At 46.0% G+C, this 72,089-nt stretch overlaps 2 protein-coding genes across 5 annotated transcripts; both read right to left on the bottom strand.

Annotated features, from left to right (window-relative positions):
• Positions 1-5,137: 5,137 nt before the first annotated feature.
• LOC142251107 (cytochrome P450 2C16-like) lies at positions 5,138-17,603 on the bottom strand. Of its 4 annotated transcripts, XM_075323620.1 has the most exons (10): positions 17,376-17,558; positions 13,199-13,364; positions 11,110-11,259; positions 10,483-10,643; positions 10,218-10,398; positions 9,614-9,633; positions 8,409-8,526; positions 7,485-7,672; positions 7,237-7,378; positions 5,138-5,319 (listed from the first exon to the last, which is right to left on the bottom strand). In XM_075323620.1, exons 1-10 carry the CDS (start codon positions 17,556-17,558, stop codon positions 5,138-5,140), a joined length of 1,491 nt encoding a protein of 496 aa, XP_075179735.1. The 4 variants fall into 4 exon arrangements, with proteins under 4 accessions (XP_075179735.1, XP_075179733.1, XP_075179734.1 ...); XM_075323618.1 differs by lacking the exon at positions 9,614-9,633 and having other exon boundaries at positions 8,409-8,550; positions 10,222-10,398; positions 17,376-17,603; XM_075323619.1 differs by lacking the exon at positions 9,614-9,633 and having other exon boundaries at positions 8,409-8,550; positions 10,222-10,398; positions 13,205-13,364.
• Positions 17,604-25,515: 7,912 nt separating this feature from the next.
• Positions 25,516-60,478, bottom strand: LOC142251108 (cytochrome P450 2C16-like). The gene is made up of 9 exons (XM_075323623.1): positions 60,278-60,478; positions 51,036-51,201; positions 45,186-45,335; positions 39,760-39,920; positions 39,499-39,675; positions 35,307-35,448; positions 28,128-28,315; positions 27,868-28,009; positions 25,516-25,774 (listed from the first exon to the last, which is right to left on the bottom strand). Exons 1-9 carry the CDS (start codon positions 60,458-60,460, stop codon positions 25,593-25,595), a joined length of 1,491 nt encoding a protein of 496 aa, XP_075179738.1. The 5' UTR covers positions 60,461-60,478; the 3' UTR covers positions 25,516-25,592.
• Between the last annotated feature and the right edge of the window lie 11,611 nt (positions 60,479-72,089).

The raw sequence follows: 72,089 nt of genomic DNA, 5'->3' as shown, positions 1-72,089 counted from the left end.
CGCTTAGTCACGTCGCTGTGATGCCAAACGTCCCTCCCCCTTGAGGGGGGGATTGTTCGGCAGTCACAGCGACGACACCGACCAGGTAAGTGCGTGTGACGCTGCCGTAGCGATAATGTTCGCTGTGGCAGCGATCACACAAAATCGCATGCACGACGGGGGCGGGTGCTTTTGCGTACAATATCGCTAGCAATTGCTAGTGATATCGTAGCGTGTAAAGCCCGCTTTAGTGTGTTGGGTGATTCGAGTGGTAGGTTACTTATTTATTCATTTATACAATCCTTAATCTCTGCCAAATTCTCTGACAGCCTTTATCAGCTCATGAACATGGCAATAACTCTGAATATCCATACACAATTCATTATGAATCCATTTCATGGTCCCTTCTTTGTGTGTCAAAATATACCTTCCAGAGACCTTTTATGGTCATCTTGAATTAATGTGTAATACACCCAACATATAGCCCATGATGAAGCCCATAGCAGGCGAAACACTGTATTATTGAATGTGTAAAAATACAACTTTTTATGATTACATTATAATGAATTAATGCATTACATGCCTGTGTGCATTTTTCTAAATCTTGCGCTTAAGATAATTCCACAACTACTGTACATTTACACTGACACCGTGACACATTTATTTTATTACACAACATAGTTTATTTTCTAAAAATACATTACTTTTTTAATTAAGAAAAGTAATCATTAATTACGGTACATCATCATTATATTCTATTCATATTTTATACAATTTTATTTAACTTTTTTCACCTGTACATATTTTTATTTTGTTCTAAAGGCCGAATAATATTGCAGCTAGTACTAGCTCGAAGACCTCGAAAGGTGTTTAAAGGGGTTATATATATATATATATATATATATATATATATGTATGTGTGTGTGTGTATATGTATGTGTATATACAGTGTATATAGTCAGGGCCAGAAATATTTGGACAGTGACACAAGTTTTGTTATTTTAGCTGTTTAGAAAAACATGTTCAGAAATAATATATAATTATATATATAATATGGGCTGAAAGTGCACACTCCCAGCTGCAATATGAGAGTTTTCACATCCAAATCAGAGAAAGGGTTTAGGAATCATAGCTCTGTAATGCATAGCCTCCTCTTTTTCAAGGGACCAAAAGTAATTGGACAAGGGACTCTAAGGGCTGCAATTAACTCTGAAGGCGTCTCCCTCGTTAACCTGTAATCAATGAAGTAGTTAAAAGGTCTGGGATTGATTACAGGTGTGTGGTTTTGCATTTGGAAGCTGTTGCTGTGACCAGACAACATGCGGTCTAAGGAACTCTCAATTGAGGTGAAGCAGAACATCCTGAGGCTGAAAAAAAAGAAAAAATACATCAGAGAGATAGCAGACATGCTTGGAGTAGCAAAATCAACAGTCGGGTACATTCTGAGAAAAAAGGAATTAACTGGTGAGCTTGGGAACTCAAAAAGGCCTGGGCGTCCACGGATGACAACAGTGGTGGATGATCGCCGCATACTTTCTTTGGTGAAGAAGAACCCGTTCACAACATCAACTGAAGTCCAGAACACTCTCAGTGAAGTAGGTGTATCTGTCTCTAAGTCAACAGTAAAGCGAAGACTCCATGAAAGTAAATACAAAGGGTTCACATCTAGATGCAAACCATTCATCAATTCCAAAAATAGACAGTCCAGAGTTAAATTTGTTGAAAAACACCTCATGAAGCCAGCTCAGTTCTGGAAAAGTATTCTATGGACAGATGAGACAAAGATCAACCTGTACCAGAATGATGGGAAGAAAAAAGTTTGGAGAAGAAAGGGAACGGCACATGATCCAAGGCACACCACATCCTCTGTAAAACATGGTGGAGGCAACGTGATGGCATGGGCATGCATGGCTTTCAATGGCACTGGGTCACTTGTGTTTATTGATGACATAACAGCAGACAAGAGTAGCCGGATGAATTCTGAAGTGTACCGGGATATACTTTCAGCCCAGATTCAGCCAAATGCCGCAAAGTTGATCGGACGGCGCTTCATAGTACAGATGGACAATGACACCAAGCATACAGCCAAAGCTACCCAGGAGTTCATGAGTGCGAAAAAGTGGAACATTCTGCAATGGCCAAGTCAATCACCAGATCTTAACCCAATTGAGCATGCATTTCACTTGCTCAAATCCAGACTTAAGACGGAAAGACCCACAAACAAGCAAGACCTGAAGGCTGCGGCTGTAAAGGCCTGGCAAAGCATTAAGAAGGAGGAAACCCAGCGTTTGGTGATGTCCATGGGTTCCAGACTTAAGGCGGTGATTGCCTCCAAAGGATTCGCAACAAAATATTGAAAATAAAAATATTTTGTTTGGGTTTGGTTTATTTGTCCAATTACTTTTGACCTCCTAAAATGTGGAGTGTTTGTAAAGAAATGTGACAATTCCTACAATTTCTATCAGATATTTTTGTTCAAACCTTCAAATTAAACGTTACAATCTGCACTTCAATTCTGTTGTAGAGGTTTCATTTCAAATCCAATGTGGTGGCATGCAGAGCCCAACTCGCCAAAATTGTGTCACTGTCCAAATATTTCTGGACCTAACTGTATATATATATATATATATATATATATATATATATATTTTGGTTGACAATATAGAAAATAGCAAAGATCATAATACTTACTCTCCCCACATTCAAGCACTGCCTCTCCACCGCTGCTTCAATCTTTGTTGACAGGCTGCAGTGGTGAAATTGCCCCACTGCAGTGCATCACCGTACTCAGCTGATGTAGATGATGCCTGCTGTGGAGCCCGCGTATCGGCTGTTTGGCCCTTAGTGTGCTGGAGCACTGACAAAAAATGGGAGCAGCAGCAGGGAGGAAGTGCTTGGGCCTGGGAGGGGTTTATATTGGGATGTGTTTGTATTCTATATTTTCAACCCCATAATTAGGAAAATTAAAAACATTATAAAAATGTGCGTGTGTGTATATATATATATATATATATATATATATATATATATATATATGTATGTATGTATATGTATGTATGTATGAATGTATATATATGTATATATATATATATATATATATATATATATATATATATATAGTGTATGAATTAATTAATTAATTAAATCTACAGTCATGCTGCTACTAAAACACTAAAACCCTTCACAAGGTTATTTTTAAACAGATTATCCAGAAATATATATATACAGTACAGACCAAAAGTTTGGACACACCTTCTAATTAAAACAGTTTTCTTTATTTTCAGGACTCTGAAAATTGTAGATTCACATTGAAGGCTTCACTATGAATTTAAACATGTGGAATGAAATACTTAAAAAAGTGTGAAACAACTGAAAATATTTCTTATATTTTAGGTTCTTCAAAGAAGCTATTGCATCCGGTTTACGTTTAGTTGGACCATAATTTATTTTTCAACAGGACAATGACCCCAAACACACCTCCAGGCTGTGTAAGGGCTATTTGACTAAGAAGGAGAGTGATGGGGAGCTACGCCAGATGACCTGGCCTCCACAGTCACCAGACCTGAACCCAATCGAGATGGTTTGGGGTGAGCTCTACCGCAGAGTGAAGGCAAAAGGGCCAACAAGTGCTAAGCATCTCTGGGAACTCCTTCAAGACTGTTGGAAAACCATTTCCGGTGACTACCTCTTGAAGCTCATCAAGAGAATGCCAAGAGTGTGCAAAGCAGTAATCAAAGCAAAAGGTGGCTACTGTGAAGAACCTAGAATATAAGACATATTTCAGTTGTTTCACACTTTTTAAGTATTTCATTCCACATGTTTAAATTCATAGTTTTGATGCCGTCAATGTGAATCTACAATTTTCAGAGTCCTGAAAATAAAGAAAACTCTTTGAATTAAGGGGTGTGTTCAAACTTTTGGTCTGTACTGTATATATATATATATATATATATATATATATATATATATATATATGAATAAGTGTATATATATATATATATATATATATATATATATATATATTTCTGGACAATCGCTTTAAAAATAACCTTGTGCAGGGTTTTAGTAGCAGCATGACTGTAGATTTAATTAATTAATTAATTAATTAATTATTCATTCATTCATTACACTCCACTACTGCAAGTGCCCATTTAGCACTTGTGGCAGCGACATGTGGTGGATTAAATCTTCACTCGCAGTCAATGCTGCTAGAAATACCTTTGATAAGGGTATGGTCAAACAGATTCCCAGGAATCCTATCACTGTCTGGAGAAACCAATTGATTGAACGTTTTTTTGTTTTTTTTTCATTTGAAAGGGTCATTGCAGCAGGTGCCAAATAACTCTTAGCTTCCAAATTTTAAAGGGAATCTGTCAGCAGGTTTTTGCTACCTCATCTGAGATCAGCATGATGTAGGCAAAGAGATCCTGAATCCAACTATGTATCACTTAGATTACTGGGTGCAGCCATTCTGACACAATCAGAATTGTTAGATTTATCCATGTAGCAGAGCTGAGATAGCTATTCCTGCCCACACCAGGCTCTGTATAGGGATTGTACATTGACAATGAGCTGTCAGTCAGAAGAGGGACGTGCCGGACTGCCTTGCGTGTGACATTGTTGTCGGAGCAGTGATAAGTCCTGCTGCTTAAACAAACATAGCAAATACACAACAGATGGACCTTTACAAGACAGGCATGCCTGAATTCTCTGTGTTAACCCTTGCAGCATGCTGTTTTCAGCTTACATAGCAAAAACTGCTTAATCATACATAGCAAATAAACAGATCGGAGCACGACAAGACAGGCAGTCCTGAATTCTTTGTATTATCCCTTGCAGCATGTTGTTTTCAGCTTACATGGCAGAAACTGCTTAAACATACATAGCAAATAAACAGATCGGAGCACGACAAGACAGGCAGTCCTGAATTCTTTGTATTAACCCTTGCAGCATGTTGTTTTCAGCTTACATGGCAGAAACTGCTTAAACATACATAGCAAATAAACAACAGATTGGACTGTGATAAGACAGGCATCCCTGAATTCTGTGTTATCCTTTGCAGCATGCTGTTTTCAGCTTCCATTGCAAAAACCTGCTGACAGATTCCCTTTAATTCTTATAAGTAGAAAAAAATGTAATTAAAATAGTTTAAAATGAATCAACGTGGGATGAAAGCCAACTGGTAATAATGAGGAAAATTTCCAAATCCGCTCATTAATGGTGTTAAGTCTAATTCCTCTACGTCCACAGGTGACCGGAGGCTGAAGTTCTGTAAAATGGTTGTGAAAAACAGGAAGAGCTCCATTCTTGCAAGACCTTCTCCAAGACAGATCCGTTTTCCTGGAAAGTAACGAGATATTCGATAAATCAACAATGACTTTCCATCTCCCAAATATGAAAAATATTAGATATCATCTCTAAAAGTGCTGCTAATGCGATAGTGCCAAAAATGTATGGATTTCAGGTGGGATATTAGGGTAAGTCCGAGTTGGCAGTTGGTAAAACTTTAAATAAATTGTCAACTTCTGAGAATCTCTTTTCTTTTAATGAAGTAAATGGATCTGTTGAGAAGAATATCTGATGTAACAGCTAAAGCTAATGATTGAGGTCATGAACAAGGGCCTACCCTCTATTAAAGGGAACCTGTCAGGTGCAATATGCACCCACAGCCACAAGCAGTTCTGGATGCATATTGCTAATCCCTGCCTAACAATCTAGCATCATAGATAATGAGATCTTTAGAAAAATGATACGCCCACAGGGTCGGGCATTACTCGTTGACGGGCCGTGGTGCTTCTCCTGGGATGCCACGGTGGCCTTGCCCAGTTCCGTGACCCCGGGTGTCAATAAAAGGCTGGAGATGGGGAGGATGGGAATAGTTGTTCGCGATGCCAGTGACGCCACCTGTGGTGTGCAGCCAGTATCAGCCGCCGCTGCAGACTTCTCTGCTGGGGCGGTTGACAACACAGCTCTGATGGTTCAGCTTTCCACAGGCAGAGCTAGGCCCCAGGGAGGATGGTGGTAGTAGTCTCTCAGCCATTGATGGCACGGCGTTGCGATGGTGAGGGCGCCGGCAGTGACAAGACGAGAGAGGCGGAACAGTTCAAGGTCTTTTATTCACTGGTCACACAATGCCGTTGGAGCACAAGGCTACGCTGTGATGGGCCTCAGCCAATCCCGGATACTTTGGTGGTCATGGCCGGTGGTTCCTTCCGTGCATCTCCCTTCTATGGTTTCCCTCCACCCCATCTCCTGGGCCGTGGAACGGGTCATGGGTGCCTTCTACACTCCCCGCGAACCCTGGGATCCCCCTTCTTTCTTAAGAACCCGTGTCGAGCCTCCAGCTCCAGACCACGGGCCCTGAACTTTCTGTGCCTTTGCCTGTTTGTCCGTTCCGGAGTCCGACCTAACTCGGACGCTGTCCGATGCTAACTGCTTGTAGTGTGTCAGATGGCTCCCGACTTCCCCTGTGGGTGCCCCACCTCCCGGGTCCCTGAACTAGTGGGCATGAGGTCCCATACCTCATGATGGCCACCCCAGTACCTACCCTAGCCCGGTCCCAGTGACAGAACCCCCGTGTTATGTGTTGGTTGAGTGTGGTTGTTACCGGTGATGACCTCCTCCGTATCCGTGATGAATACTGCACCTCGGGTGAGGTTCAGTACCCTGTGGCGCCTGAGGCCGCAGGGGCGCCACAAAAATGTATTTCTAAAGATCCTTTATGAGATGCTAATGAGTCCAGCGACTAGTCGTAAGGGTATCATAGTATCATAGTATCATAGTTTTTAAGGTTGAAGGGAGACTCTAAGTCCATCTAGTTCAACCCGTAGCCTAACATGTTGATCCAGGGTGTTAGTTCCTGCGCTCATTCCGCCCTCTTAGCATGTTAGCACACCCACAACCATCATTGTAATTTTTATTTCATAAATCAATATTACACATGAAAATAGAAACTTTGTAATATATATTAATAGAAAAATCTGCTTTTTCTCCTCTTGGATCTTTCATTTTCAAAATTCAAAAAATTTTCAAAATTCAAAAACGTTGCCATTACTGAGATATGAGATGACAGCTGCTGCTGATAAGATTCTATGTAGAATTGAATCTGGCTTCACAGATTTTACCCAAACTGAGAATTTTGAGAATGATCAGTCCAAGAGAAGAAAAAAGCTTTCTTATGTTCATGTGAACTATTAATTTATTAAATAAAAATTAAAATGACCCTTACATTTTAGCATCTTAATTTCAAGCACTTACCTGATGAGAATGGCATGAATCCATCATTGCGAATGAACTTGCCGTTTTCATCCAAGAAATGTCCTGGATTGAACTGATTTGGGTATTTAAACTGTTTTGGATCTCGTAGAACAGAACTGAGCATTGGGTAGATGGTTGTACCCTAGAAAAAACAATCCAGTTACAGAATTTATAACTATTACAATCATCTATTTATCTCTAATTAATGTCATTAGACTATTGAGATATGGAGAACGGGACCGCTTTACCTTTGGAATAAGAAAATCTCTAAACTTCAGGTCTCGTATTACTTTATGTGGGATTCCCATTGGTATGAGGTCAATATATCTTTGAATCTCATGTATTACAGCATCCATATAGGGCATACGAGATCGATCTTCTACACATGGAGCCCTGTTTCTTCCAATCACTTTGTCAATCTCTTGATGGATGCGTTCTGTAGAGATGCAAGAAAAGTGGGGCATAAATATTAAGATAACTTGAGTTAAAGACCAGGATTACATGGATCGGACTACCTTCCACTTGAGTCAAAATTCCCGTAGGGACATTGGTTGGTTGTGAGGTCATCAATTGGAGTGAAATTGTCCCAAGTCTTGCTGAATTAATTGGTCTTTTGTGTCAATTTTGAGTTTTTGCAAAATTCAGTTATACTGAAAGAAGCCAGTAGCTTGGTTGACTTAAGGCCCCGTTACACGCTACGATTTATCTGACGATCTCTTAAACGATGTGACATGCCCAGATCGTAGTTACGATTTGCCGAGATCGCACATAGGTCGTTTATTAGTGGTTACATGTAACGATCTCACAAACGACGCAACATCATTCAGCGATATATTGTTTGACCCAGGCAGTCGTGTGGATGTTGTTCGTTGTTGGCAGGGTGTCAAACGTAGCAATATGTCTGCTGCTTTCCAAACGAAGAACAATATTTTGAAGCTGAACGACGTGTCAACGATCAACGATTTTCATCCTATTTGCGATCGTTCGGAGTCGCACGAAGGTGTCACATGCAACGACGTTGCTAACGATGCTGGATGTGCGTCACGGAATCCGTGACCCCGACGACATATCGTCAGATAAATCGTAGAGTGTAACGCCACCTTTGGACTCTTGAATTATTTGAAGTAATGTAGGAAGTTGAAGTTTCTTAGTATTTCATGAACTTTACCAACCTTCAACATCCGGATTCTTGAGAAGAATCATCAGTCCATAACGCAGGGTTGTGCTGACTGTTTCTGTCCCAGCTCCAAACAAGTCAAATGTGGTATTGACAATGGCCTCCATGTGAAACTCAGTGTCGGTGATGTCTTTCTCCTTTGGAGACAAGTACAAAAACTTATATGCTTGAAGAAAGTGTTATTCACTTGAAAAATATAACATTTCAGGAGCCAATTCATATAAAATAAAACGCAAACAAAATAGACAATTTTGACAATAACTAATGATTATCGGGTTGGGTGATTTTGTAAAGCATTTGATCATTCTTTTTTACTGTTGACCGCCCAACAAATAGTTGCCATCATTCAAAACATTCGTGGGACATGTTGGAATTTTTCAGCTGATGATTCACACTGACATCTTTATTATCTAAAAATATCCAATATTGGCTGATCTAGTCAGTCATTGGTTTGGAGTTATTGACAAATGCTCATTTACTCAACTGATGAGCAACCGGAAGTTGGCTTGTTTTCATCTAATGTGTTTGCAGGTCATTACGGTACCACACTATCAGTTTTCCTATGTGACCACCTCTATTATAGATAACCTGATGCAGACAGAAGCATAGCTGATGGTTATTAATTGTCCGGAAACGACTGGACAGGCCAATAAAGTATGTCAATTTTTATTTCCGGTATGTAAATAAAAAGTTTGAAGCATCTGTGATTTTATTGAAGTAGAAAAAATTTCTACAGATTATTAAGACTGTAAAGGCGGCGTCACACGGTACGATATATCGAGCGATATGTCGTCTGGGTCACGGATTCCGTGACACACATCCGGCATCGTCCGAGATATCATAGAGTGTGACAGCTACAAGCGACTGTGAATGAGCAAAAATACTCACCTTATCGTTGCTCGTTGACACGTCATTCATTTTCATAATGTCGGTCACATTCATGGATGCAGGTTGTTCGTCGTTCTCGAGGCAGCACACATCGCTCCGTGTGACACCCCGGGAGCAACAAACACAGCTTACCTGCATCCCGCCGACAATGCGGAAGGAAGGAGGTGGGCGGGATGTTACGTCCCACTTATCTCCGCCCCTCCTTTTCTATTGGGCGGCCACTGTGTGACGTCGTTGTGACACCGAACGTCCCTTCCTCTTCAGGAAGATGATGTTCGCCGCCCACAGCGAGGTCGTTCTGGAGGTAAGTACGTGTGACAGGGGGTTACCGACTTTGTGCGACACGGGCAACAAATTGCCCGTGACTCACAAACGGCAGGGGCAGATGCGATCACTTATGCGATCGCACGATATATCAACCCGTGTGACAGGGCCTTAAGCGTCACTGTGAATGCAGCTAATGTCTTGATATCAGAGTTATGGGTTGCCGACATGTATCATTTATAATCTTAATGATTTGATATGGATTTCAAAAGTTTCCATAAAAATGTTAGCTGTTTGTAATCTTCCATAACAAATCAATATGGCAAATTATTGGGCACCAAAAATCTTATTAATTTTTATATTACCTAAATCATGTAAGACACAGGCAAAGCTAGACTTTGCTTAATACCAGTCAACACTTTGTATATCAATATCTTGGGCAAGGTAAAATTATTTCTTATTTTTCTTTATTTTTATGGATTTCTAAATAATATTTTTGAATTTTTTTGGATGGTTGTGCCGGCATTTTCTCATTTTTCCTTTGACTTCTTGGTGCTCTGCCTCAGTCTCCCTCATGCACACACAGGACTTGAGCATGCGCCCTCATAGTGTCCCCCCACTTAGAACTCTATGCAACATCTATGGAACGAACTTACCTGTTCCATTCTAATAAGAAAGCAGTCAATAAAATCCCGAGGATCATTGAGATCAAAAGTTTCCTTATGCATTTGCACACGTTGTTTAATAAATTCCTGAATACCATCAATAGCATTAAAAAGTTTATGATGAGGTCCGGGCATCTTTCCTACAATTTTCGGATAGACATTGTACATCTGAAAGAAATTGATGTAGTGAAGTCATGGCATCTAAAGCTTTGGATTAAAATATTTCTGGACTGGAAGCAATTCCCTCCTTACCTGTCCCCAAACATTGCTAAAACCTTTAAAAACTTCATTTAGGAGACCCAAAAGCCTCAGAAATTCTTTGTCTTCATACTCAAATCGATCTCCGAAAACCACTGAACAGATGACGTTAGAAACCGCTTTGGCAAAATAGAATGTTGGATCCAATGGTTGGCCTGTCACGGGAGAAGAGGCAATTACATTAGGACCTTTTCTTGTTCTAGTTATTGAGGACTGCAGTAGGGTGTGTAAAAAAAATATTATGGTCTTCAGAAAGTGATGGTGTAAACGTTCCTCCTCTAGAAAACAGGTAATTGCAGGAGAGCTATATCTGTAATCTGTGTGTATAGTGTAAATATCTTATCTTAGCTAGGCCCCCAAAATTAAAATATAGCTGTCAACTCATCCATTATCAAACTATAAAAATATGACTCTGCTAATTCTGTCCTAGTCTACACAGCAAATCTGACAAGTGAGCTATAGAAAATAGGAAGTCTCAGATAGTTAAGTCTGCTTTAGTAGATAATCTAGAAACTATTTTAGTTGGATAGTCAAATGAAAAATAAAAATACTTAATTTCACAGAACACTTTTCGTTTGAGCACAATTTTTTATGGTGTATGTTTTTTTATTTAGTTCTCACTTTTGCTCTTTCGAAATTCTTCCATAAGAAATTGGGCCTCTTCTTGAATTCTCTGCTCAATGCTTCTTTTTCCCATTCCAAAATTCCTTAATGTCATCAGAGAGAAGCGGCGTAACTGTCTCCAGCGTTCACCATTACTGCCAACCACCCCTAAAAAAGTTTATAATATAATTGATAGTAATATCATTGGCTGTTCGGGAAACTAAGAAATCAACAGCCCTGGGACCACCTAATAACCTTGCCGCCAGCCCCTATTAGGCGTACACAGCTGAAAATGATGCATGAAAGAGCAAACGGTGACTTCGTCTGCACCAATATAGTTTATGGCCCCATCAAAACATATTTCCGAATTCCGTTTTGCAGTGGTTTTGATGTAAGTCCTAATGAAGCCCCCGAATGTAGGGCCAAATTCTATGTCAAGATCCAATGTTGTGGGTTGTATTAATCACCTAGGAAGGTTAATGAGGCAATTATTTTTTTCCTTCCATCCACAGTCTTACAGGAATTTCAGGTAGATGGCCAAAACAAGATGCCCCCAGTCCACGAGATTCCAAACCAGGACCTGCAGCTCCATTGCACCTATACCAGCGATACCCACTGTCTTCCAAGTTTTGATTGGCAAAAGCTTTTGCATCTCTTGGCAGTATGGTCTACAATCACAGGCCTTTGCTATCCCAGATGATGGATGCTACGACCATAGCACGTTTATGCAGCTCCAGCTGGCAACAACCACCATCCCCTTGTCAGTGTTCTAAGTACCCCAAGTCATCCCTCTGGTTTCAGCCTGGCCCCTGAACTATACATTCCCCCAATGTTAACTGTGCATTCGTGGAGGTATTTTCCTGAGGCCAAGCCCATCAACCTGAGGCTGCATGTGGTGAAGGGTCCACTGGGTCTACTATCACCATCCACAGAATAAAGGCCACGTCTCACTAAGCAACATCGCTAGCAACATCGCTGCTGAGGCACGACTTTTGTGATGTTGCTAGCGATGGTGCTGTGTGTGACATCCAGCAACAACCTGGCCCCTGCTGTGAGGTCGCTGGTTGTTGCTGAATGTCCTGGACCATTTTTTAGTTGTTGATCTCTTGCTGTGAAGCACATATCGCTGTGTGTGACAGCGAGAAAGCAACAAGTGAATGTGCAGTGAGCAGGGAGCCGGCTTCTGCGGACGCTGGTAACCAATGTAAATATCGGGTAACCAAGAAGCCCTTTCCTTGGTTACCCGATATTTACCTTCGTTTCCAGCGTCCGCTGCTCTCAGCTGTCAGTGCCGTATCCCTGTTCCCTGCACACATAGCCAGACTGCACATCGGGTAATTAACCCGATGTGTACTCTGGCTAGGAGTGCAGGGAGCCAGCGCTAAGCGGTGTGCGCTGGTAACCAAGGTAAATATCGTGTTGGTTACCCGATATTTACCTTAGTTACCAAGCGCAGCATTGCTTACATGCGTCGCTGCTGGCTGGGGGCTGGTCACTGGTTGCTGGTGAGATCTGCCTGTGTGACAGCTCACCAGCAACCCGTGCAGCGACGCTCCAGCGATCCCTGCCAGGTCAGGTTGCTGGTGTGATCTGCCTGTTTGACAGCTCACCAGCGACCCGTGTAGTGACGCTTCAGCGATCCCTGCCAGGTCAGGTTGCTGGTGGGATCGCTGGAGCGTCGCTTAGGGTGACGGTACCTTTAGACTAGTGGCAAGAGAGCAATGGCTTAATTGATGCCCCTGTAACACTAACGAGAGTAATGGAATAATTGCTTTACTCTAATTACCAATCTCATGCCTGGCCTTCTGTGTACATAAGATCCAGACAGCACATCTCTCCGGGGTCTGGATAAGCATAGTATGTGCATGTGTGAACTGTGTCTCCCACAAAACCCCTCCTGATCCAATAAAATTTTATTGTGCACCTTAAACTGACGAGCAAGAAAATATCTAATAAAACATAACAATAAGATCGACGTGTCTGCCATTGCTTTAATACACATTTTAATTTAGTTTTCTGAGTTAGGAATTGACTGGAAATTATACAACATTATTATGAGCAAAATCTATAATTAACATTGAATCCGCTATACATGTGTTTTTCTTACCGTGACCTCCAGAAGATATCCTGTCCAGAAGTGGCATGTGTCCCCTGGCACCGAAGTCCTCGGCATTGTCTATGAGAGCCTCCTTCACCGCATCATAACTGCACAGGACCACAACGGGATCCGTGCCCATATGGATGGTATATACTGGTCCATACTTCTCACTGAGCTAGTGGGGACACGAGCAAAACAGGTCGATAAAATACTCATCATGAATTGTCAAACAATTGTTTGTTATGTAATGAATGCCAAGTCTGACTTTAAGGGGAATGTGTCACCAGAAAATGACCTATTGTTTAAATCACATTTGATTGTATTTTTTTTAATAATTGTAATATTTTTCATTTGTTATATTTCTCTCCATGTGAAAAATCAGAACTTTGAGAATTTTGCACACAGTCCATTTAATATAATACTAGACTCATACTTCCTGTTTTGTACAGCTGACTTTTCAGCAGTCTCATTATCATCAGAGACAGCATTACAATGAAAAGTAACATCTTTACATACAGAACACAACACAGAAACCACCATTCACAATAGGTTATAGTTCACAATGACCTGTGCCTAGGTTATAGCACATGTCTAAACAAACAAATATGGTCTGACTAAATCTGTTGCTGTTAATGTCCATGTGAAGAATAAGTAGTAGGAGTCTAAAATTAGGCCTAATGGCCATTGTAAACAAATGCAAGATTTGTTTGTTTTTTTTTTGTTTTTTTAATATATAGATAGCAATATGACAAAGAGAAAAAAAGCATTCTCAATAGTGTTTAAAAATATATATATATTAAAATCAAATTGAAATAATAAGTCATTTTCTGATTAAACTTTCCTGATAGTGAAGGTTGTCAAAAAACTGTATAAACGATTTTTTTCTCTGTTCTTTGAATTAACTGCAGAATATAATAATTTTGTGGTGTTAGATTTTTTTTTTTATTTTACCCTGTAGCCCAAGGCAAATGTGACCCTTACCGAGCCACTGTTTATCCCCTACGTTACAAGCATAGAGCATGCTTACCAAAAAATTCCTTTGAACCCTTAAATCCAAAAAAGGGGCAACCAAACTGTCAAAGGGCTTGTACACTACTTGGACAGACCCTTCTCAATCTGAGTGTATGCCCCCAATAAAATAAAAACTCATATTCACCTTTGGTGTTGGTGCCGTTGCAGCGCTGCCTTCCATTTCTGAGCCTTTGGATGAATCAAAGAGGAAGTCAGAGATGCGGCTGCCACTCACTTCCTGTTGATGTTTGATACGTCCGAAGGCAGGAAGGCGATTGAAGCCAGTGCCAGTTGAGCGGGGGGGTTCTTATGACGTAACAACCTCATAGTAAATCCCTATCTAAAACTTAACATTTATTGATTAGTATCATGAATATCTGGCAGCATGGTAGCTGCTACTGGTGTATCTAGCCACATTATTCTATCGGCCTCCTGATGAACCAAGGATTGGGGAAACGCGTAGAGGCAGTAATAAACTAAGTGATTTTTGTCCCTGCTTTTGTATAGGTTCTCTCTGAGAACACTGGTGACCTCCGGAATCTGGAGGAGGTTATTGTGAACCCCATTTTTTGCACAATGCACGTTATCACTTTATAATTGCGCTCTGCACTTTATCTTTGACCTTAGGGGTTCACAGGGTCATAGCAGGGACAGTCTTCGGTGAGTGGGGGTGCCACATCGTATCTTTAGGGTGCCAACCTCCATGGCTAGGTAGGGCACAGGAGGGAGTGGATATTGTAGGGACTGAGTTTACCTCTCTCTTCTGTGCACTGGGCTGTTTTAGCTAAGTGTATTGTGGTTTTTAACCTTTTATATATTTATCAATAAATGTTAAATTTTAGATAGGGATTTATGTTGTATTTCACTCAAACCTATTAACTGGTGTTTCTAAACAACCTCATAGTAACCACGAAAGAGCAATCCAGGCACCGGAAGAACAGTGCCAACACTGGAGATGAGTATAAGTGTTTTTATTTTAAAAGGGGCAAACACGGAGATTGAGCTTGAGAAGCGGTTGCCCGAGAAGTGGACAACCCCTTTATTGTCAAATTATATTTTTCTACTATACTAAGTTTTAAATCCTATTTTCAAAAAGGAGATCAAAAACAGAAGTAGATTATAATTTACATTTTATACATTTATTCTAGAGTTTATCGTGGGTTCAGCTCTTCTTTAATGAGCTAACCAATATCTCAATGATATAGTGCTCGATAAGAGGCGATAGCTTGTATTCCATTGATTCTTGGCACTGTTCAGAAGCAGAGAAATTTAACATAGTAAATACGGCAATTATTGAGGATTTACATATTATGTAATCCAACACCAATGTTATATAGTTAAATAATTTTTAATCCATGCAGCTAAGAACATAAACTGCTGATGTAACCTGAAAACAATCAACAGGCTGCTGCCGATAGATCAATGATTCTCCTTTTCTATGTTATTCTTTTAGCACTTTCAGTAAATATAGTATTATAGTCATGCTTTGAAGTAGTATTATATATGATTACATTACCAATACTTTAGATTGCATCATAACCTTACAAGGGAAACATACATAAGGGAATGAATAGCTAAACTAGGCTTTAGATTCTCAGTATTCTTTGGTTATTCCCAACATTCCAATGACTATCGAAAGAATAGTTGAACACTGGCAGTCCGAGCAGATGGACCCCCATGTATCCTGAGAGGGGGGATCTGAAATGCCCTGCTGGGACATAGCAGAGATCCTTTCAGTCTCTGAGGGATTCCTCCTATGTGTCATTTTAGAACCTGGCTCTCAGGACAAGTTGGATTCCCAGTGGTTGGAGCCCACTGATCTATAGGTTATCAATCATCATCTATAGCAGGGTTTCCCAAACTCCAGTCCTCATGGCCCCCAATAAGTCATGTTTTCAGGATTTCCTTACTATTGAACAGGTGACGGAATCATTATCAAGGCATCACCTGTGCTATAGTAAGGAAATCCTGAAAACATGACCTGTTGGGGGTCGTGAGGACTGGGGTTTAGGAACCACTGATCTATAGTGTGGTTAGTTGAAAACTTTAAGAGTTTAGACTAATCCTTTAAATAAAGTACCTCATCCTCAATCAAATTCCATTAAAGTACAGATGATGCTAAGGTTATATATTGTAAAAAAATTACAATATGATGACAATGTGTATATACCTAGAGACAGAATATCTACCCCCCGGTGGCGGACATACCACAGATGGAAGACCAATGTGTTTCCCTGGTCTGTTTCCAGTTGCCAATGTAAACTTCCTTTGTAGAGATTAATTCTTTTATCCTCAAAATTTATCAAAGAGACTACCGGTGTTACGGAGACCATGATGTGTATAAAATATTTATAAGTTCTATATTAACTGACTGCCCAGCCATATTCTCATGGAGGCAAGATCCTGAATTTGTAGCTTTGTACCCAATCACATTATTAACAAGTAACCTGATGTCTTTAAAGGCTTTTGTTCATGGGCAAAGTTTAATTTTTAATGAATAGATCTTGGAATAATAATAATTTCCACATTTGGATGTGTTTAAAAAAATGTTCCTGTGCTGAGATAATCTTATATATGTGTCCCTGCTATGTACTGTGTAATGGCTGTGTCTGACCGTACAGGGACATGGTCTGATCATACAACATCTCCTAGGCAGGGGAGGAAGTAAAAAAGAATACAGACATTGCAGCACAAGATCACAAATAATTCTTTCTTTGAGGTAAAAGATTTTTTAATAACAGGCAGGAAAATGTTTTACCTCCCAAAAAGAATCAGCTGTGATCCCATGTTGTAAAGTCTTTATACTCTTTTGTCTCCTTCCCTGCCCAGGAGATGTGGTATGATCAGACCACATCTCTGTACGGTCAGACACGGCCATTACACAGTACATACATTAGCAGGGTCACATATATAAGATTATCTCAACACAGGAACATTTATTAAAACACATCCAATTGCGGAAAGTATTTTTATTCCAAGATTTTTTGATTAAAACAAACTTTAAAATGAACTTTGTTTATGGGAAAGCCCCTTTAAATTTCATTCTTTAGATTATTTACAAGAGCACCCCTCCCCCTTTTTATTTGGTAATTTATACATCTACAATTCTTTGCCTTCATAATTCCTGACATGTTGATTACCTGTTGATACATGGTCTGGAATTATTAAAACTTACCTTATTCAGTGACTTAAATACTTCTTTACCATTAATTTGAAGAATATTGCCCAGGATAGGCAATGGGGTTGGCCCTGGTGGCATTTTACCTCTGCCTTTTGTTTTCCTGGCTTGCATTATGCTTAGAAGAATGAAGACTATACAAGCGATCAGTAACAGAGTTGTTACTCCGAAGAAGTCCATTTTGATAACTCTCTCCTGAATTACTTGTAGCAATAGGTGTATCATCACTATTTATAGAATTGATCCCTAAAGAGGGTTGTATTTGGCACAATTGATACCAGGTTACTTAATAGCCACCTTCAAGCTTATATATGTACTCAGATATTTGTGTGGGATCCAATGACAATGCCATAACAGAGAAACATGTGGTAGGAGCGTGACTCATTGTGTTGTAAGTGGAAGGATTAAGGAAAACTTAATTAACCCGTTTCTTTAAGTCTGGGACATTTTCAGAGGTAAAAGCAGAGTACATATTACCATTTATTATATTTTTAAAAATCAATGTTAAAATTGGGTTCATTATTAGGGATAATCGAATACTTCGATTATTCGGCTTCGCAAATATTTTCTGCATACTTCGCCGCTATTCGACTATTCGCAAATATTCGATGCGCAATGTAAGTCTATGGGAAACCCGAAAAACAACTATTCGGAACGATTCAGGTTTCCATAGACTTACATTGCGCATCGAATAGTCCAATAGCGGCGAGGTATTCGGAAAATATTCGCGAAGCCGAATAATCGAAGTATTTGATCATCCCTATTCATTATCATTTTTGTATAAGGGATGTATTGCTCTAAATTATTTTATATATAGGCTTAAGGCTATTATGAACATTTATGAGCCTCCATGGTAACAGACTACAAAACACCTCTGTGTAGTCTGATCCAGCAGTCAGACTTTATTCTATTTTCTTCCTATTTATTCTAAATTCTATTTAGCACGTTAAAGGTATTCTCCAAAAATGTAATAAAATGGCCCTAGATTGTAATGAAAACATCCTAGTCACGTGTCTGGGTTGGTTGCAGTCTGGAGAAACAGAGCTCCTGAGATCTGTGTCTCAACTGACAGAGGAGCACTGGTGTAAGCACACATACAGGAGCTTCCATAAAAGTGATGTTAAAAAAAGTATTTTCTCTACAGGTACGTGAGCATAGGGGACTGAGGCTGGAGACAAAAATCATTTGTGCTTTATCAGCCAAGAAGGAGGATTTATTTTCGTTTCATATACTTCTCAAAGCTGTTAGGTGTGCTTCTGATGAATCTGGTCTTCTGTCAGTTGAGACACAGGTCTCAGGAGCTGTGTTTCTTTAGACTGCAGTTCATCTTGTCCTTGACATGGAGATTGATTTATTTTCATGTCATCTACTTTTCACATCTCTGTTATATGTGCTTCTGGTCAATCTAATTTTCTGTCATTGAGACACGGGTCTCAGGAGCTGTGTTTCTTCGAATGCTGCTCATCTTGCCCTTGATTAGGATGGGCTGCTGTTTGAATTATGAGACGGAGGCCCTTTTAATGCATTCTTAGGGAACCCCCTGGTACTTTGGTGGACCAGTTATCACGCTAGGTATGGGGGGAGTACAAAGCGAACACCGAAAGGAAAGGGAAACCCTGCATCTAGTAAAGGAGGAGATGGTGACCCTTGACCAAACCTATCGCTGACCCCTGGGGTCCCTCACTACTCTAGATAGGTTCCGCACCTATACGCTGAGCTGAATACCTGACCCTAGGATTACCCTAGAACTGGGCCCTAGGTAGGTGGGATGAGCTCTTTGTCAACCCCACTAAATACTAAAGAAGACACAAGGAAGACACACATGGGGAAAGCGCATGAGCAACTTATCTCTAGATGTGCCAAGAAGTTCCGCAAAGAGCAGCAATGATCCAACATATGAGTGCAAGCCGACTGCTTGTATTCAGAGCTTGTGAAGGAACTGAATATCACCAGCACAAGTCCAGGGAAAATTAGCTTTTAAACCCAAGTGGAAATACAGATGATTAGCAGCTGGAGGGAAAAGGAGGTCTGCTGGGTCCTAAAGGGAATAGGATGAAAACCCAGCAGAGGACATACATAGTACACTGAATACTAACAGCAGGAACAATAGAAAGTCAGGGAGCATTTTGCACAGCCAAACGCTGTGACCTTCTATTGCCAGACGCCACAGGACTGTCTGTCACCCGTAACACCAGTACTATAGTGTAAAAGGTAAAAAAAATATTTTTGGACTCTGCAATCTGACAATTTTGATAAAAAAAAGGTAAAAAAGACCATTGTCTATAGAAAGTGAGTATTTCGCAAGGCAGATTCTGATATTTTCTTTTATTTTAGTGGATCCTTATAAATGTGACTGTGAATAGGAATGGTTTAGCAGCATGTTGGGGTTTATTGCTGATTTTGAATAATAGGATTTAAAGGGGTTGTCCACTACTTTTACATTGATACTTAGGATAGGTCATCAATGTCTGATGGGTTGGGGTTCGACACCTGGCATCCCACCGGTCAGCTGTTGTCTGTGCCGCCACCGGCAGCAGACAACTGGAAACACTCAGTTCCGTTGCTACTCTGTCTTCTGATAGCGGCCATGGACGAGTACTGCACATCCGCCTCCCATGCAGATCAATAGGAGGTGGATGTGCAGTACCTGGCCATGGCCACTATCAGAAGAAGGGGCAGCTCGGAACTGAGCATTTCCGTCTTCCTGCTGCTGCCACCGGGATCAAGAGCAGCTGCACAGCGGGGGTGCGGGTTGTCGGATCCCGGTCGATCAGACATTGATGACCTATCGAGCAGCTGCTCAGCGGGGGTCCGGGTTGTCGGATCCCGGCCGATCAGACATTGATGACCTATCCTAAGGGGCACTTTGCACACTGCGACATCGCAAGCTGATGCTTGTGATGCCGAGCGCGATAGTCCCCGCCCCCGTCGCAATTGTGATATCATGGTGATAGCTGGCGTAGCGAACATTATCACTACGGCAGCTTCACATGCACTCACCTGCCCTGCGACGTCGCTCTGGCCGGCAACCCGCCTCCTTATTAAGGGGGCGGGTCATGCGGTGTCATAGCGACGTCACACGGCAGGCAGCCAATAGAAGCGGAGGGGCGGAGATGAGCGGGACGTAAACATCCCGCCCACCTCCTTCCTTCCGCATAGCCAGCGTGAGCTGCAGGACGCAGGTAGGAGATGTTCCTCGCTCCTGTGGCTTCACACATAGCGATGTGTGCTGCCGCAGGAACGAGGAACAACATCGTAACATCGGTCTTTCCCAAATCATGGAAATGACCGAAGCTACACCGATGATACGATTACGACGCTTTTGTGCTCGTTAATCATATCAAAAATGCTTTACACACTACGATGTCGACAGTGACGCCGGATGTGCGTCACTTTCGATTTGATCCCACCGACATCGCACCTGCAATGTCGCAGTGTGCAAAGTGCCCCTTAGGATAGGTCATCAATGTCTGATGGGCTGGGGTCCCACACCCTGCACCCCCATTGATCAGCTGTTGTCTGTGCCACCACCGGCAGCAGGAAACTGGAAATGCTCAACTCCGGAGCTACTCTGTTGTCTGACTGCGGCGGGGAACGGGTACTGCACATCCGCCTCCTATTCAGATCAATAGGAAGGCAGATGTGCAGTACCCGGCTGCGGCCGATAACAGCAGAAGGAGCAGCTCCAGAATTGAGCATTTCCGTCTGCCTGCTGCCGCCACCGGGACCAAGAGCAGCTGATCGGTGAGGGTGTGGGTTGTTGGATCCCAGCCGATCAGACATTGATGACCTATCCTAAGGGCGGCTTTGCACACTACGACATCGCAGGTGCGATGTCGGTGGGGTCAAATCGAAAGTGACGCACATCCGGCGTCACTTGCGATGTCGTAGTGTGTAAATCCTAGATGATAAGATGAACGAGTGCAAAAGCATCGTTATCGTATCATCAGTGCAGGCTCCGACATTTCCATAATGCCGGTGCCGCGACAGGTACGATGTAGTTCCTCGTTCCTGCGGCAACACACATCGCTGTGTGTGAAGCCGCAGGAACGAGGAACATCTCCTTACCTGCCGCCAGTGGCTATACGGAAGGAAGGAGGTGTGCGGGATGTTTACATCCTGCTCATCTCCGCCCCTCCGCCGCCATTGGCCGCCTGCCGTGTGACGTTGCTATGACGCCGCACAACCCACCCCCTTAGGACGGAGGCGGGTCGCCAGCCAGAGCGACGGTCGCAGGGCAGATGAGTGCATGTGAAGCTGGTGTAGTGATAATTATCACTACGCCAGCTATCACAAGATATCGTACCTGCGACGGGGGCGGGGACTATCGCGTGCGACATCGCAGCATCGGCTTGCGATGTCGCAACGTGCAAAGCCCGCCTAAGGATTGGCCATCAATGTCAAAGTAGTGGACAACCCCTGTAAGAAGGGGTCAGACTTTCTGCTGCAGTTCCTAGATAAGCAGTTTAACACAACGGCCAAACAATTATTGCACATATCCTTTTAATGTTTTTTTTCTATTGACTCACAATTCAAAACCAATGTCTGATCTTCATTAGTTGATATTTAGTAAATATTAATTGAAAATTACTTTTGTCAGTTTGAAGTTATTTCAATGACCATAGTTGGTTTTCGGAACTATAACAGAAGATTCACGTGCATGAGTGTACATTCCCCAGACGGTAGGATATAGTGTCTGGAATACCTGGAATGCCATAATATGCCCAAATTGTGATCATATGGTAACAGAGAGCTATATGATGCCACATTCGACAAAAGTATCCCAGAGAATGGAGCAGCCCCTTTCCCGTGAACCGGGGACACCAGGTTTGTTCGCCTGTTATTACTTACAGATCAGGTTTCCTTATTATTCCTTTCCATGATTCTTTCTTTACAGTGAAATGCGTTTGTCTGAGAAAGAAAAAAGAAAATGTGCGAATGTGATCCTGACACGCTAAATCCTTTCCCAACGCAGCGAGCATTGATCCACGCTGGCAGCACATTGTGTTATAGAGCAGAGCGCTTATGTAATGATATTAATGATAATCAGGAGACATGGGAACCCTTCACTGGTGATATAAATACAGCAATAACTAATTACAACTAAACGTGTTTCAGATCATTGCATGGAAGCGGCATGTGATTGTATAAGTGGATTATAGAAATTACAATTTTATATTTAATTACTGTAGAAACTAATCTGTTAACAACCCTACTTATGATGTCCTCTTAGTGCCCGTCACATACATTCTGATGCCCTCATAGTGCCTGTCAGCTGTCACTAAACCCTAGATTAGTAATGGGGGGGCTATGAGACTCCGATTACTAATCTGTAAGTGAAAGTAAATAAACACAAACACAGAAAATAAACCCCTTTATTTGAAATAAAAGACAAAAAAAACATCCTATGGGGAGAAGAGACTTTCATGAGGTAGCATCTGGGAGCACGAGGCTCTATTCGCGCCTTAGTAGTCAGACTCCCTGTACCCCGTCCTCTACAAGGAGAAGAGATGTGAAGTTGCAGAGATGGGATTGTGACTGTGATGGACTACAGTGTAATCCATGACAAACAGACAGGACCAGAAAGAAAGAGAAAAACCCAGTGGAAACTAGAGCTGTGTCTGAATATATGCCGTAGAACTGGAACTGTCTTAAAGTTACATACCCGTAATCTCACATATTGAGTTGTAACTAAGGAACTGTTCAGTAAAGAACTGTTTTTTAAAATAAACTGATAGTCTCTGTGTCAGTTTCAGATGTGTTTTCTGTGGATGGCTGAAGTGTTGATTGTTCCCCCTCTTCAAGTTTATTTACCCATCTTGCTCACCCCCTGCTAGATTGGAGGATTCTGCATCCATGAATGGGTTGCCCACCCTTTGCCATGGACTTTGCCCAACCAGCCATCGACTATCTCCCTTGAAGGACTATGCCCATGTCCTTGGGACTGTTGTTTGGGAGATTGGGGAAGTATGACTGTGCACTGCGAGGATTTGCCAGTTTCTGAGCCAGGAACGGCAATCAGGTGACCACAATTGTGCCCGGCCAGAACCCGACTAGTGGATATGGCCTCGCTGAATAGAATTGTGTGGTACAAGGCTGCGCCCACTAGATGGCTGCCCCTACTACCTACTAGTTGGATGCACTCACTCCCTACACTTGCATAGATTGAGGCTGCACCCACTAGTCGAGTTCTGGCCGGGAACATGAATATCACGCAATTGCGTTCATGTGACTGTCGTTCCTGGCTCAGAAAGTGTCAAATCCTTGCAGCGCACACTGCGTACACTGGCAGGATTCATAAAGTGAGTGCAGACATCATTTTAGACTGGACAATCTCTTTAATTATTATTATTATTTATTATAGCGCCATTTATTCCATGGCGCTTTACAGGTGAAAGAGGGTATACGTACAACAAACATTAACAGTACAAAACAGACTGGTACTGGAGGAGAGAGGACCCTGCCCGCGAGGGCTCACAGTCTACAGGGAATGGGTGAGGGTACAATAGGTGAGGACAGAGCTGGTTGCGCAGTGGTCTACTGGACTGAGGGTTATTGTAGGTTGTAGGTTTGTTGGAAGAGATGGGTCTTCAGGTTCCTCTTGAAGATTTCCACGGTAGAGGAGAGTCTGATATGCTGAGGTAGAGCGTTCCAGAGTATGGGGGAGGCACGGGAGAAATCTTGTACGCGATTGTGGGAAGAGGAGAAAAGAGGGGAGTAGAGAAGGAGATCTTGTGAGGATCTGAGGTTACGTGCAGGTAGGTACCAGGAGACTAGGTCACAGATGTAGGGAGGAGACAGATTGTGGATGGCTTTGTATGTCATGATTAATGTTTTGAACTGGAGTCGTTGGGCGATGGGAAGCCAGTGAAGGGATTGGCAGAGGGGCAAGGCTCTGGAATTTCGAGGGGAGAGGTGGATTAAGCGGGCCGCAGAGTTTAGGATTAATTGGAGGGGTGCAAGAGTGTTAGAAGGGAGGCAAGAAAGCAGGAGGTTGCAGTAGTCGAGGCGGGAGATGATGAGGGCATGCACTAATGTTTTTGCTGATTTTTGGTTAAGCAAAGCACGGATAAGGGAGATATTTTTGAGTTGTAGTCTGCATGAGGTGAAGAGGGCTTGGATGTGTGGCTTTAAGGATAGAGCAGAGTCAAGGGTTACTGCGAGGGCTACTCTTTAAGCACATTTTTATTAACTATACAACCCCTTTAAGGACTTATTAACATGATAATTCTAATTAGCAGTAAATTTATTATGAACCTTTAGGTCTTCTCTGTGTGAACATAAACATGTTTTCAAGACAATGTTTTCGCACCAAGATGCTATACTAAATATGTCTATAATACAAAATTAGATAAAGGACCCAACAAGCTGTTAGGTTTGTATTATGGATGTGCACACAACAGATGTGTAATATACCCAAGTGCATAGATAAATCTTAACCCAGTTCTTCGCTGAATGACTTGTATGTAATGACAATTTGGAAAATTTCTTTAAGAACGAAAATCATTTATTTTAAAGTTAAGCGAAAACAATTTGCAATAAAGACAAGGAAGTAATATTAATTTGGTTATTTTTTGGAACTTAGGGGTACTTTACACGTTGCGACATCGGTAACACTATATCGTCGGGGTCACATCGTTAGTGTCGCACATCCGGCGCCATTACTGACATCGCAGCGTGTAAACCCTAGGAGCGAGGATCACCGATCGCAAAATTGTCAAAAACCGGTGATCGGTGACACGTCGCTCCATTCCATAATGTCGTTACTGCTGCTGGTACGATATTATTTGTCGTTCTTGCAGCAGCACACATCGCTGTGTGTGACACTGCAGGAACGACAAACATCTCCTTACCTGCATCCCACCGCCAATGCGGAAGGAAGGAGGTGGGCGGGATGTTATGTCCCGCTCATCTCCGCCCCTCCGCTTCTATTGGCCGGCCGCTTAGTGACGTCGCGGTGACACCGAACGCACCTCCCCCTTGAGGGAGGGATTCTTCGGCAGTCACTGCAACGTCGCTGACAAGGTATGTGCGTGTGAAGCTGCCGTAGCCATAATGTTCGCTACGGCAGCTATCACCAGATATCGCATGTGCGATGGGGGCGGGTGCTATCGCGCTCGACATCGCTAGCCGATGCTAGCGATGTCGCAACGTGTAAAGTACCCCTTAGAAATGCCAAAAGAAGAAATAGATATAAAAAATGTTTGAAATAAATCAGCGAGGGATGAATGCCAACGTGTAATCACGAGGAAAATTTCCAAATCCACTTATTGAAGGTGTCAGGTCAAGTTCATCTATGTCCACAGGTGACCGGAGGCTGAAGTTCTGTAAAATGGTCGTGAAAAACAGGAAAAGCTCCATTCTTGCAAGACTTTCTCCAAGACAGATCCGTTTTCCTGAAAAGTAAAGAAATAGTTGAGTAAATCAACAATGAGCTGAATCTACTCATAAACAGTTTTAGGTCTCATCACTACAGGTACAAAGATCAGAGCTGTTGACGCTGAGGATTTTTCTTTGATCTATGTCGGGATAGCTGTATACTGGTATTAAAGTGAACATAAGTCTAGCTGATGAGTTAGAAAGCTCATGATGAGTAGAGATGAGTAGATCGCTTTGGGTAATCTCACTCCATGATCCAGGTCAGTAGTCTATGGCCGTGGACAGGATCTGCACAAATTTCCTTACACTCCAGGATTCCTGGCTCAGCTTATGATTAGCCGGGCTGGTAGTTGCCATTAGTCATGAGCGAGCGCAAAAGTTCTCGAGTGATCAATATTCGAATGGAACATGTCGGATGCTCAGAAATGGTCGGCTTGAGTACCTAGTACAATAGGAGTCAATGGGTGATTCTAGCATATTTTTCCCATGGGCTGCTGCCTGCCCTGACACACCACTCGGCCACCACAGTCCCCATCAACCATGTGCAGCAGACATTACTCAGCAACCTCCGTTCTGTCTTCCTGACCACCACAGTCCCTATCATCCACGTGTACCTGGCAGCGCTCGTCAACTTCCGTTCCATCTGTGCCATCAAAATGTTCTTTCCCCTGGTCAAAGTAACTGTGCGGTGAATTCCAATCAAGTCCCCGTTCCGGAAAAAAAAGAGACATTTATTTTCCGGAACAGGGACTCGAATGGAACTAACTACATGCTTACTTTGGCCAGGGGCAATATTTGGATGGTGCACACGTAATGCAAGTTGCTGGGCGATGCCAGCTGCACGTAAATGATGGGGACTGTGGTGACAGGGTTTTGTGTCAGGGCAGGTAGCAGCCCACATCTTCTGGAAAAATATGCTTGAGTCACCCATTGACTTCTATTCTACTCGGTACTCGAGTTGAGCATTTCTGAGTATCCAATTCAAATATCGAGCACCAGAGCACTTTTATGCTCGCTCATCACTAATTACAACTACCAGTCTGGCTATTATAATGCACCCCCCATAGTCCTTCATATACTATAATGTGCCCCCCTTCCATAGTCCTCAATATAATATAACGCACCCACATCATCCTCCATATATTATAATGAACTTCCCATAGTCCTCCATATACTAAAATACACACTCCATCGTCTTCCATATATTACAATGCACCCCCATAGACCTCCATATATTACAATCCATCCCCATAGTCCTTCCTATATTATAATATACCCTATAGTCCTCCATATAGTATAATGCACTCCCGTAGTCCATCATATTATAATGTACACCCCATAGTCCTCCATATATTACAATGCACTTTCATAGTCCTCCATATATTATAATACACTCCCCATAGTCCTTCATATATTATAATGCACTCCCATAGTCCTCCGTATATTACAATGCACCCCCATAGTTCTCCATATATTATAATGCACCCCATAGCCCTCCATATACTGTATTGCACCCCATAGTCTTCCATATATTACAATGCACTTTCATAGTCCTCCATATATTATAATACACTCCCCATAGTCCTCCATATATTACAATGCACTCCCATAGTCCTCCATATATTATAATACATCCCATAGTCCTCCATATACTGTATTGCACCCCATAGTCATCCATATATTCTAAGGTACCCCATAATACTCTATATTTTATAATGCACCCCCACAGTCATCCATATAGTATTATGGAAATAGTCAACCAGTGTACTCAATGATTTTTAAAAAAATAATACCTCTCTTTTTTTCTCTTGCTGCTCCATTAATCTTGGCAAGACGTCTGCAGCCCTACACATCTTGGTACAGACATGAGCTGAGATGTCAGAGCTCAGACGCAGCGGGAGAATGATGGAGGGAAGAGTGCAGTGTTCCCTCTTTCATTATTGTTTTTGGCTGTATCAGCATGATTCAGTTGAATTTGTGATGTGTGGGGTTGGAAGGCGTGCGACGGCCCCTATAGCAAACACCTGGTCTTTTACCATTGGTGGTACGCCACTGGCCAACAATGCATTTTGCTATGCAACTTGGTGCCAATTATACTTTGAACACTTACCGGAAGAAAATGGCATAAATGCATCATTCCGAAAGAACTTTCCATTTTCATCTAGGAAATGTCCCGGGTTGAACAGATGTGGGTACTTAAAATGCTTTTTATCATTTAGAACAGCACTGAGCATTGGTAAGATGGTTGTACCCTAGGAAAACAATCAAATTATCATATATAAATTATATATTCATTAATAATCCTAATCCTATTGAGGTGTATTATAACTGTTTCATAATCTATAACACTTCTACCATGCCAAATTTTACCTTTGGAATATTGACATCTCTAAACTTCACATCACGGGTTACTTTGTGTGGGAGTCCCATTGGTATAAGGTTAACATATCTTTGAATCTCATGGATTACTGCATCCATATAGGGCATAAGGGATCGATCTTCCATACATGGAGCCCTGTCCCTTCCAATCACTTTGTCAATCTCTTGATGGATGCGTTCTATAGAGATAAAAGGCAACTGAGGTATCAACAAACAAATAACAAAACCAATGAACATATGAAATATTTCATGCAAATACAGTGCCTTGAAAAAGTATTCATACCCCTTTTCCACATTTTTTTCACCTTACACCCACAAACTTAAAGGGGTGGTTCCCCTGTTTTCATTACTGACCACATCAATATTATGTTGACAAACAACGTTTCTCTCAAATACCTTGTGTTGCCAAAAGTGCCTGTGAGCGGCGCTATTGTGGAACGCTCACCCCCTTTACATGACCCCCGGGCTCCGTGACCTCTGATGTCTGCTGATGTCACGTCAACTGAGGTGGCACTGTGATGCCCTGGGCAAGCCAGGGGTCACAGGTCATTACACCACCACACCCTACACCCCAGTTAGGAACACCTAGGCTAACCTAAAATCCTTGTTGTCTTCCTCCAGGGGCTGATGTCCACACCAGGGGGTGGGCCAGGCGGTTGCTCCGCCCACCGAGGAGTTCACAGCCCTGGAGGCGGGAGAACCAGGCAGTTGAAGTCTAGCTGAGGGCTAGAGTAGAGTTCAGTTAAGGAAGTGAAAGTAGAAGGAAGTGAAGTGGTAGAGGAGCTTGAGAGAAGGAGTAAAAGTGACAGTTTGTAAAGCCTGAAGCTGGTCCGGGTGTGTGCCCCGGACAGTGACAGCAAGGTTGGCAGACGGCGGTGAAAGTCTGCAGGGGGACTGCTCGGAGGTTGCTGGAAGGACCGCGGACGGGTGGTGACCCGGCGGTCTGGAGCAGTATACGAAGAACAGTCAGCACCAGGGCAGGGGCCTTTCGGATCCCGGCAAGGCTAGGAGTCGCCATAATTTGCCAAATCCGTCAGTGAAGGGGACGACTGTCTCCCAACAACCAATTCCCGATTGAAGGCAACAGTCCAACCGTTACAGAGAGACACCGCCACCGCCAGGGCACCAGTTTCTCAGGGCCAGCGCCTGCGGGCAAAGTAGGGCTCCTCCGGCCCATATCCAAGCCGGGGAGCGGGTTACCGGTGGGAACCCATCGCAACCATCATCATCTTAGGTGCAGGAAAAGGGACCGTCACCGTCAACTACTGGGGAAAAGCAAGTGCAGCCGTCCGTGGGAACCGTCTTTCCAGCCGTGTGTTTTACCGAGAACTGTGTCATTGTCTCAGGCTGAGTGAGTACCACAGTGCCGCAAGGCACAGCGCTGCCCCCGCGTCCCTGCGACCACCAAGCCCTGCATCTCCCACTTCATCACTGGGCCCCGGGATCACCAACCCCCCCTACCCACGGAGGGGCAACACAACAACTGGCTGCTCCATACCATCACTCCCGGGATCCCCATACAGAGCAGCGGTGGTGTCAACAAATCACCACAACCGTGGATGGCGTCACGGACAATAACCAATCCCCACACCCAAAACCAACCCCTTTCACTCACGGGCGAGGAGCGCCTCTAGAGTCCCCGGGATCCGGCCCATCGCTCGAGCCACCGAGCAGCAGCAGGCCGCAGCAGCCGCGGCAGCCGGACCCGAGCAGCAGGGAGAGCGCGGTGTCCCCTCCTCCGCCCGCGACAGCACCAGTCTTCCTGAGTGACTGGGCTGTGGGCGGTGTTTCACCGCTCATCACAGTCCAGCGTCACAGCCCAGTATCTCCCTGCTCCCTCCTTCACTGCACAGCACGCAAGCAGGAGCGATGCTGGGCTGTGACGAGTGGTGAAACACCACCCACAGCCCGGTCACTCTTGGAGACTGGGGTCAGTCGCGGTGATGTCAGGTCAACAGGAAGTTGACGTGACATCACTGAACATCAGAAGTCACGGAGCCTGGAGGTCACGCAATGGCGATGAGTGAACCGCAATAGTGCTGCTCACAGGCTGAATTGGCAAAACAAGGTATTTGAGAGAAGCCTTGATTCTCAATATAATATATACCCGTATTTTTCAGACCATAAGACGCACTTTTTTCCCCCCAAATGTTGGGGGAAAGTTGGGGGTGCGTCTTATGGTCTGACTGTGGCTGCGAGGAATGAGGTGCTGTGGTGGAGCGGGTCATCGGGGGCACGAGCAGGCTGTAGCAGCCTGCTGTGACCACGTGGTCCCGCTCATTACATATGCACGCCCATCCTCCTGCCCATTTCTCAGCGCAGAAGCCGGCACTGACAGGTGGGCGGGAGGACGAGCGGGGACGCGCGCATAGTAAAGAGTCGGTCCACATGATCACCCCTGGCAATTACAGCCTGGAGTGATCATGTGCGGCTGTATTCACTGCCCCCCGCGCATCATCATCAGCGCGGGGTGCAGTGAATCAGTGTACTCACCCGTCCCCGTGTGTGGAGCCGTTCCCCTGCAGGACGCGATGTCTTCCTGTCTGTGCCGGTCAGCTGATCTGTGCCGGTCAGCTGATCGGCACAGACAGGAAGACATCGCGTGCTGCAGAGGAACGGCTCCACACACACAGGTCAGCGGCGCAGAGAGGTAGATGATCGGTGCTGGAGGGAGTGAGGAAAAGGTGAGTATAAACGTTTGTTTTTTTTTCTCTGTTCTATAGGATACAGGCCATATACCAGGATGGTATATGAGCACGATGGGGGCATATAGCAGGATGGGAGTATATGAGCAGGAGGGATGGGGGGTATATGAACAGGATGGGGGTATATGAACAGGATGGGGGTATATGAGCAGGATGGGGGTATATGAGCAGGATGGGGGTATATGAACAGGATGGGGGTATATGAGCAGGATGGGGGTATATGAGCAGGATGGGGGTATATGAACAGGATGGGGGTATATGAACAGGATGGGAGTATATGAGCAGGACGGATGGGGAGTATATGAACAGGATGGGGGGTATATGAACAGGATGGGGGTATATGAACAGGATGGGAGTATATGAGCAGGACGGATGGGGGGTATATGAACAGGATGGGGGGTATATGAACAGGATGGGGAATATATATGAACAGGATGGGGGTATATGAACAGGATGGGAGTATATGAGCAGGATGGATGGGGGTATATGAACAGGATGGGAATATATGAGCAGGATGGATGGGGGGTATATGAACAGGATGGGAGTATATGAGCAGGATGGGAGTATATGAGCAGGATGGGGGTATATGAACAGGATGGGAGTATATGAGCAGGATGGGAGTATATGAGCAGGATGGGGGTATATGAACAGGATGGGAGTATATGAATAGGATGGGGGAATATGAGCAGGATGCTGGTATATAAGCAGGATGGGGGTATATGAGTAGGATGGGGGTTTATAGCAGGATCATATACAAGGCAGGAGGATCATTACAGGATGGGCTACCTTAGTAGAGAATTTGGGGACATTACCCCCATAACAGTGTCAGCAGCAAATCCTCGCCCCATAACAGTGTCATGACCACATTTTTTTGCTTAAAGTTTTATTTTCCTATTTTCCTCCTCTAAAACCAGGGTGCGTCTTATAGTCCGGCGCGTCTTATAGTGCGAAAAATACGGTATGTGCCCAGTAATGAAAAGGGGTGAACCACCTCTTTAGATGTATTTTATGTGATATACCAACACAATGTAGCAAGTAATTGTGAAGTGTAAAGAAAATGATACATAGTTTTCTAAATATATTAAAAATGTAAATCTGAAAATTGTGATATACATTTTTATTCAGCTTTCTGTAGTCTGATCCCCTAAATAAAATTCTGAGTAACCAATTACCTCCATAAGTCACCTAATTAGTAAAATGAGTCCACCTGTTTGTAATTGATGCTTAATAAAACTATAACAGTTCTATGAAGGTCAAACAGGTTTATTTGAGAACATAGGGGATCAAACAGCAACATGAAAACCAAGGAACACACCAGACAGGTCAGGGACAAAGTTGTGGAGGAAAGTAAAGCAGGGTTAGGTTATAAAAAACAGCCCAAGTTCTGAACATCTCACGTAGCACTGTTCAATCTAGAATCTAAAAATGGAAGGACTAGGGCACAACTGCAAACCTACCACTACTGATTGAAGGGTTCAGAAAGGAAACGAGTTGTAGTGCCACGCTATTCACTCCAGAATGTATGATCGATTAATGCCCTTTTATTTTCATGCACAGGTCAACACGTTTCAGGAGTACTCAGGTCCCTTCATCAGGACATCAGGCAAAAGAACATCAAATCTCTTTTTGCCTGATTTTGCCTCTCTTTTTGAGTGATGTCCTGTTGAAGGGAGCTGAGTACTCCTGAAATGCGTTGACCTGTGCATGAAAATATAAAGACATCAATCAATCATAAATTCTGTAGTGGTGAATAGTGCGGCACTACAACCCGTTTCCTTTCTCAACCCTTGAATCACTACACCCGGGGCTGCAGCTTTTCCACCATTGGCTACATACGAGTATAGGGGTTGTGACTGGCATAACCCCTCTAGGTGAGTTTTACACCTTTATTACCTTTTTTTTGTTGGATAAGACCCTATTGCGCTTTTCTTCCACAGTCCATACTGTTAACCTACCAAAACTGAGATTTCAAGCAAGGAGAGCACTGATCAGAGAAGCAGCCAGGAGGCCCATGGTCACTCTGGAGGACCTGCAGAGATCCAGAGCTCAGGTGGGAGAATCTGGCTACAGGACAACTATTCGTCATATGGTCCACAAATCTGGACTTCATGGAAGAGTGGCACGAAGAAGGAGGTTACTGAAAACAATCCATCATAAGTCCTGTTTGGAGTTTGCAAAAAGCCATGTAGGGGACATAGGTAGGTAGCATGTGGAAGAAAGTGCTCTGATCAGTGGAGAACAAAGTACTGTAGAACTTTTTGAGATAAATAGAAAATACTATAAGGGGCAGAAAACTAACACTGCACATCACCCTGAAACACCATCCTAAGGCTATGTGCACACTGGAAAATGGAATTTTCTCAAGAAAATTCCGCAGGTATTCAAAGATTACCGCACCCGCGGTAAAAAACCGCGGCAAACCGCACCCGAAAACCGCATTCAATGCAATAAGGCACATTGAAAAAAAAAAAAAAAAGTCATTTCATTCTGAGATAGAGAAATAGACAGAAGAATAGATAGAATAGATAGACAGACAGACAGAGGGATAGATAGAAGGATAGATAGAGGGATATATAGATAGATAGAGGGATAGATAGATAGAGGGATAGATAGATAGAGGGATAGATAGATAGAGGGATAGATAGATAGATAGATAGACAAACAGACAGAGGGATAGATAGATGGATAGATAGATAGATAGAGGGATAGATAGATAGAGGGATAGATAGATAGATAGATAGATAGATAGATAGATAGATAGAAGGATAGATAGAGGGATAGATAGATAGATAGATAGATAGATAGATAGATAGATAGATAGATAGAGGGATAGATAGATAGAGGGATAGATAGATAGATAGAGGGATAGATAGATAGATAGATAGATAGATAGAAGGATAGATAGAGGGATAGATAGATAGATAGATAGATAGATAGATAGATAGATAGATAGATAGAGGGATAGATAGATAGAGAGATAGATAGATAGAGGGATAGATAGAAGGATAGATAGAGGGATAGATAGATAGAGGGATAGATAGAGGGATAGATAGATAGAGGGATAGATAGAGGGATAGATAGATAGAGGGATAGATAGATAGAGGGATAGATAGAGTCCCTGTGAGCACACTCTGCATTTCTCACGGTTGGCAGTGTGTTCACATTACCGGCTGTGGGAAATGCCCTGGAGTTACCTCTGCTGTCTCGCTGCGAGGCTGCATTCAGCAGTGTCTGTGTCAGTCGTGGCTGGATGTAAGCAGCGCAGGAGCTGTGGATTACGTCGGAGCTTTGTTTCGGGAGGGGTTAATAAAAGGGTGAACGAGGCTTGTTTGTGTTTTATTTCAAATAAAGGATTTTTCGGTGTGTTTTTTCACTTTACTTACGGGTTGATCATGTCAGCTGTCACAAAGTCGCTGCCATGATCAAGATTGGAGTTAGTGGCGGCGATCCGCCACCATTAACTCCTTGTATTACCCTGACTGCCACTGCTACACGGCAGCAAGAAGAGTCGGGGACACTCCGGTAGTGCCACATAATGCATGCGACAGTCCCGGGGCAGCTGCGGCTGATATTCTCGGCTGCGGGAGGGGGAGTGAGGCGGGGGACATTAACCCCTCCCCAGCCTGAGAATACCGGGCCGCCGCTGTGTGCTTACCTTGGCTGGACGGTAAATATACAGCGGAGCCCACGTGTTTTGTTTTCTATATTTCCGTTTGCTTTCTATGTGTATTCTATATGTCTGTGTCTGTGTCTGTGTTCTATGTCCTATGTCTGTGTCTGTGATGTCTGTGTGTGTCTGATGTGTTTGTGTTTACTCTCTGCTCCGCTTCCTCTTCCTGTAATGACATCACTTCCCTGCAAAACCGCAGGCAAGCGATGTACATTACCGCAGGTAAACTGCGAAATACCGGGGGGAATAACGCAGGAAAATGCAGTGAACCGCACAGAATTTGCTGCCTGCGTTATTCCCTGCGGGATTTCACGATTACATTGGAGTCAATGGAGTGAAATCCTGCAGCGATGTGCGGAAAAGAATTGACATGCAATTGTTTTTGCTGCGGGAATCCCACAGCAAAACATGAAGCTGTCACATTCCGCCTAGTGCACACAGGATTTTTTTTTCCCATAGGTTTTGCTGGTGTTTCACTGCAGAGATGTTATGAACATTTTCTGCAGCGAAACATGCAGCAAATCCGCAGAAAATCCGCGGCAAAATCCGGTAAGTGCGCACAGGGCCTTAATGTCACACATGGTGGTGGCAGCATCCTGCTGTGGGGAGGCTTTTCTTCAGCAGAAGCAGGGAAGTTATTTTCTATGGGAAAATGTTACCATCTAGAGGGCACAAAAGAGGCATGTTACTATGTGAGAGGCTCAGTGGTGGCATAATGTGGGTTGCCACAATCGGAAGCAGAGTAAAACCTGATTAAAGATTTGAAATTAATTATTTTTTCAGGACTTTTCCAACCTTCAACATCCGGATGCTTGAGAAGAATCATCAGTCCATAACGCAGGGTTGTGCTGACCGTTTCTGTCCCCCCACCAAACAAATCTAATGTGCTGTAAACCAGGCCATCCATGTGAAACTCAGTATCAGCGATGTTTTTTTCCTGTGCAAAGAAGTAGAAATGTTGGATGGATGATGTAATGCTTTTTTATTGAGAAAAGAACAGAAGTTACTATACTGTTTTTTTTTTTTTGTCGTTAGCTCTATAGCTCATTTCATAACAAGTGAGATGGTCTGTGCAGGAATGTCTGGCATGGTAAGTATTGGGTGCCGGACTTTCACTTGCAAGCATGTCCCGTATTTTCCAGTTTGTAAGACACACTTTTTTTACCCCCAAAACTGGGGGGGGGGAATGGGAATGCGTCTTCCAAACCGCATATGGCTTACCAGGGCGGCAGTGATGGTGCAGGGTCAACAATACTAAGGGCTTGGAGTGGGTGTCACTGCAGTGAAGCAGCTCAGGAGGGTCCGTGTGCAACAGCGGAGGGTCGGCGATACTGCGGGCTCGTGGGGTGTCATGGCGTCAGGCGCCATTGATCTGCCAGTGGGCTTGGAGGAGGGGGTGTCACGGCTCAGGACAGTCAGTGTGTGGCGCTTGAGGGTTGGCGATACTGTGGGCTCATGGAGTGTTGTGGCGACGGGAACCACTGATCTGCCAACTGCTTTGAATCACCAGCATTTTCCGCGATGAACATCAAAAAAATGGTCGTGGAAGCCAATCTGCCGCCTCCGTGGTCATTTTCTTGAATTTCATCACATCAACGGCCAGCAATTCAATGGAGCCCACAGTTCGCCGGCGGATCAATGGCACTTGACTCTCCTCCGCTGTCGCACACTCACCCTCTTGAGCCGCGACACACACTCCTCCGAAGCAGCCAGCAGATCAATGGTGCCAGCCGTCGTGACACCCACGAGTCTGCAGTATGGCTGACCCTCCGCACACTGACCCTCTTGAGCCGTGACACCCCCTACTCCGAGCCCGCAGCATCGCCGATCCTCCTGAGCTGTAACACCCCTTTTCTGAGCCCACAGAATTGCCTATCCTGCCTCCTGGGACCTTCCTGAGCCGCTCCACCACTGCCCCCTGGTGAGCTAATATAAAAGGCACTAGAATTATAAGACGGACCCTCATTTTAACAGTAACAATTATTTTTATCCTATTTTTCTCCTTCAAATTTGGGGTGCGACTTATAATCCGGTGTGTCTTATAAAACGAAAAATACGGTATTTTGACTATATCAGGTAAAGCAATTGCATAGCTTAGACTTACCTTCATCTGGGGCACACATTCTTTTTGCAGCATTACCTTAATATATTGTTAGGCCCAGAAATATTTGTGATTTGGGGTATGCATGTCACTATTTTTGTTAAAAATGGAACAACTGAAATGCTGTTGTAGTGTTGACTTTCAGGTTTAATTAAAGAGATTGAATAAAAAAATATCTTGTAAATCGTTTAGGAAATGCAGCCATTATTCTACAAAATCTTTTCATTTTAGGGGCTCGAAAGTAATAGAACAAATTACCTTTGTCATAAATAAAATGTTCATTTTTAATACTTTGCAGAGAATCCTTTGCCTGAAGTCTGAATACCATAGACGTCACCAAGTGTTCCTGAGCCATTGCTGCAGCTGATTTCAGTTGTTGCTTGTTTGTGGGTCTTTCTGCCTTAAAGAGGTTATCCACTACCCTAACTCATTTTATTTTTTATTTATCAATCCTGCTATGATGTGCCTCTAAATGCATTCATACTCTAATTACAGTTCTGTAAACTTTTTATCATGCAGATGGAATGACTTGGTGTCTATCAGCTGCATCTCTGCTGTTTACATCCGTCTCTTCCTCTTCCCATACTTAATGTGTGCTAATACTACAAGTTCCATCATCCATTGCTGCAGCCTGTAATCCAGCATTTAGCACGCCCTCTGCATTCTTCACCCTTTGCTACTGAATATATTAGGAGCTACCAAGTGTCAGAGTGGCTCAGGGAAGGTAGCAGCCCATCTGCCAATTCCCAGATAGCCAGTACAGCCCTGTCACTGTGTTTGTTATGCAAAAATCAGCACCTTTCAGCTGTCCACCTCAGTGATTGGGTTATATTAAACCCTTTCCTTTTAAAATGCAGATTGCAGTGTTTCACTAGGTGTCGGCCCCTGCTGTTACTTCTGAATGAATATCAGCTGAGCTGCTCTGAGACTAAAGGCCCAGTCACACACAACGACTTACCAGCGATCCCAAAAACGATGCGACCTGATAGGGATCGCTGGTAAGTCGCTGGGAGGTCGCTGGTGAGATGTCACACAGTCAGACCTTACCAACAATGCAGGAAGAATACAGGTCGCAGTAGCGACCTGTATAACGATCTCAGCAGTCACTGTGACCCTGTCACACAGTGTCAAACACAGCGATGTGTCCTGCCCAGCAGGACATCTCCTTTGAAGAATATGGCCTGGACCATTCTGCAACGACCGGCGACCTCACAGCAGGGGCCTGATCGCTGGTAGATGTCACACATAACGAGATTGCTAACGGGATCGCTACTGCGTCACAGAAACCGTGACTCAGCAGCGATCTCGCTATGTTTGACGGTACCTTAATTGTGATTCAGTACAAAATGCCTACACCTACCATCAGGAGCCCAGTTACAACTTCCTTTTGTTTTGTTTGATTTCTGTGCCAGAAAAGGAGGTATCAAACATTACAGAGGAGAAAGAAGAATCTGCGTAACTATCCATTACTATGGGATCATTGCTGAGATGCGCTCATAGAAGCTATTCATCCAATGCAAGTATATTACAAAAGGTATTGTTTAGAAGAATTTTGATATATGGCAAGAGGGTGAAAAAGTAGTGGAAAAACTCCTTCAAGTTTTGTATTAATTATGTGAAATGCAGCTCAATGGGGTTGAGATCTGGTGTTTGACTCGCCCAGTGCAGAATTTTCCACTTCTTTGCTTTCGCAGTATGTTTTGGGTCACTGTCCATCTGTCTTGTGAAACCTCCTCCAATCATTCTTGCTGCATTTGGTTGAATCTCAACAGAAAGTATTGTCCAATTCACTTCAGAAATCATCCGGCTGTTTCTGTATTCAGTCATATCATTAATAACTGCTAGTACCCCAGGGCCATTGAGAGCTCTGCATGCCTGGCCATCACACCACCGTGGCCATATATTACAGAGGATGGTCTGTGATTTGAAACATGAGCCCTTCCAAGCCTTCTCCTGACTTTCTTCTTCCCATCATTCTGGTGCAGGTGGATCTTAGTTTCATCTTTCCACAGAATGCTTTTCCAGAACTGGGCAGCTTTTTTAGATGTTTTTGTCAAAGTCTAATCTGACCTTTCCATTTTTCATGCTGATTAATGGTTTGCACCTTGTGGTGATATTTGCTCTCATGAGGTCTTCTCTGTATGGTAGACTTAGATACTGAAAAACCGACTTCCTGGAGATTGTTGTTCTCTTGGGTTGATGTTGTGAAGGAGCTTTTCTTCACTGAGGAAAACATGCTGCAATCATCTACCACTGTTTTCTTCTGTGGACGTCCAGTCCTTTTTGACCTTCCCAAACTCACCAGTTGGCTCTTTTTTTGTAGAATATAACAAACTGTTGATTTGGTCACTCCTAACATTTCTGCTATCTCGCTGATGGATTTCTTTTTTAGCCTAATGATGGTCTGTTTCTCTTCCATTGAGAGGTCTTTTGACCACATGTTGAAGGTTCATGGCAACAGATTCTAAATATAAATGCCAAACCTGGAATCAGCTCCAGACCTTTTACCTACTTAATTGATGATGCATGAACAAGTGAATAGTCTATACAGTCTAATAAAGAGCTAAGTGTAAAATTACTTTTGATCCCTTTAAAAAGAGCTGTAATTCCTAAACACATACTCCAATTAGGATGTGATTTCCCTTAAATTAAAGCTGAGAGGAGTCTACACTTTAGGACCATATTTATTATAGAACTGTATCTTGAATATATTTTGGGAAACAGCTGAAATGCCAAAATTTGCATCACTGTCCGAATATTTCTGGATATAAGCGTATTGTATAAATATCTTAGTACTTGGTGACCCTCTCCATGAAACCTAGGGCATATGTCCCACCAGAGCTTCCCTAGTTGTGTCCTTGTATAGCATTTATGGGACCAGCTTACCTGTTCCATCTTATTGAAGAAGCAGTCAATGAAATCCCGAGGGTCGTTGGGATCAACAGTTCCCTTATGCATTTGCACACGTTTTAGCACTAACTCCTTTAAATCATCAGAAGCTTTGATTAACCTGTGGTGAGGTCCTGGCACCTTTTCCATGAATTTAGGATAGACATTATATAGCTGAAAGATATTGATGTAGTAACGTTATAGCATGAAGGCATTTAACATTTAGCATTGATATTTTGGAAATAAGTTCTTCCTTACTTTCCCCCAAATTGTGCTAAATCCTTGAAAAGTTTCTTTTAGGAGACCCAGAAGCTTCAGAAATTCTTTGTCGTCATATTCAAATCGATCTCCGAATACCACTGAGCAGATGACGTTAGAAACGGCTTTGGAAAAATAGAACGTTGGATCCAATGGTTGTCCTGTCACGGGAGAGAACACGACTATATCAAGGAATTATTTACAGCAGGGTGTGTAAGTATTTTATAATAGTGAATCTACATTTGGGATTTTAAATGTGTATATAGTGGCGTGCATAGTTTTGCTTATAGCGCAAATGGACTTATCAGTATGTAGGCATTGTGTGGTGTCGGGACTCATGTTCTGAGCCCACGTTACAGAAGGCAGGTGCCAGCCATATTATACACATCTCTATGCACAGCTGATAACACAAGAGCCATGATTTACAATAGTGATGTCACAGCTCACCTCCTCCACCACCTATACAGAGACTGATAACATCTCTATTTACAGTAGATAACACAGGATCCACTATTCACAATAGGTGATGTCACAGCTCACCTCCTCCACCACCTATACAGAGACTGATAACATCTCTATTTACAGTAGATAACACAGGATCCACTATTCACAATAGGTGATGTCACAGCTCACTTCCTCTTCCTTCTGTGCAATGACTGATACCTCTATATAGAGTTGATAACAGGATCCAAAAATCACAATAGAGAATATCATAACTCACCTTCTCTTCCTCCTGACTGATCACACCACTATACACAGTTTATGACATCACATCCACCATTCACAATAGGTGATGTCACAGCTGACGTCCTCCCTTTCCTGTACAATGACTGATAACACCTCTATATGTGACGCCCTGGACTAGCCAGGTAGTCACATACATAACAACACACACACCCCCACCCCCCAGACAGTTACATTAGTCAGACGAAAACCCTTTTTGCCTCCCTCCAGGGTCTGATGTCCACACCAGGTGGGGCGGAGCCAGGCGGTTGGCCCCACCTACCGAGGAGTTCACAGGCCTGGAGGCGGGAAAAGAGACAGATTTGTTCAGGAGGTGAAAGTGAGAAGTCGCAAACTGCGTGTGTCTGGATCGGAGCCCAGGCACTGACAGCAAGGTTGGCAGACGGTGGTGGCCGTCTGCAGGAGTTGGTGGAACTCCGCAGAGCCGTAAGGACCGGGGTTGGGCGTCGGCCCACCGGTACCGGACCGGGGAACAGAGCGAAGCTAAGCGCACAGGCAGGGCCATCGGACCCCGACCAGGCTTGGAGCCGCCGTCAATAGTCAAATCCGAATGTGACAGGAACCCCAGGGGTTTCCTAACTACCCAAGTCCCGTCAGAAGGCAACCGTCCAAACCGTGAGGATATACAGCCACCGCCACAGGCTAGAAATTCAAGGGCCAGCGCTTGCGGGCAAACGGGCTCCTACGGCACCTATACGCCGGGGAGCGGACTACCGTTGGGAAGCCATCGGAGTCAACACAGTACACAAAGATGCAGGGAAAGACAGCCACCATCACCTGTCTGGGGAGAGACACTGCAGCCGGCTGCGGGACCCGTCCATCAAGCCGTTTGGTTTACCGGAGCCTTTGTGCATCTATTGCTGAGTGAGTACACCCGTGCCATCCGGCACCACACCGCACTGTTCCTGCAACCCTGCACTTCACCAACCCTGCCTCCCCGTCACACCACCGGGCTCCGGGACCACCAACCCCTACCCACGGAGGGGGAAAACAACATCCCAGCTGCTCCCTACCATCGCTCCCGGGATCCCCGTCACCAGCAGCGGTGGTGCCCATCTTCACCACAACCCGTGGGTGGCGTCACGGACTAAATCCCCAAACAAACCACCCCCTTTTCACTCACGGGCGAGGAGCACCGCTCGAGTCCCCTGATCCGGCCCACCGCTTGAGCCACCGGGCAGCAGCAGCGTCGGACCCGAGCGTTAGCGAGCGCAGCGCCCCACCGCCCGCGACAACTTATACACAGTCGATAACTCATGATCCACAATAGTAATGTCACAGCTCACCTCATCCTCCTCCTCTACAATGACTAATTACACCTCTATATACAGTAGATAACACAGGATCCACTAGTCACAATAGGTGATGTCACAGCTCACATCCTCCCCCTCTTGTTCAATGACTGATAACACCTCTATACACAGTCGATAACTTAAGATCCACAATAGTGATGTCACAGCTCACCTCATCCTCCACCTGTACGATGACTGATAACATCTCTATATACAGTAGATAACACAGCATCCACCATTCACAATAGGTTATGTCACAGCTCACATTCTCCCCATCCTGTACAATGACTGATAACACCTTTATACACAGTCGATAACACAGGATCCACAATAGTGATGTCACAGCTCACCTCTACTTCCTCCTGTACAATGACTGATAACACCTTTATACACAGTCGATAACACAGGATCCACAATAGTGATGTCACAGCTCACCTCTACTTCCTCCTGTACAATGACTGATAACACCTCTATATACAGTAGATAACGTTTCCTCCCTCTACTAACTTTCCTAAACCCAAGATTGTCATTTCTGTGTGTGGTTCTACCATTACTCTCAAGCATCACACCCGCTGTCTTGGGGTTATAATTGACTCAGATCTCTCCTTCACTCCCTACATCCGATTGCTCACTCACTTATGTCACCTGCACTTCAAAATCACCTTTTCTTACCATTGACAGATGGGGAAAGAGACAGCTCTGGAAAGAGACAGACCTGGAAAGAGACAGCCCGGGAAAGAGACATACCTGGAAAGAGACAGCCAGGCAAAGAGACAGGCGGGCAAGGAGACAGCTGGGCAAAGAGACAGACCTGGAAAGAGACAGACGGGAAAAGAGACAGACAGACAAAGAGACGAACGGGCAAAGAGACAGACCTGGAAAGAGACAGACGAGGAAAGAGACAGCCGGGGAAAGAGACAGTCCTGGAAAGAGACAGCCCTGCAAAGAGACAGTCGGGCAAAGAGACAGCCAGGCAAAGAGACAGTAGAGCAAAGTGACAGCCGGGCAAAGAGACAGCCCTGGAAAGAGACAGCCCTGGAAAGAGACAGTCGGGCAAAGAGACAGCCAGGCAAAGAGACTGCCGGGCAAAGAGACAGCCCTGGAAAGAGACAGCCCTGGAAAGAGACAGTCGGGCAAAGAGACAGCCAGGCAAAGAGACTGCCGGGCAAAGAGACAGCCGGGCAAAGAGACAGACCTGGAAAGGGACAGACGAGGAAAGAGACAGATGGGGAAAGAGATAGACCTGGAAAGAGACAGACGGGGCTAGAGACAGACGGCGCAAGACACAGACAGGGCAAGAGAGAGAGACAGACAGACACAAGCATTGAGACAGACACAGAGACACAGAGATAGAGACAGATAGACTGATACAAAGACAAACAGAGACATAGACACAGACAGACAAGGAAAGAGACAGACAGAGAGACAGACAGAAACACACAGACAGAGACTGGGAGAGAGACAGAGAGACAGTTACTATCCCGGGCAACGCCGGGTACTACAGCTAGTTTATTATATTGATGATTGGACCAGACAGTATACAGTACAAGCACTTGTTACCATTTATCCACATGAGAGAAGAAAAACAGCATCCGCCAAAGGAAGGAATCCGTAAAACAGCACATATTTTATTCCAACAATTAAAATGAAGACAGGATTAAAAACAGAATTAGTACACAACACAACCCATCGGTCAAACCTTAGTTCATACATGTATCAAGCGTTTTTGGTCAGAATCGTCCCTATTTTTTCTGACATTAAAAAAACTTTTCCCTTAAATAATTGGATCTAGTTGCCCTTTTATCCAAAAGTGTTTCATGGTTTCCCAAACATTTTGTATTCGTGGCTTGAATTGCTCATGCTTGCAAGGTGGAATCAAACCTGACTTTGGAATCCTGGCAAAAATAAGGCAAGAAAAGCAGCAAAAACCGTCAGGAAAACCTGCATTTTGGCAGCTGCTTTTTTACTTTCTAAAAGATCGGTTATTGGCTGCAGAAAGAAAAAGAAACAAGCGTACCATCTGGCTATGTCAGAGGATACAGCGTCACGTATCCGCTGGCAACAGCTCACTCCAGGGGCCCTGCTATCCCGGAGCCCCTGAGTGACACTAATGCTGGAAGCAGAGGCGTCCCGACTTCCAGCGACCCCCTGGGTACTCATGCAAGCTCCACCCCCAACGGTAACACCCCGCCCCATGTTTCCAGCGAAGGGCAACAGGTGACCCATCGGGAAGCTAGAGCATGTGTAGGAGGGCAACATAACTGTTCAGGTGCAGATCTACAAGACCTAACATCTGTATGTGTCGCCCAGGGTTATGGGGTACTTGGTCCCGGGCAGTATATATATTGGGAATGTCACTTTGGTGGCCGTTGCCCGGTTCCGTGCCCTGGGTGCTTTTTGAAAAGGGGATATATTTACAATGGATTAGATTAGTGTTCACACGTGACGCCATCTGTGGTATTGCGGCTATGTAGATGGAGCCGCCGCTGCACATTGTCCACTACTGGGGCTGGTGTTAATGGCAGCCTGGATGTTAGATCCTCCGCAAGCAGGGCCAGGCCCCGGAGGGTAGATGTAATGACGGGTGTTGGAAGAAGGTAGTCCCCACAAGGGGTTCAGTGCAACTGGATCTTTACTCACTTTTTGGTGGTAACTGGTCACCCGAGGCCGGCTGGTTTCACCTTCAGGTCCCCTTTGTCTCCGTGCCAGTGTAGTAATCTGGTACCTTCTTCCCCTGCACCTGTTTCTGGTTAGTGGGTCCCCGTGGCGTACAGCAACTGGTGGTCCCTGTCCAGTGGTTTTCCCACTGCTGTCCATATGACGGTAGCGTGATGCCCTGTGGGGTTGGAGTCTCTGGTCCTGTCCCGGCTCTCTCTTTGCTACTAAGTCTTGGATTTTTAGGGTCAGCGAGGTCCTTGATGGTCCCCTTGCTGTGCAGGTGTTATCAGGCCTGCCTGGAGCTTTATGCCTGACCTAGGGTCCTGTACGCCGTCGGTGCATAGTTCCGGGAGTTCTCCACCATACTCCACCGGCAACTAACCTCCTGGGCACTAGGTTACTGTTCACTCCAAGTCAATATGTCTCTTCACGTCCACCTTCACTCTCTGACCGACTGTCCACAGTCCGCCCCTCCCACCTAGTCAACTAGTGGACTGGACTGGCTTCACCTCTAGGTGGCCATCCATTGGTCCGATCCTAGCGTTGCACCATTGTATGGGGGATTGTTGGGGAAAACTGTGATTTTGTGAAGTGTTTGTGTGCGACCAGCACTGGTCTTCCGCGGCCCTAGGGGGTAGGCCCTGCATCCTGGTGGGGATGCAGAACCTTGTAGCTCCTTGATGGCTTCAGGGGCGCTACATGTATAGCTTGATATTTTTATGTAGTTCTCACCTTTGCTCTTTCTGATTTCTTCTATAAGGAACTGGACCTCTTCTTGAATTCTCTGCTCAATGCTTCTTTTTCCCATTCCAAAGTTCCTTAGTGTCATCAAAGTGAAGCGGCGTAACTGTCTCCAGCGTTCACCATTACTGGCGACCAACCCTGAAAAAGAATGTAGAATGACTAGTAACAATACCCATAAAGGTACTGTAAAGGCCCCGTTACACGGGACGATATATCGTGCGATCGCACCCGCCCCGTCGTTTGTGCATCACGGGCAATTTGTTGCCTGTTGGGCACAAAGTCGTTTACCCCTTGTCACACGTACTTACCTCCCATCCGACCTCGCTGTGGGTGGCGAACATCCTCTTCCTGAAGGGGGAGGGACGTTCGGCGTCACACAGCGGCCGCCAAATCGAAGCGGAGGGGCGGAGATGAGCGGGACATAACATCCCGCCCACCTTCTTCCTTCCGCATTGCCGGCGGGACGCAGGTAAGTTGTGTTCGTCGTTCCTGGGGTGTCACACGGAGCGACGTGTGCTGCCTCAGGAATGACGAAGAACCTGCATCCAGGAATGTGACCGACTTTATGAAAATGAACGACGTGTCAACGAGCAACGATAAGGTGAGTATTTTTGCTCGTTCACAGTCATTCGGAGCTGTCATACGGTATGACATCTCTAACGATGCCGGATGTGCGTCACGAATTCCGTGACCCCGACGACATATCGTTAGATATATCTTACCGTGTAATGCCGCCTTAAGACAGCAATTAAAGGGGATTTTCAATTACAATTATTTTGTAGCTTATCCAACTCACCAACTAACCACCAAATAGAATTCAAAGTACCTAGATGGAGGCTAAATGGTTAGGTTTGGCTTTTTGTATTAAAATATATATAGGCGACATATAAACAGTTAAGCATTTTTGGCTTTTCTTCAAGTTACACTACAATTTGAATGGAAAGAGCAAGAGACAAATGATCATAATATTTTTTTTCTATAGCATCAACATATTCTGAAGTGCTTTACGATTCAGACATACCATACAGTAGATTCATCCATCCACTTAGTTTCTACCAGGATAAAGCATCCACCAGTTACTTAATGGTAAAATGAGGTGAAAGAACCACATGTTCTCTTGATAGCTGAACTTATGCCTTATTTTGTTAAATGCTTTAAGGCCCCGTTACACGCAACAACGTATCTAACGATATATCGCCGGGGTCACGGATTCCATGACGCACATCCGGCATCGTTAGCGACATCGTTGCGTGTGACAGCAAGGAGCGACCATTAACAATTGAACATACTCACCTTATCGTCCATCGTTGACACGTCGTTCCTTTTCAAAAAAGCGTTGGTTGTTGAGCTTGCAGGTTGTTCGTCGTTCCCGAGGCAGCATACATCGCTATGTGTGACACCTCGGGAACGACGAACTACAGCTTACCTGCGGCCGCCGGCAATGAGGAAGGAAGGAGGTGAGCGGGATGTTACGCTCATCTCCGCCCCTCGTCTTCTATTGGGCGGACACTTAGTAACGCCGCTGTTACGCCGTATGAACCGCCCCCTTAGAAAGGAGGCGGTTCGCCGCAACAGCGACGTCGCTAGGCAGGTAAGTCCATGTGACGGCTCCTAACGATATTGTGCGCCACAGGCAGTGATCTGCCCGTGACGCACAAACGACGGGGGCTGGGGCATTCACCAGCGATATCGCTTGCGAGTAACACCCACTTAAATCCCCTCTTGATGCACCCAATTTCTGTTTTTGCAATTTCTTTTTTTTTCTCTCCATCTTCCAAGAGCCATAACTTTTTTTTATTTTTCTGTCCGCATAGACACACAAGGGCTTACTTTTTGCTGGACAAGTTGTTACTTTTAAATGCCATTATTCATTTTACCACGTAGTGTACTGGAAAAGGAGGAAAAAATCCCAATGCGGTGAAATTGCGAAAAAAACTGAAATTTTGATATTGCTTTTTGGGAGTTGTTTTTACAGTGCACATTGTGTGGTAAAAATAACCTCTCACTAGGATTCTCCTGATCAGGACGATTACGGCGATAGATAACTTGTCCAGTGTTTCTTATTATTTTACTGGTGAATAAAAAAAATCAGGACTTTGAAAAACTTTTTTTGATTCTGTTACCATTTTCTGAGACTCGTAAGATTATTACATTTTTTTGGTTGATGGAGCCATGTGAGGGTTTAATTTTGCGGGGCAAAAGAACATAGTTGTTAATACCAATTTTGGAATACATTTGATGTTTTGATCACTTGTTACAACATTTTTTGTGTTATTGTAGTGACAAAAAAACTTAATTTTGTCATTTAAAATTTTATTTTCTGTTTACAAATTGGGTTGATAATTTTTAGACTTTGCAAGATCGGAGTTTTCCGAATGCGGCAATATCACATACATCCATTTTTTTATTGGGGGAAAAGTGTAGTGATTTAGTAAGGGGTCAATATATGTTGGCAAAGGGTCAATATATAATGTGAGAACTAAACTGTACTGTGTATATATATATATATATATATATATATATATATATACTAGCTGTAGTACCCGGGCGTTGCCCGGGGTAGTAACTGTCTCTCTGTCTCTCTCCCAGTCTTTGTCTGTGTGTCGCTGTCTGTCTGTGTCTTTCGTTGTCTGTCTGTGTCTATGTCTCTGTCTGTATTTGTATCAGTCTGTCTCCATCTCTGTGTCTGTCTGTCTCTTTCCCCGTCTGTCTCTTTTCCCGTCTGTCTTTGTCTGTTTCTTTCCCGGTCTGTCTCTTTCCCCGTCTGTCTCTTTCCAGGTCTGTCTCTTTCCAGGTCTGTCTCTTTCCCTGTCTGTCTCTTTCTAGGTCTGTCTCTTTCTAGGGCTGTCTCTTTCCAGGGCTGTCTCTTTGCCCGGCTGTCTCTTTGCCCGGCTGTCTCTTTGCCCGGCTGTGTCTTTCCAGGTCTGTCTCTTTCCAGGTCTGTCTCTTTCCAGGTCTGTTTCTTTCCAGGGCTGTCTCTTTGTCCGGCTGTCTCTTTGTCCGGCTGTCTCTTTGTCCGGCTGTCTCTTTGCCAGGCTGTCTCTTTGCAGGTCTGTCTCTTTCCAGGTCTGTCTCTTTCCAGGTCTGTCTCTTTCCAGGTCTGTTTCTTTCCAAGGCTGTCCCTTTGTCCGGCTGTCTCTTTGCCAGGCTGTCTCTTTGCAGGTCTGTCTCTTTCCAGGTCTGTCTCTTTCCAGGTCTGTCTCTTTCCAGGTCTGTTTCTTTCCAAGGCTGTCTCTTTGTCCGGCTGTCTCTTTGTCCGGCTGTCTCTTTGCCCTGCTGTCTCTTTGCAGGTCTGTCTCTTTCCAGGTCTGTCTCTTTCCAGGTCTGTCTCTTTCCAGGTCTGTTTCTTTCCAAGGCTGTCCCTTTGTCCGGCTGTCTCTTTGTCCAGCTGTCTCTTTGCCAGGCTGTCTCTTTGCCCTGCTGTCTCTTTGTCCAGCTGTCTCTTTGCCAGGCTGTCTCTTTGCCCTGCTGTCTCTTTGCAGGTCTGTCTCTTTCCAGAAGAAAACAAAACTGAATATTCCAGTCCATCCTAGTCATTACAGACATAGAGAGTCACCAAATATAAACTAAAGGAACCTATATTGACCTCCATATACAAAAATTATGCTCACTTATGAACAGACAGTGATAATATTTTAAATTTTTTTTTTTGAAAAATTTATTTATATAGTTCAAAGGGATACAAAAAGTGCAACACAAAGTGCAATGTGCATAAAAACATGTGCTGATAGTCAGGACAGCATGTCAGAATAAGACAGACTAAAATAATCAGAATGCCTTGCAGGGTATGAGTATACAAACAGTGTATATAGTCAAAGTTCATACAATATAAGCATAATGATGAACACTCAATTGTATTACAGTGAAACATCAAATAAGCAGCCTAGACAGACACGTATAGTGGTCACATAGGACCTAACACAGAGCAGGAGTATATAAAGAGTGTATATAATCCAAGTTCATGCATAATGAGCAGAATAATGAACAGCTGAATACATCATGATTAAACTCCACACTTGACCTGAATAGACATGCTTATCTGGGAGCTACCAATAGATAAAGGCACATACAGTAAAAGATACGGTAGCCCACCAGAAACACTCATTTGTATAGCCACCAAGAACATCCATAATATGCAAGGGTTAAACCAGGAAGGTATGATAGCCCACCAGGAGGAGATGTTAAAGCCTGCCTGACACGCCGCCCTGCACCTCAGACGCGTTTCGCCACCAGCTTCATCGGTGAGGTGGTGGCGAAACGCGTCTGAGGTGCAGGGCGGCGTGTCAGGCAGGCTTTAACGTCTCCTCCTGGTGGGGATCATGATGTATTCAGCTGTTCATTATTCTGCTCATTATGCATGAACTTGGATTATATACACTCTTTATATACTCCTGCTCTGTGTTAGGTCCTATGTGACCACTATACGTGTCTGTCTAGGCTGCTTATTTGATGTTTCACTGTAATACAATTGAGTGTTCATCATTATGCTTATATTGTATGAACTTTGACTATATACACTGTTTGTATACTCATACCCTGCAAGGCATTCTGATTATTTTAGTCTGTCTTATTCTGACATGCTGTCCTGACTATCAGCACATGTTTTTATGCACATTGCACTTTGTGTTGCACTTTCTGTCTCTTTCCAGGTCTGTCTCTTTCCCTGTCTGTCTCTTTCCAGGGCTGTCTCTTTCCAGGGCTTTCTCTTTGCCCGGCTGTCTCTTTCCAGGGCTGTCTCTTTCCAGGGCTGTCTCTTTCCAGGTCTGCCTTTTTGCCCGGCTGTCTCTTTGCCCGGCTGTCTCTTTCCAGGGCTGTCTCTTTCCCCGTCTGTCTCTTTCCCCATCTGTCTCTTTCCAGGTCTGTCTCTTTCCAGGTCTGCCTCTTTGCCCGGCTGTCTCTTTGCCCGGCTGTCTCTTTCCAGGGCTGTCTCTTTCCCCGTCTGTCTCTTTCCCCATCTGTCTCTTTCCAGGTCTGTCTCTTTCCAGGTCTGCCTCTTTGCCCGGCTGTCTCTTTGCCAGGCTGTCTCTTTGCCCAGCTGTCTCTTTCCAGGTCAGTCTCTTTCCAGGTCTGTCTCTTTCCAGGGCTGTCTCTTTATCCGGCTGTCTCTTTGCCCATCTGTCTCTTTCCAGGTCAGTGTCTTTCCAGATCTGTCTCTTTCAAGGTCTGTCTCTTTCCAGGGCTGTCTCTTTCCAGGGCTGTCTCTTTCCAGGGCTGTCTCTTTGCCCGGCTGTCTCTTTGCCCGGCTGTCTCTTTCCAGGTCAGTCTCTTTCCAGGTCTGTCTCTTTCCAGGGCTGTCTCTTTATCCGGCTGTCTCTTTGCCCATCTGTCTCTTTCCAGGTCAGTGTCTTTCCAGATCTGTCTCTTTCAAGGTCTGTCTCTTTCCAGGGCTGTCTCTTTCCAGGGCTGTCTCTTTCCAGGGCTGCCTCTTTGCCCGGCTGTCTCTTTGCCCGGCTGTCTCTTTGCCCGGCTGTCTCTTTGCCCGGCTGTCTCTTTCCAGGTCTGTCTCTTTCCAGGTCTGTGTCTTTCCCGGTCTGTCTCTTTCCCCATCTATATATTTATAAGAAACTAATCGGTCCACCACCAATTTGGAAGTACTTCCTATTTATGTATATACAGTATATATAGGAGGCACTTCCAAATTGGTGGTGGAATGATTCATTTCTTCTCCTTTCATGCTAGGTAGCGGCATAAGGTTAATCGAGATCAGAGATCAGGTTTAAGTGTCAAGTTTGAGACGCATTTTAATTAAACCTCATGTTCCTGTATTATAAAGTAGTATACAATTGTAATTTTAATCATACAATGCATTTGTAAACTAAATCTAGTCTTTTTGCTCACCGTGCCCTCCAGAAGATATCCTGTCCAGAAGTGGCATGTGTCCCCTGGCACCAAAGTCTTCGGCATTGTCTATGAGAGCCTCCTTCACCGCATCATAACTGCACAGTACCACAACGGGATCCATGCCCATATGGATGGTGTATACCGGTCCATACTTCTCACTGAGCTAGTGGGGACACAAACCGAACAGGTCAACTGAATTTGGTCAGTACAGTAAACCATAAACCAATTTTCCAACATAGATGAATTATATAATAAATGCCATAACTATGTAACTAAAGTCACACGATGGGAGAAGAAAACAATAACTTGCCAATTTTCTGCTCTTTTAATTGACCATAGGAAACAGTAAGTGATGTTTGTTAGTATTTTTTAACCTGGTGGCATAACATATTTGGACAACAGAAATTTTGTGTATCCGTTGTGCACCCTCCCTCAAGAAAACAATTTTTTCCCAAATTTCCTTTTAACTCCAAAGGCAACGAAAACATGTGAGTGTTATATTACATTTCGGTAGTTTCGTAATTTTGATATTCTAATTCTAGGAGAAGACACAACAAAAAAAGCGGATTAGAATTTGCATTTTCATTTTCTTCAGCTGAACCTCATTGGACTAAAGGCTGCTTTACATGCAGCGACATCGCTAAGCAATGTCGCTGGTGAAAGCACCCGCCCCCGTCGGTTCTGCGTCATGGGCAAATCGCTGCCCATGGCGCACAACATTGCTAGGACCCGTCGCACGGACTTACCTGCCTAACGACGTCGCTGTGACCGGCGAACCGCCTCCTTTCTAAGGGGGCGGTTCGTGTGGCATCACAGCGACGTCACATGGCAGCCGTCTAATAGAAGCAGAGGGGCGGAAAGCAGCCAAAGGTAAGACACGCCCACCTCGTTGCCGGAGGATGAAGGTATGGTGTTGTTCGTCATTCCTGGGGTGTCACACATAGCAAGGTGTGCTGCCGCAGGAACGACGAACAACCTGCGTCTTGAACCAGCAACGACATTTGGGATTTGAACGGCGTGTCAACGATCAACGATAAGGTAAGTAATTTTGATCATTAATGGTCTTTCGTGCATTTCACACGCAACGACGTCGCTAACGAGGCCGGATGTGCGTCACGAATTCCGTGACCCCAACGACATCTCGTTTGCGATGTCGTTGCGTGTAAAGCCCCCTTAAGCTACAAGTAAATGAGGGTCAATAATTAACTCTTGTTTTTTTAGACAATCAATTCTCGAAAACCCTTACGAAACAGAGAAATGAACAAACATAGCAAGATATGGCTTTGTTATTAACAGATGACTGGCACGTACACAATCCATGATGTGTACTACATATTTTAATTACTTTGTCTCTTCTAATCAGAGGATAGAAAACAACAACTTCTTATAGTTGTTCAGCTTTAAAAAAAAAATTAAAAATTGCAGAATCAAGGGATGAGTAAAAGGATATACTACAATAGTATATATTCACTCCCTCTGACCCATTGGACCCTTTGAGCTAATCAAATAGTCTACGCCATGTTATTTGATGATGGCCCATTACAGTCACTTGGCCTCCGTACCCAATTATGGGCCCCAGCAGTCAGATGACTAATGATTAGAATGAAACACCATTGTTTTTGGAGATCATCATAATAGCCTGTGGAGACAAATCTATATGAATAAGTGTTATGCCTGCCAAGTGTGACAAGCATGGCATATGCGGGCGTCTGACACACAACAAAAAAACACAAGAAACAAATGGGATACTTGATAACAATGGAGGGCCCTGGAGCTAGTGAGAGGGGTAGATGGGACACACCCTATCCTCAAAGGCAGCTGTCCCTACCCTCCTTGCCAGTCCCTAATGTCACGCTTGTCAAGTGTGACGAGTGTGGCATGTGCGTTCAGACCTGTGGACGTAAAAAAAAAGGACACCAGGGACATAATAATAATTGAGGGTCCTGAACACAGTGAGAGGGGTAGATGGGACACCCCCTATCCTCAGCTGCAGCTATCCCTACTCTCCTGACTAGTTCCTATACAGTCTCCACAACTGTTGCTGAGCAGCAACCTGAGACTCTGAGAAGCCCTGTAGATACCCTGGCTAGTGAGAGGCAGATGAGGTTCACTAGACCCACTGCTGCACTAATAAGGCACAAGGGAAGAAAAGACATATCGGGGAAACAGCAACAAACAAGAAAAAGGTTAAACTCCGACTACGGGACAAATACTCAGCAGAACCTTCACCAAGGCAGCCAGAATACAACTGGATTGTATAATCAGCCGGGATTGCTGGGAAAGACAACTACTTAAACCCAAAAGGGCGTGGCTACAAAGAAGCAGCAGCTGATATGCACTGCAATGGGCTGCTGGCAACAAAACTGACATTAACTCATAAAGCACCAAAAGAAAGGAAACAATTTAATTGTAGAGTCCCAGATGGAAATGAGGGTCTCCAGTCCTAAAACTATCACTAGTCTCTAGAAAACAAGGGGATGACCGTGACAATAAGGATCCGTAATCGCAGATGTTTTAGCTGTTGCCATGTTTTCCAAAGTTTTAATCATGATATACGATTAAATCAAATAAATTAACTTGTAGTTAAAGGTTATCTTAATGATGAGTGAGCTTGCTCAACCGAGCATCAGGGTGATCGGGTATGTTTGGTGCTCGACCAAGAATCATGGGTGCTCGGATGTGTCGCTTGTAAACGATTTGACACAAAGAGTTGGCTCCCTTCAGTGAATGATGGGAGCCGGGAAACAATGTGACAGCCGCTTGCAGTTTCTGAATAGCTTTCACCGGGGGTAAAAACAACCTGCTTGGGTGATGTGTGAAACCACCTCCAACTTCCCTGCACTTTCCCGGAAATGCTCTGTGTATGGCTGGCTGTATGTGAGTGGAGAACCAAACTGCACAATCATTGACATTATACTCGTTACTTGAGTTGCGGTTGTCAGAGCATCCAATCGGCTCAACTCGTAAAAGTAAAGAGCACCTAAGAACGTTTGTGCTCTCTCTCCATTACTTATTTTTTAACATTTTCCTTTTTGCAGTTGAAACGCCTGCGCCGGGGCTTGCAGGGCTCGCACGGTCACCGGGCCAGTGGTATTCGGGGTCAGGCTGTGAGTGGCCCGACCCGGCTTCCGTGACCCCCGGCGGGTTTCAATAAAAGGAAAGTCCGACAGTCAGTCCGGTGTTACAAGGGGGATGGAATGAGGGTAACGTGGTTCCTGGAGAGCTTGCCATCACTCTCCCCCAGGAAATGGTACGGGACAGGGACGAGGGATGCTTGTGTCGCGGGCGGAGGAGGGGACGCTGCGCTCTCCCACTGCTCGGGTCCGGCCGCTGCTGCTGCGGCTGCCGCTGCTGCTTCGTGGTGGCTCGAGCGGTGGGCCGGATCCCGGGGACTCGAGCAGCGCTCCTCGCCCGTGAGTGAAAAGGGAGTTTTGATTGTGGGGGTTTTGATTATTGTCCGTGACGCCACCCACGGTTGTGGTGATATTGGTGACACCACCGCTGCTCTGAACGGGGATCCCGGAAGCGGTGACAGGTAGCAGCTTTGTTGTTAGTTCTCCCCTCCGTGGGTAGGGGGTTGGTTGTCCCGGGGCCCGGTGATGGGGTAGGTAGGGATGACAGGCAGGTTACGGGGCCTGGTGAGGTGCAGGGTCGCGGGGGCAGCGCTGTGCCGCACGGCACGGTGGTACTCACTCAGCCAATGATGAGGACACAGTTCTCAGTAAAACACACGGCTGGATGGACGGGTCCCACAGACGGCTGCGGTGTTGTTTTCTCCCGGCAGGTTGGTGGTGACTGCCTTTCCCTGCACCTAAGTAGTTTGTACGGTTCCAATGGGTTCCCACCGGTAACCCGCTCCCCGGCTTGGATATGGGCCGGAGGAGCCCCTTTTGGCCGCAGGCGCTGGCCCTGAGAAACGGTTGCCTTGGCGGTGGCGGTGTCTCTCTCACTTGGTTGGACTGTTGCCTTCTGTCGGGACTTGGCTGTTGGGAAACCCAGGAGGTTCCCTTCACTAACGAATTTGGCAAATTCACGGCGACTCCTAGCCTTGCCGGGGTCCGTAAGCCCCTGCCAGATGGTGCTGACTTCTCTTCGTGTACCGGTCCGGTACCGCTGGGCCACCGCCCGTCCACGGTCCTTACGGTAGACTCCAATCGGCCACTCCTGTAGACGGTCACCACCGTCTGCCAACCTTGCTGATCTGTCCGGGCCACACACCCGGACCAACTTCAGGCTGCTTAGCTGTCACTTTTCTCCTCTCTCACTACTCTCCCTCCTTCCACTTTCACTGCCAACTCTGAACTGCCTGGTTTTCCCGCCTCCAGGACTGTAAACTCCTCGGTGGGCGGGACCAACCGCCTGGCCCACCTCCTGGTGTGGACATCAGCCCCTGGAGGAAGGCAACAAGGGTTTTGTGTTTTGACTTCGGTGTGCCTGCTGGGAGTGTGGGGCGTGTTGGTGTTGTTCTCTGTGGCCCCTGGCTTGTCCAGGGCGCCACACTTGCAGCGCCACCCGTCGTTTGCGGCCAGGTGTTCAGCCGCCGCTGCGCAGTCTCTCTCCGGGGCAGGTGTTACGGGCAGCCGGATGGAATCGCTCCCCATGGGTGGACCGGGGTGGCCCCGGGAGGTTTATGAGACCCAGGGCAACAGTCCTCAGGGACACCGGGGGCACAGGGCGGCGGCATTACTCACAGCAGTCACGGAGTGCGGTTCCAGTTGTTCTTTATTTAAAGTCCGTTCCACATCGCACCCGGGTGCTGGTCCTCGCTGCCTGTAGCCTTTGGTCGATCCTGGGCAGGTAGGAGGAAGGGGCCTGTGGAGTGATCTGGGGGTCCCTCTCTCTTTCGGTGCGATAATGCTATCCCCGTGGCATGGAGCATCTTGGGGACCCGCCGCCATTATTATTATTATTTTATTATTATTTATTATTATAGCGCCATTTATTCCATGGCGCTTTACAAGTGAAAGAGGGTATACGTACAACAATCATTAACAGTACAAGACAGACTGGTATAGGAGGAGAGAGGACCCTGCCCGCGAGGGCTCACAGTCTACAGGGAATGGGTGATGGTACAATAGGTGAGAACAGAGCTGGTTGCGCAGTGGTCTACTGGACTGAGGGCTATTGTAGGTTATAGGCTTGTTGGAAGAGGTGGGTCTTGAGGTTCCTCTTGAAGCTTTCCACGGTAGTGGAGAGTCTGATGTGCTGAGGTAGAGCGTTCCAGAGTATGGGGGATGCACGGGAGAAATCTTGTACACGATTGTGGGAAGAGGAGATAAGAGAGGAGCAGAGAAGGAGATCTTGTGAGGATCTAAGGTTGCGTGTAGGTAGGTACCGGGAGACTAGGTCACAGATGTAGGGAGGAGACAGGTTGTGCATGGCTTTGTATGTCATGGTTAATGTTTTGAACTGGAGTCGTTGGGCGATGGGAAGCCAGTGAAGGGATTGGCAGAGTGGCGAGGCTGGCGAGTAGAGAGGGGAGAGGTGGATTAAGTGGGCTGCAGAATTTAGGATAGATTGGAGGGCTGCAAGAGTGTTGGAAGGGAGGCCAGAGAGCAGGAGGTTGCAGTAGTCGAGGCGGGAGATGATGAGGGCATGCACTAATGTTTTTGCAGATTCTTGGTTAAGGAAAGCACGGATCCGGGAAATATTTTTGAGTTGTAATCGGCATGAGTTGAAGAGGGCTTGGATGTGTGGCTTGAAGGATAGAGCAGAGTCGAGGGTCACTCCAAGTCAACGAGCTTGCGAGATTGGGGTGAGTGAGCAACCATCAAGTTTGATGGAAAGGCTTGTTGGAGGAGATGAGTGAGGAGGAGGAAAGACAATGAACTCTGTTTTGTCCATGTTAAGTTTTAGGAATCGTGCAGAGAAGAAGGATGAAATAGCAGACAAACATTGTGGTATTTTGGTTCGTAGAGAGGTAATGTCAGGTCCAGAGAGGTAGATCTGTGTGTCATCGGCATAGAGATGATACTGGAAGCCGTGGGACTCTATGAGCTGTCCCAGGCCGAAGGTGTAGATGGAGAACAGCAGGGGTCCAAGAACTGAGCCTTGAGGGACACCGACAGATAGGGGGCGAGATGAGGAAGTGGTGTGAGAATGGGAGACGCTGAAAGTTCGGTCGGTTAGGTATGAGGAGATCCAAGATAGGGCCAAGTCTGTGATGCCCAGAGATGAGAGAATCTGTAGTAGGAGGGAATGGTCTACTGTGTCGAAGGCAGAGGACAGGTCCAGGAGGAGGAGGATAGAGTAGTGTCGCTTGGCTTTGCCATTCTGTCTGTCTCTCTTCCAGTAGCGGACACACACCAACCGCCACCGGGTACAACTTTCTCCAGGGATCCCCAGTCCTCAGCTCCATTCCCTTCCTCTAGGTGTTATCAGCCCTGGTCTCGTGGCATCTCCTCAACAGGAGCTGTCCTGTGTAAGTCTGCACTCTGCTGCAGCCTCTGATGTTCTGACAAACTTTCTGTGTGTTCTGCACTAAACTCACTCCTATTCAGGCCCCCCTCCCCTTGGTTGTCATGGGGACCTGTCTGTGTCCAGCCACCTGCTCATTAAGGAGATAGGATGAGTCATGGACTCAAAACGTCATGCTGCAAAAGCTATTAACTCCTTCCTGCCAGTGTGATGTGAGTGTGTGTGTGGACTTCACTCCTCCTGCCCGGGAAAAAATGGGGTAACATTTAATTCCCTGTAATGACCAGTTTACAGGGGCGTTACACTCCTCCAGACCAAAAACGCAACACGCCGGGGTTGCGACAACAAACATCACTGCAAAAAAGACTTTTCACAGATATACAAATTAACACGTCCCTTCTACCGGGACCCAATAAAGGATAGGAAGAGGCAGGAGGAAAAAGAAGAAGGAAGAGAAGAAAAGCATGGAAAAAGAAATATTTGCATATAAAAAAAAAAACATTTAAACTTTTGAGAACAGGCCTCCTTACGACGCTCCAAGGCCCTCCAGGTACCCAGGTTTAGGGAAAAAGCTCAGTAGTCCAAATCCCGGTACGGGCTGCGGTGCCGGGCTCACCCCTCCGGCCACCACTCGCCAAAGCTCGCACCCGGGCAGTCTATATCATTCCCCCATCTCCTCCTGGTCCTGGGGAGGCAGGGTTCCTGGCTCCTAGCAAATGTCCAACAAAGGGGTGGGTACAGATTTTCGCGCCCCGCTGTAGCCCCACCCACGAAGGGCGGGCAAGTCCAGTCCTTGTTGGAATGCATGGCGCCCATCCCATTCTCAATGGACGCCATTGTACAGTCTAACTCCATTTGTCGCATACCCGCAGCCGCGGGCACCAAAATAAATGTTAGACAATCCAATTTTTCAGATGGTAAACACAAGGCACGCATCACCCGGCGTTTCCGGGTCTTGTCCGGACCCTGCTCGCAGCGCCAAGTTAAAACGCCCACGCCGGGGCTTGCAGGGCTCGCACGGTCACTGGGCCGGTGGTATGCGGGGTCAGGCTGTGAGTGGCCCGACCCGGCTTCCGTGACCCCCGGCGGGTTTCAATAAAAGGAAAGTCCGACAGTCAGTCTGGTGTTACAAGGGGGATGGAAGGAGGGTAACGGGGTTCCTGGAGAGCTTGCCATCACTCTCCCCCAGGAAACGGTACGGGACAGGGACGGGGGATGCTTGCAGCGCCACCCGTGGTTTGCGGCCAGGTGTTCAGCCGCCACTGCGCAGTCTCTCTCCGGGGCAGGTGTTACGGGCAGCCGGATGGAATCGCTCCCCACGGGTGGAGCGGGGTGGCCCCGGGAAGTTTATGAGACCCAGGGCAACAGTCCTCAGGGACACCGGGGGCACATGGCGGCGGCATTACTCACAGCAGTCACAGAGTGTGGTTCCAGTTGTTCTTTATTTAAAGTCCGTTCCACATTGCACCCGGGTGCTGGTCCTCGCCGCCTGTAGCCTTTGGTCGGTCCCGGGCAGGTAGGAGGAAGGGGCCGGTGGAGTGATCTGGGGGTCCCTCTCTCTTTCGGTGCGATAATGTGATCCCCATGGCATGGAGCATCTTGAGGACCCGCCGCCATTCTGTCTGTCTCTCTTCCAGTAGCGGACACACACCAACTGCCACTGGGTACAACTTTCTCCAGGGATCCCCAGTCCTCAGCTCCATTCCCTTCCTCTAGGTGTTATCAGCCCTGGTCTCGTGGCATCTCCTCAGCAGCAGCAGGAGCTGTCCTGTGTAAGTCTGCACTCTGCTGCAGCCTCTGATGTTCTGACAAACTTTCTGTGTTCTGCACTAAACTCACTCCTATTCAGACCTCCCCCCCCTTAGTTGTCATGGGGACCTGCCTGTGTCCAGCCACCTGCTCATTAAGGAGACAGGATGAGTCATGGACTCAAAACTTTATGCTGCAAAAGCTATTAACTCCTTCCTGCCAGTGTGATGTGAGTGTGTGTGTGTGGACTTCACTCCTCCTGCCCGGGAAAAAATGGGGTAACATTTAATACCCTGTAACGACCCGTTTACAGGGGCGTTACATGGACACAGGAATGTCTAGTACCTGGAACCCCATGGGTTAGATACTGTGAGTATAAATTATATTAATATCTAACCAATCCCACATTTCTGTATTTTTTTTTACAATTGGACAATCCCTTAAAGCTTGTAAAAAACTGGTAGGTAATCTTATGATATTTATTAGTATAAAGTAAATACATATGTTGACAATAAACCCCCTCCAAAAAACTGACACATGATTCATTCTTTATAAAGACTTTACAATGGAACAGTGGACACTGTATGTGTGTTGAATAGCATTCTAAACATCAGTAATGGAAAGGGGTCTTAATGGGGATGATAGAATACCACAAATATTCGCCGAATAGGTCGCCGCTATTCGACTATTCTCGAATATTCGATGCGTAATGTAAGTCTTCCCATAGACTTACATCGAGCATCGAATATTCGCATAGCGGTGACCTATTCGTCGGATATTCGCGAAGGCAAATATTTTGATATTCGATCATCCCTAGTTCTTAACAGTTAGAGCAATCAGACTATGGAATGATCTACCCAATGTAATTGGAGAGTAGATCACTCAACATTTTAGGGACTTAAACCAAGTCTCACAGTTATAATATATCTAGATAGTAATGATCTATATTCGATCCAGAAATGTAGACGGTGAAGGACCTGTCTTATTTTCATTCCTTTCGCTTTCTAATTCTTGGATTATGGAATAGTCCTCCATTTCTTATTGATACATGGAATTACAGTATATAGACTTACCTTATTCAATGACTTAAACATTTCTTTGGTATTGAGTTGAAACATATTTCCCAGGATGGGCAATGGTGTTGGCCCTGGTGGCAATTTGCCTCTGCCATTTGATTTCCTGGCTTGTGTAGTGCTTAGGAGAATGAAGACTACACAAGCTATCAGTAACAGAGTTGTTCCTCCGATGAAGTCCATTTTGACAACCGTCTCTTGAATCAAATGTAGCCCCAATTGGATCTGCACAATTTATAGAGGTGATGTCTCATGGGTGATGTATTTGGGACATTGATACCAAGTTACTCAGTAGCTACAGGTGAACTTAGTTTACTATATTCAAGTACATTGCCAAGACTGAGAAACAGTTGGCAGAAGCGGGACTGAAAGGTCAACTCAGTTCTTTGACTAGGATCTCTATGTAGGCTGCCAATAATGAGAAAGAAGTGACAAGAGTAGGATTTATAGATGGACTCAGTTCTTTGTGTATGATCCCAGTATATTACCAAGACTGAGAATAAAAAGTGTAGAGCTTGCGACTGATAGGTGGATGTGACGCCCTGGCAAAACCAGGTAGTCACAAATAGGCCCCTGCATAACACCTTCCCTCACTAGGAAACACTCAGCTGACCAGAAAACCCTAGTCACCTCCCTTAGGGACAGACAGGCACACCAGTGGGCGTGACCAGGCGGTTGGGACACGCCCACCCAGGGGTTTAGATGGCTCGAGGCAGAAAAAACAGGCAGATTGCTTTAGAGTTTAGTTTGGAGAGAATAGTGTGGGCTGGAGCTAAGGGTAGCTCCAGCGGTGAAGTTCAAGTTGAACGGTACCAGGGTTGGAGCCCAGGTGCCTTGGCTAGGAGGCAGATGGTGGTCTCCGTCAGCAGGAGACGGGAAGACGGCCCGGCGGAACTGAGGTGGACCGGGCCAGGGTTGTAGCCCGCTGGTACCGACACGGGGAACCGACCCGGAACCGTAGCACAAAGGGGGGTACTCAGACCCTGAAGCCAGGAACCAGAAACAAGTGGAACTGGTTAATTAACCGATTGAGGCCAGGACTAGAGGTCCTGTCCCACCCAAAGTCCCTCATATAAGACAACAGCCTACCGATTAGGGATAAGAGGTCACCGCCAGGGCCCATAGATCCCACAGGCCAGCGTCTGCGGGTCCGGCTCCTTAGGCCACATCCAGCTGGGAACGGACTCCTGAGTTTTATACTGGGAAAGTTCACCTTACACAACAGTGCAGGAAGAGGATAGAGACCACCAGCCGGGTGGGGGATCCCGAACGCAACCGGCGGCGGCATCGGCCACCATCACCTTGGTTTACCAGAGACTTGTGTGTTTTACTAACTGTGAGTACAACAGCACCCCCTGCGGTCATCATCTCCCCTGCACCAGAGCCACTGGGTCCCGGGGCCACCATGCCTGCCCACGGAGGGGTTAACAACTTGCTGCACAACATCTCCCCTGGGTGCCCCGTAACAGCAGCTGTGGTGTCCCACCTCACCACACACCGTGGGTGGCGTCATGGACTTACTACGGTCTAGCCCGTACATCTACGTCCCACTCATTTATTCGGCGTGTCCGCGAGACCCCCGTGTCCGGAGACCCTCAAGCCACTACCCTTGAAGGTCCGGGCCTGAGCAGCGACCGGCTGCTGACACGGGGGCGGCACATGGACTCAGTCCTTTCTGCAGGATCCAAGTCCCCTATCAAGACTGAGAAACAAATGACAGAAGCTAAACTAATTGTAGTTAAGTGGGGGAGGTGCGGGGCAGACGTTGCGGAGAGGGGCACCTTGGCAGTGCTCTTTATTTGGGCCGCACACCAGCCACCTCCAAAGAGCAAGGGGACTAATGAGGGGGTTGCACGGGGCAGTAGTTGAGAATTGAGGGGTGCCTTGGCAATCCTCTTTCTTTGGTCCATGCCCCGGCCACCTCAACAGAGCAAAGGGGAAGAGATTGGTTGTGGAAATCCTGGCTGGGTGTGTGGTCTTTGTGTATGCAAGCCATACCATTGTTTAGGCCTTTCTGCTGACCAAGAATCTTCCCCTGAGGAGTCACAGACACAGATACTGATTTTTTTTTTCCAACAGTCTTTTACTCAATATTATGCACAGTACTTCGAACACATTGTGACTTAAACAAGTCTTTTACACTACAATCGACTTAAAGGCACAGTTTCACTTTATGTACAGACAAAAAAGAAAGCCTTACATGCCAAAGCTTGCAACTAAAAAAGCAAATAAATTCTAAATACTTTTTAGGTGATTTGCATATTAGAATGGACATTCTCATACCTGTCCAGTAACCACGTCACGGCAACCTCATTGTACTGGGTTCTACTCTATATTACTTCATCTTCCTTCTTTCTTCTTTCTTGTTTGTCTGTATGTAATGTGAGTGGATTATGTCCATTTGACTGACTGTGCTTTCAGGTCTTCCTCCCCCATTAGCCACAGGTGTTTTTTTTTTTTTTAATAGTGGGTCTCTCTTTTCCCAAATATATGTGGTTTTTAAACTATGGAAGAGGTAGTAATATAGAGTAGGACCCAGTGCAATGAGCTTGCCGTGATGTGGCTCCTGGGCAGGTATGAGAGTTCTTAGGCTGGGGCCACACGGGAACTACTGCGATCCTCGCATAACACTCGGCTCACGCTGGCAGCACAGCGGGAGCCGAGTGTCATGTGAGTGTCATTGCGACTGAGGTCTGATCATGCGATCAGACCTCAGCTGCGGGGGGCGGGCCAGCACTGAGGTGGGGAGGGCCGGCTCTGCGGAGGGGAGGGATTTATCTCTCTCTCCTCCGTTGCCGGCTTTTGCCATTCTCGCTCTGCACTCGCAGTATACCGGTGTACTGCGAGTGCAGTGCGATTTTTCTCTCTCCCCATAGACTTGAATGGGTGCGAGAGAAATAAGGATCGCATTGCACCCGCAGCATGCTGCGACTGTTTCCTCGGTCCGATTAGGGCTGAGAAAATAATCGCTCATGGGGGCTGACACATAGGCTAATATTGGTCTGAGTGGAATGTGATGTTTTATCGCACTCCACTCAGTCCGATTTTAATGCCGTGTGTCTTAGGCCTTACAGCGGCTCTTTCACTGTATGCTGCAAAGTACAGAGCATGGGAGGCTTCCTGAAGAATGAACATATTACTTCTCTCAAACACTCCCTACTTTTCCAGACCCTAAAGCAGCTAAAAAAAAGGGACATGTGCACAGCAATGCTGTTTTAACATTGCTGTGCACCATATTAATTTTTACTTTTGCACTACTTGTCGCGGGCGGGGAGGACGCCGTCGCCGCTGCGCTCTCGCTAACGTTCGGGTCCGGTGCTGCTGCGATGGCTGCTCGGTGGCTCGAGCGGTGGGCCGGATCCGGGGACTCGAGCGGCGCTCCTCACCCGTGAGTGAAAGGGGTGGTTGGTTTGGGGGATTTAATCCGTGACGCCACCCACGGGTCGTGGTGAAGATAGGCACCACCGCTGCTGGTGACGGGGATCCCGGGAGCGATGGTAGGGAGCAGCTGGGATGTAGTTTTCCCCCTCCGTGGGTAGGGGTCGGTGGTCCCGGGCCCCGGTGATGTGTCGAGGAGGCAGGGTCGGTGAGGTGCAGGGTTGCAGGGACAGCGCGGCGCGGTTCCGGATGGCACTGGTGTACTCACTCAGCAAGAAAGGTACAAAGTCCTTGGTAAACCAAACGGCTGGATGGACGGGTCCCGCAGCCGGCTGCAGTATCTCCTTCCCCGGACAGGTGATGGCGGCTGTCTTTCCCTGCACCTGGATGTTCTTCTGACTACTATGGATTCCCAACGGTAGTCCGCTCCCCGATGTATGGGTACCGGAGGAGCCCGTTTGCCCGCAGGCGCTGGCCCTTGGGTATCTAGCCCTAGGCAGTAGCTGTATACCCTCACGGTGTGGGCGGTTGCCTTCAATCGGGACTTTTACTGTTGTGAAACCCCTGGGGTTCCAGTCACATTCGGATCTGACTATTGTCGGCGGCTCCAAGCCTGGTCGGGGTCCGATGGCCCTGCCTGTGTGTGCTGGCTTCACTTCGCTCACCGGTCGGTACCGGTGGGCCAACGCCCGACCCCGGTCCTACGGTTCCGCGTCGATCCACCACTCCTGCAGACGGCCACCACTGTCTGCCAACCTTGCTGTCAGTGCCTGGGCCACAAACCCAGACACCCAGGTGTTTACTCCTCTCACTTCCACCTCCTGGACTAAAACTGTCACTTTTCCCGCCTCCAGGCCTGTGAACTCCTCGGTGGGTGGAGCCAACCGCTTAGCTTCACCCCACCTGGTGTGGACATCAGACCCTGGAGGGAAGCAACAAGGGTTTTGTGTTTGGCTGTTGTCCCTGTCTGATGGGGGTGGGGTGTGTTAGTGTGTTATCTGTGACGACCTGGCTAGGCCAGGGCGCCACACTACTTTTCAGAAGGATCCAGGTGGAATCCGCCTGAAAAAGTTGCCATGTGTACACAGCGTTATTAAAGTCAAAAAGCTCCAAAAAACCTACACTAAAAAAAGTTCTACTTAAACACTTAAAACCTTTTTCAAAACTACAAATCTCCAAAAACACCTAAAAAAGTGTTTCCTGAATAGATTTTTATTTTTAAAAAACTTGCCATGTTAGAACAAATGAAAAAGCTCTGTGTGAACAAAGCCTAATATTGCTGAGTCACAAATTGGACTTGTACATACTGGACTGTTCTGTTATTTACAGAGGACCGCACTCATTTGTTTGTGAAATGCAGTCGCTGTGATCCCTACACACTAAATCCTTCAGACACTTAAGGAGCAAGTAATTTATTTTGGCAGAACATTCTGTTATTATTCGGGAGAGCTCTTTTGTAAGTAGTCAGTAGAAAAATAAATATCTTGTACTAATGATATAGATGTAGTAAAAAGCTTTTCACTTTTATACCTGAAAAATAAACCAATAAATCCAATGCTTAATCTCTGCCACTGAACTGGCCTCTGTTTTTTGGCTGTAGCCAGCAGTAATGTAACGACTACAGTCACCACTGCAGCCAGTCAATGACCAGATGTCATGGTCATCGCCCTGCTGTTTTGAGACTAGTGCCAGCCTTTAGACTGGAGCCTCCCATCTCCATCTTGACTCCTCATGTAAGCGTGGTTTCCTTTCCTTTGGCATCTCATGTGTTAATTTCAGGTTTTGTTGCCAGCAGCTCTGAGCAGGGCAGGCCAGCTGTTGCTGATTTGGGTCCATGCCCATTTAGGTTAAATACTGGAGCTTTCCCAGCAGACTTTGCTGCTGTTTCAATCATTTCTATTTTGGCCAGCTTGGTGGAAGGAACTGCTGAGGTTTTTTCCACTTGCTACTTTAGAGTCCGTCTTCTACAGTGAAGTGTGGTGTTTGTATGCTTCTGTTTATTTCCCCTGTCTGTTTTTTACTTTCCCTCCATGTATATTAGTTTAGTGGCGAGTCTAGTGTACTCGTCAGCCTACTCACTAGACAAGGTGAGTTTAGGACTGTCTGAGGGACCCAGGTATCCTGCTTGTTGACAGGTTGAAAGAACCTGTATAGGGATGCTAGGGAGCTCAGGAGTCAGCAAGAGGTGAGTGCATGAGGTGTTCCCTCACCCCTCTCCTTAGTGGCAAGGACCTGCATTGTATCGTGACCACGGTGTGTCCCCCTTTTTGTGGTGTTTTTAGTAGTGCATCAGACTCCGGTTGGTCTGATTGCGTGTATCACACGTTATATACAGACATCTCTAACTCCGTGCGTGACACCAGAGCTGATGATCTTAGTGATTGGCTGCAGCAATGTTGTGCTCTGTAATCATGATGTCACCATGCTACTCTGTTTTCCTGATCCCAGGGCCTTCACTTTTTACCCCTATTCAGAGATCAGGACTTAACAAGGACCCCTAGGCTAGGGCCATGGAGCCAACTGCCGTTCGGTGGTGCGAGCTGTCACGTAAAATAGTCCAGTAGCCAGGTCAGAACCAGGAGATCAGTAAAGGGGCATAATCACAAGGCAGGACAGAGGTAGCCAAAACAGGAGCCAATGACCTCTAGGTTGGGGTCATTGAGCTAGCTGCCGTTCAGTGGTGCAAGTTGTCAAGTAAAATATTTCAGTAGCCTGGTCAGAACCAGGAGATCAGTAAAGGGACAAAAAGACAAGGCAGGACAGAGGTAGACAAAATACAAGCCACAGTCAAAAATCAGAAAAGTCTATAGAAAGTCAAAACAGAATGCTGGGCAAGTCTAACTGGCAGTGGACTGGAGGGTTTCAGGAGCTTAAATATGTTGCAGCCCCACCAAGGTCACTGAGAAGGAAAGAAACACCGAAGAATAAATTCCTGACCTCCCAGTAGGAATAGAACTAGAAAAGTTGCCGCCTTGCGTCATCTGGAACAAGACCGCGGCAAAGTCTGAGACAGGAAGGGCAGGCACCCGAACTAGTCTGATTGCTGTATGTAGAGCTTCCAATTTTCATGAGCTTAACTCTAAGATCGAAGACTTTGTGTTAGTGAGGACTTCTACTTTGTGGAGATAATTCTCTGAAATGCCTTTGGAGATGACTTATGGTGGAGAAATGAACATTCAAGTCACAGGAATAGCTCTGGAGGACATTCCTGCAGTCACCATGTCAACTACACGCTCACTCAAAACTTGTGGCATCGCGCTGTGTGATAAAATTGCACATTTCAGAGTGCCCTTTAATTGTGGCCAGCCTAAGGCACACCTGTGTAATAATCATGCAGTCTAATCAGTATCTTGATATGTCACACTTGTGAGGTGGATGGATTATCTCCGCAAAAGATTTGAGAGAAAAAGGCTGTTGTATACATAGAAAAAGCCTTAAGCGGGCTTTACAAGCAACGACATCGCTAACGAGATGTCGTTGGGGTCACGGAATTCGTGACGCACATCCGGCCTCGTGTGTGTTAACGATCAAAATTACTTACCTAAGTTCACACACTGCGTTTTTTACCTGCGTTTTGGGTCCGTTTTGGGTCCGTTTTTGCTGCAGAAATTTCTTGAGAAATTCTTGTAACCTTTCTGCAGACATTCCCCAGCAAAACCTATGGCTAAAAAAATTAGCTGTGCACACACTGCGTTTTTTTCTTAAGAAAATTCTTTCAGTAGATTTTCTTAAGAAAAAGAATGAGCATGTCACTTCTTTTCTGCAGCTAACTGCGTTTTTTGCCATAGATAATTGGCACAATAACGCAGGGAGCAACCAGCGGTAAAAACGGACCTAAAACGGACCTAAAACGGACCTAAAACGGACCTAAAACGGACCTAAAACGGAGGTGCGTTTTTGGTGCGTTTTTTAACACAGGTGCACTCTTAAGAAATTTCTTAAGAAATTTCTTAAGAAAAATCATTTTTCTAGTGTGAACATAGCCTAATCGTTGATTGTTGACGCGTCGTTCCTTTCCCGATTATCGTTGCTGCTGCAGGACGCAGGTTGTTCCTCGTTCCTGCGGCAGCACACATCGCTACGTGTGACACCGCAGGAATGAGGAACATCACCTTACCTGCGGCTGCCCGCAATGAGGAAGGAAGGAGGTGGGCGGGATGTTCCGCCCGCTCATCTCCGCCCCTCTGCTTCTATTGGGCGGCCGCTTAGTGACGTCGCTGTGACGCCGAATGAACTGCCCCCTTAGAAACAAGGCGGTTCACCGGCCACAGTGATGTCGCTAGGCAGGTAAGTATGTGTGACAGGTCCGAGCGATCTTGTGCGCCACGGGCAGCGATTTTCCCGTGATGCACAACCGACGGGGGCGGGTGCTTTCACCAGCGACATCGCTAGCGATATCGCTGCGTGTAAAGCCCGCTTTAGATCTAAAAGTTGAGCTCATGAAAAATGGGAGCAAAATTAACAATGTTGTGTTTATAGTTTTGTTCTTTGTAAATAGATAAAAAGACAACTTAGATATCCTTTATTTATATTAGAAATTTGTAATGGGGTCAACAAGTCCGACTGTATCCCTTCTGTAGAAATGGCTTTGAATACTGTTCCAGCAATTGCCCACAAGGGGGCAGCGGCGTACTGTACAACGACAAACACAGAGCTGGGAAATTCCCCACAGGAGCTGGTGTGTGAAAAACCAGAAGAGAAGACGCGGGAAAGTGTTGTTCAGCTCCGGAGCTCAGTGAGGAGAGTCCTGCGTGTGGTCTCCCTGAAGAGAGGGCTCGTTTTGCCGCAAAAGTCAGGAAGAAATCACCCGGTGAAAGCAGTTTCTGTCACTCCCAGTCTGCAGAACTTTGTTTTCCTCAGGGAGTTAACCGGACTACCGAGCACCGCCATCTGAGTGTAATTGCAGGGACTGTGACCTGCCTTCTTCTGCCCGGCGTGCTCCGGGACCAAAAGACTACTTATAATCCGTCACCAGCTGGGGAAGATAAAAGAAAAGAAAAGACCGAGGAGCTTCATCTCTCCAGCGCTGCACCGGGACCCATCACCGCGAGACCCCAGGCCTGCGACGTGGGAGCGACATCTTCTTTCGGGATAGACTGGTACGTGTTTGTAGGGAAAGTTAGGGAAAGTTGCCGCCATTTTTTTTGTTGTTGTTTTTTTCTTGCTGCATACCCGGAAGGAGTGAAAGTCCAGGGGCTTCCTATACCCATGTGTGCAGATAGCTCAGTTGATTGTATTATAAACATGTTTCCTAGTAAAGAAATGTTACTACCGGTAAAATCTGAGTATGGGGATTTTGTTGGAATAGAGCATACACACACACCCGCGGCCCTCCCATCGGTCGCTTCATGTGGCGTAGTCGGCAGGATGTGTGACCAACAAAATCATCCCCCGGTAGTAACTTATAACCAGACAGCTCCCCCGCCGTCTATTGTCAATCAGGTGAGGAAGTTTGACGGACGGAACTATCCTGTAACGGAATGGACTGAACAACTTAAGATAGTGGGGGAAATGTATAACACTGACCCTAAGACCTTAGCAGAAATGGCCATGCTAACACTAGAAGGGGAAGCGTGGACGACAGTCAGGCTGGAGACGGTTAGGGGCCAGCGTACGTTGGATGACTTAGTGCGGGTGCTGGAGAACACCTATGGACCGACCACATATGCGGGAACATTGCGCTATATGTTTTTCCGGCGGACGCAACTCGAGTCGGAGGACATCCCTCAATATGCCAATGCCCTTCAAGTGCTACTAGAACAAGCCTGTAGAAAAGAAGAACAGATAGCTAGTACGGGTACCCGTGACCTGGTGTTGAGAGATCAGTTTGTGACCGGATTGAGAGACCCGTACCTTAACCGCTCATTGCAAGATCTACTCCGGATAAATCCGGCCTTTACGTTCGCTGAGGTCAAACAAGAAGCTATAGAACGTTCAAGGGGGCCTGTCGTGGAGACACAGACATATACCGCGGCTTGCAGGTCCATATCTGATATCGGGACGCCGAACAGCAACACGGAGGAACTGAAACAGATGGTGGCAGAGTTGCAGAAACGGGTGTTACAGCTCACCTTAGATCAACAGGCGGGCCGGCAAGCGAGACAACAACCCAGCCGGCCGATGGGAAGATGCTGGACATGCGGCGATCCCCGCCATAGAGCCAACCGTTGCCCTCAGAACTTTCAAGCTCCTCCACAGTCCGATCTACCAGAACCAGCAAGTCAGGTCCCACAACAGAGGCCGCCTTTAAACTAGACGCCCCTGTCAAAGAGGCTCACTCGACAGGGGATGCCAAAGAGAGGGGTGTAGGAAAACAGAGCCAGCCACGGAACAAACTTGCATCAAATAGCCCCACCCTAGAAGTATTACTGGAAGGTATCGCCGTACAAGGGTTAATGGATACTGGGTCTCAGGTATCCACTATCTCCGAGCAGTTCTACGAAGAATGTCTAAAACCGCGAGTTGCCTATGACCCTGATACCGCCATCAAGATCAAAGCAGCCAATAATCTACCCATTCCGGTGTCGGGAGTTGCCTGGATGAACACCGAAATCTGTGGCCAAGATCTCGGGAAGAGAGGGATAATTGTGGTCAGGGAAGGCTTTGAACCAGAAACGCCCATGATTATTGGGATGAACATCTTGAAGGACCTGAATCTGGTGCTGTTTACCAAGAAGGGGCCCAAGTACTGGCAAGGAGTGACCGCACATAAGGCCACCCGCCGTGCCTTTCAACAAGTGGTCCGGACCTGCAACCTCCAGCGAATGACCGAAGAACAGCTGCCGCTGGCCACGGTCACTGTACCCCGCCATACTAGGATCACCTTACCAGCTGGAAAAGAGACAGTTATCTCACTACCCCTTGGCACCATGAGACAGTTTGAAGGCGTGGAGGTGCTGATTGAGCCGCGCTCCCCGAGGGAGGGGAAGCTGAACCCACTAGTCGCTCGAACTCTAGCAGTAGTGAGAAAGGGAAGAATTCCTGTCAGGCTGGGCAACACGGCTAATGTGAGCGTTGACCTAGAAGCCGGGACACAGCTCGGCCGAGTCTACGCTCTAACCGAAGAGGTGAACCCTATGAGCCCCCTCCAGTTTGTACCGTCTACAGAGGGAGATTGGACAGTGACGGTCTCTACCATGGCCGCTGTCGCGGGTGACACCAACGTGGGGCGAGAACTCCGAGAGAAGTGTCAGTTGGACGTATCCCAATACTCCAAACGGGAGGTGTCTCAGGTGGAAGAGCTACTCCAAGAGCATCAGGCGTCCTTTGCCCGGCACGACACCGATTTTGGGTGCACCACCAGTATCAAACACGAGATCCCCACCGGTGACACTGCTCCTATCCGTGAAAGGTACCGCCAAATTCCTCCCCAGCAATACCAAGAAGTGAAAAATCTCCTGAATTCCATGCTACACGCGGGAGTGGTATGGGAAAGCCAGAGCCCCTGGGCGGCGCCGGTAGTGTTAGTCAAGAAGAAGGACGGATCCCTGAGATTCTGTGTGGACTACCGCCGTTTGAATGCTTGCACCATCCGGGACTCGTACCCTCTGCCAAGGATCGAAGAATCCCTGACAGCCCTGAAGAAAGCCAAATACTTCTCCTCGTTGGATCTGGCCAGCGGATATTGGCAGGTACCTATGCATGAGAAAGATAGAGAGAAGACTGCTTTCATCTTACCCATGGGCCTGTACGAGTTTGACCGGATGCCCTTTGGTCTGAACAACGCGCCGGGGACTTTCCAGCGGCTGATGGAGCGCTGCTTGGGAGACTTCAACTTCGACTTCACCCTCATCTATCTGGACGACATTGTAGTCTATTCGGCCACATTTGAAGAGCACCTGCAGCAGCTGGGCCGTGTGTTCAGTAGGTTGAGGGAACATGGCCTGAAGTTGAAACCCAACAAGTGCCGTCTTCTGCAGCCCGAGATCAATTACCTGGGTCACCGGATCTCAGCCGAAGGCGTCCAGCCATCTTCAGAGAAGATAGCCGCCGTACGGGATTGGCCGCAGCCCACAAACGTCAAGGAGGTCAGGGCTTTCCTGGGGTTGGCCGGCTACTACCGCCGGTTCGTCAAAAACTTCGCCCGGCTTGCTGCACCCTTGCAGGATCTGCTTCGAGGGACCACCAACAGCCCCAGAGGACGACTCATCCGCTGGGGACCCAGCCAGGAAGACTCCTTCCAAGCCCTAAAGGGTGCCTTAACGTCTCCCCCCATCCTGGCATATGCGGACTACAACCTGCCCTTCCAACTACACACCGATGCCAGTTTACAGGGTCTAGGGGCAGTACTTTCACAGGTCCAAGACGGCAAGGAACGGGTCATAGCCTATGCCAGTCGGTCCCTACATGAGGGCGAGAAGAACCCCACCAATTATAGCTCGTTCCGGCTGGAGCTGTTGGCCCTAACGTGGGCTATGGCGGAGAAATTTGCAGG

This window comes from Anomaloglossus baeobatrachus, chromosome 9, assembly GCF_048569485.1.
Source record: "Anomaloglossus baeobatrachus isolate aAnoBae1 chromosome 9, aAnoBae1.hap1, whole genome shotgun sequence".
NCBI lineage: Eukaryota > Metazoa > Chordata > Amphibia > Anura > Aromobatidae > Anomaloglossus > Anomaloglossus baeobatrachus.
This window is presented reverse-complemented; position numbering and strand designations above follow the sequence as displayed.

What these genes read in the sequence shown, in the direction of transcription:
- LOC142251107 (XM_075323618.1), bottom strand. Translation starts at nt 17,603, where the DNA reads ATGATACACCTATTGCTACAAGTAATTCAGGAGAGAGTTATCAAAATG. An exon ending in GATATCTTCTGGAGGTCACG is followed by an intron (nt 11,260 to 13,198) that starts GTAAGAAAAACA and finishes AAACTTTTTTAG; the next exon opens with GGGTGGTTGGCAGTAATGGT. An exon ending in TTCTTATTAGAATGGAACAG is followed by an intron (nt 8,551 to 10,221) that starts GTAAGTTCGTTC and finishes TTGTCTCCAAAG; the next exon opens with GAGAAAGACATCACCGACAC.
- LOC142251108 (XM_075323623.1), bottom strand. Translation starts at nt 60,460, where the DNA reads ATGGACTTCATCGGAGGAACAACTCTGTTACTGATAGCTTGTGTAGTC. An exon ending in AGAAATCAGAAAGAGCAAAG is followed by an intron (nt 39,921 to 45,185) that starts GTGAGAACTACA and finishes CTCCCGTGACAG; the next exon opens with GACAACCATTGGATCCAACG. An exon ending in GAGATGTCAATATTCCAAAG is followed by an intron (nt 28,010 to 28,127) that starts GTAAAATTTGGC and finishes TTGTTTTCCTAG; the next exon opens with GGTACAACCATCTTACCAAT.